The following is a 52,782-nucleotide window of genomic DNA, read 5'->3' on the forward strand; positions in this document are numbered from 1 at the left end:
CCCCTTCAGTCTTGGTCTGAGGCTGACACAGTGACTCCAGCCTTTGCTTCCCATGGGGTTTTGCCTTGCATTGGAGCAGCCATCCTGCCTATCAGGCACATTCTCTCCGCTCCTTCACCAAGGTAAATCACCGATCCAGGAGGGCCCTTCAGTCTCTGCTGCACAGCAGCACTCATGCTGGATTTAGCACTCTGTGGGGTGAAGAATTTACAGAGAGCTTTGGTGGGGCTAAGGTGAGGCTGCCAGGAGGAGAAACTCTGCAGTGCTGGGGCAGCTTCTTCTGTAGGGAGCTGACCTCGAGGAGCTGTGGTGTGGATCCCAGCTGGGAACTGAATTTTTCTGGAAAAAATACCCTGAATAAGGTCACAGCCCAATACCTGGTCCCTTGCAGAGCCCAGCAACTGTGCAGACTAAGAATTGGAGGCACCTGTACAGGGCTCAGTGCAAGAGCTGGGATCGTGGCATGGAGCTGGCGGTGAGCAGAGAAATGAGTGGGATGCCACAAACAAATACTTGAGGTCAGAAAATCCCAATTTCAGCTGCCTGCCCCCAGGAGTGATGCAGCCAGCACAGAGTGAGTGCAAAGAGCACGAACACATCACTGCCAGGCTCTGCTCTCTGTGTCTCACATGGAAATACTGCACCTCAGCAAGAGCTCACTGCAGCTGCACAATTTTGTGGCTAGTTAGAAATGGCCAGTAGGGGTCACTGATATATATTTATTTAATTCTATTTTTATACACACATATTTATAAATATATAGAAGACTTGCATAGGCAGCAATTGTAATGGACAAGCATTGATGTGCAGCGTATTCTTCAAGCACAGAGGTTGGGGGAAAGTGCCCCTGTGTATGTCTGAAATACCAGTGTGAGCTGTACATCATGCTCTGCTCTGACCTGTGATGGCATGAAACCACCGAGTTGTGCCAAGCACCGAGGGGTGCTGCAATGGTGGAGTTTTGTTATTGTTCCCCAGTTCTGCCTTCATCTTCCGTTTCATATTCACATAGGTGCTCTGAGAGAGATTCAAAAGATTCAGAGATTCAAGCCTTGAGGGCAGGATATTGTGTCTGCTTGTCTTTCTGTGCAGTGCCCAGCATAGCTACATCCCAGCCACAGTGGGTGCCTTTGGGCAGTCCCATAAGACAAACAGCATTTTGGGTGGGTTGGGTCAGCACTGTTTTGTCCTTCAGGCACTGATGCTGGGGAATGTGTTTGCTTGTGAAAAGACTCCAGTGGTTTTTTGAGGGTTGAATCTCTATTAAACTCAAAATTGAGTCCCAGCCCTCACTCTTACGTGGTGGGATGGCCTGAACTACACACGTGGGTATGTTTTCAGCAACTGTTTTATTGGCAGGTTGGCTGTATTTGTCTGGTAGGTGTATGCTCCAGGCATACTGGCAGAATGTGCTTGGCTGTCCAATTCGGCATCCACAGACTTGTTTGACTGTCACAGGCTGGCAGTATTTCACTGATCTTATTGTTCCTGAAATGCTGTTAGTTTTGGGTGCTGAGCTCCTCTTGTATTGGCCTATCCCAGAGTGAAAACTTTGCTCAAACTAAGTCTCAGGTCTTTTGGTTTTGGTGGGCTCATCCATCCGAGAAGCATCTTTTGCCTATGAGGCTTTCCCAGCTGATGTCTACTGGGGAATCCTCTGTGCAACTGGAGTTACAGAAGTAGCTGAGGAAGCAAGTGTTTCATAGGGGTTCCTTCACCACTGTAGGTCTCAGGCAGGTGACAGCCTCCAAGTCAGCCTCCAAGGGGCTGTCCAGCACCCGCCATCATCCTCACTTGACCAGGTTTGATGGAAAACTTCAGAGGACCAAGCCTGCACTGCCTTCTTCTGGTGGGGAGACATTATTTCTGGCATCTCCTTTTTCACTAGCCAAGACCATAGGCACTTCAGAGGGATTTGTCCTTCCACAGGGTGGCACCTGCCCCTCCAGGGGTTCCTTTTATTCAGTTACAAGGGTCTATATAAAGTGCTGCCAGCTGGAAAGTATTTTGAAGAGATTCTTCCCTGCTCTTCACTAAGGGTCATAAATTCAGCTGGTATTTGAGAGAATCTCAAATGTACTTCCAGGACTGTTTGCTGAGGGCTTTACATCCGCCAGAGGCCCCTTAAAATAAAAGGATTATTGGGAGTCAAGTGTTAGATTACCTGGTGCTTGTTAATTGAACTTCAGAGGCTTTAGCGAGCAACTGGCTCTAGCAGGGAGCTGCACTTTGGTATTAATGGTGTTGTATAAATGAATCTAATGTAACCCAGCGTCATGCTTCTGCATCATGTCACAGCTCTGGGCTCAGGGCAATGGTGAGTCCAGCTCACAGGCATACCGGATACGGGGAAAGGCAGGGCAGATGTATGTGGAGAGGAAGCAGGATTGGGAATCAAGGCCTTTGGGATCTGAGGGAAGAGTGTTTTTTGGTGCTCGGAGCAGGTGATTGTTGCTCAGCCAGCCCAAGTCGAGTTCCTGTCTCCCCTTGGTGGTCTGACCTTGACATCTGATTTTGAGAAGAGTTGAGTTTAATGGAAGCAGTAAATGACAAGACCATCGGAAAATCAGCCTCTCTTCCTCATTTAGGGTTTATTTCACCTAGACTTGCCAAAAGTTTGAAGATCCTACTCTGACAAATCACTAAAAGAGAGCAAAGTACTCTAGTCATTGCTGCCATCAGTGCTCACCCACGGAAACCTGAACAGACCACAGCTGTGAAGGCTCCAGGGCAGCAAGGCCCGGTGGAAACGAGAAACCTCATCAGCTATGAAAATTTCATCAGCTGGCGCTGTGGAAGCAAGAATCTGGAAGTGCAGAGCAGATGGGCAGCCTGGATTCTTGGAGCCATTGTCCTTCTGCTTGTTATCTGACTCCAGCACAGGGAGGATTTGGAGAATTTATGGGGGCACAAGTACCGAAGGCTTTCTTGAAATATCCCTGGCTGACGCGCGGTGTGGTGCAGACGGCACTTGCTGGGCGCTTGGCAGACGTTTTTGCACAATATTCCCAAGGTCATGGAAGTGGGGTCCTGCTGAGGACCTGTCTTTTTATTGTGTAAGAGAGGGGACCATTTGGGCAGAGTGTGCAGTACTGTGAGCCTGGTACTACCTATCTGAAGGCTTTGTAAATGTAGTAGTACATTGAAGAACACCATGTAAGTTCTATCAGGAACCAGGCAAATTTCCTCAGAACTAGGCTCCATTGTTTACTGTGTGAATCATCAATTCAGGAGATGTTTGTGAAAGAAAGGATAACAGGAAATGGAAGCAGTGGGTGAGTAAGTCTACGCATTGGGCATGAAAAGCAATGGAAAAAGTACCTGTCTGCACTCAGAGTTGAATAAATGGGATTATTTGGTTAGAAATTAAAATGTACTGAGTTTTCAAAGACCCAAGACTAGAACAACACAGTGGAAGATTTTGCAAATGAATACCAAAGCACATTCACAAATAGTGTCAGGGTTTGACTAGCTCTTGCCTGGCACACGCTGTCCTCGGCACCTCTCCTTTAAGAAGCAGACAGCTGTTCTTGGGGGGGTTCAGGTGCGTTTCTCCATTTACTACTCCACCTTTCTGCCTCCCTCTCCACCTGCTCCCACGGCTGGGTTTCTATTTCCCTAGCGACAGGCTGGGACACGCCCCAGGCTGTCGGGTCGTTTCTCGGGACACGTAGGAAGGGGCAGGGGGGGTCTCGACCGTCCCTCAGGGTGTTCCCAGGTCCCGGGGCAGGCGGAAGGGGCAGGAGCGGTTCCCAGCTCCCGTCCCGCCGCCCCTCAGGGTGTTCCCAGGTCCCGGGGCAGGCGGCAAGGGGCAGGAGCGGGTCCCGGTTCCCGGCCCCCGGCAATGAAGGCGGCAGCTCCCGCCCCGCCCCGCCCCCCGCGCGTGCCGTCCGATGACGCAGGCGCGCCGCGACGTGGGGATTCCGCCGGATTACCCGGCGTGCCCCGCGGCAAAATGGCGGCCTGAGGCGAGAGAGCGGGGCCGGGGCCGGGCGGGGGCAAAGTTTGGGGCGGGCCCGAGGCGGGGCCGAACCGGGGCCGAACCGGCCGCAAAGTCACTGGGACCCCTGGTGGAGCCGAGCCCGACCGGGTCAGAGCCGGGCTGGGGCTCCGGGGGCGGGGAGCGGGGAGCGCGACCGGCTGGGGACGAAGCCCCGGGCGGGGCCCCCTGCGCTCCTGGGCCTTTGGGGGCTCCGGACGGCGCCCAGCGAGCGGGGTGGGCCTTTCTGTCCACGTGTGTGGCGAGGAATTGTAGAGTTCCTCGAGGACAGCGGGTTCGGGCGGGTCGTACCGCGGCCGGGGGGGCTCAGCCAGGCCGGGCGGGGGCCGGGTGCGGGGGGACGGCGAGGCCCCAGGGAAGGGACGGGCTCCGTGGGGAAGGGTGGTGATGCCCCTGCCTCAGCCAGCAGGGCGTTACGGAGCTCTTCCTCCCGGGGAGAGACCCGTGTCAGGGAGCAACGCAGGCACGGGATCGGCAGGCAGAACCTGGTGCACGCAGGGTGTAGCTGTTTCTGAGCGATGGAGAGTTAGGTGCTGTGATGGAGAGTTAGGTGCTGTGGGGGATGAGAAAGCAGCATCTCTGCAGGGAGCGTTGCTGGAGTAGGAGCTGCAAAGCGGAACAAGTCTGGGCCAGCAGGTGTGTTAAAGAGCCGGAGTGTAACTGGCCGAGGCAGGGTTGGAAGGGAAGAATCAGCATTCCTCTGGTGTCAGACTCGGCAGAGGTTAATGGGAAATTCTCTGCCAGCCTGGGCATCCTCTCTAGTGCAAGGAGTGCTTCCCCCTGTAGAACCAGTGTGCAGCTTCTGGGAACATGGGCAGACTTTAAAGGAAAACAGATGAACAGTAAATACTGTACTGCTTCTGGCTCTGAGCTTGAGCACTCTGCCTAGAGCAGAGTAAAGGGCTGAGTGCTAATACACAGATTTTTGGGTGTGCATGAGGTTGCATTGGTAGGCATTGGGGTGTGCAAATGATACACAAATCTGCCAAGGCTGAGAATGACCTAGATCTGAGAGATGCCAGGTGGATCTTGTCCACTGAAAAGAATCATCCATCACAGGAAGATAGTTCTGTGCCAGTGACAGCTTTTCAGAGCTATGCATTTTTGTTTTACAGATTCAGAGAAGGAACTGGGGTAAAGGGCCTATATGAAATGAAGCCATGAATCCTCACTAAATCTTCAGAGAGCAGGTAAGAAAGCCAGGAATGAGCTGATGCTGAGTCATACTGTGCTCTTTTTGTAGTACTACCTGAATTTTTTGGGAACATGTGAACCACATACCTGAAACAGTGGCCTTCTTTGTGGTGTTCTATGCATCATAGTAGGCCTGTGTTGCCAGAATTGAGAGGCCAGGGGTGTCAGTAAAATGGTAGTGACCCTGAGAAATTCACCAAGAGCTTCTGGAAAGAAAAGTTCAATTGAAGATGTAAGCCAGTGCTCTTGACGTGCCATCTGGGAAAGCAATTTTAAATGTGCTCTATCAGTGCCAAAGTAGCCATGCTGTCTGTATCATTCACAAGGGATCTGCCCAGCCCTAATCCAGATGAAATCCTTTCTGGTGATCCCACTCTTGCAATAATGGCAGTGTCAAAGTTAGGGGGTTCTGGTGGCCCTCTGTTCTGTCAGGTTATTTGTTGCACCACATTATTTTTCCACACTGTGGAAATTTGAACTGTTCCTGTGATGGGTGGTGCAGGTGTACCTGAGCTCACTGTTGAGATCCAGTTTACAGGAGCAGCTGTTTGGTACCCAGCAGCTGGTTTTTGATTGTACACTGTCAGATCACCTTTATAACAACTCCTTGCTGTCTTCTTCACTTCCTAGTGGATCACTGCAGAAAGCACCTGTCTCCCAGCAGTGCTTTGCATACAGTGTGGTTTAGCTTCTGGGTGTTAAGTCAGCACTTCAGCTACTGGGTCTTAGCTGTGGTATCAAGAGGAGTTTTTCATTCCTTCCCAGGCACCCAGTGCTCTTGGAATCCTGTGAATGCATTTCAGCAGGGCCAGTGGAGTTCCAAAGGGCAGCCCATGGTTATCTTCATCTTTAATATTAACAAGGCACTGGGTCAGGAGGGGATGAGTTACTTGCCAAGACCTGTTGCCTCTTCACTCTCCAAACCAGCTTTCTGAACTAAAGATGACCTTGCGTGCTTTTCCACTGTTTCAAGTTGTTTGTTGGCTGCTGCTAAGTCGCTTGCTTTGCAGCCAACAAACCCTCAGTTCTTATCTCTGCCATCCACCCTAAATACAGTCATGGTATAGCTTGTCAGGGAGATAGGCTAAAGCCTTGAAAAAGGTGTAGTCTTTTGCAAGTCTGCCTGCTTCTTGTCTCAGAGCAGAGCAAATCAAGTCAGATGGACAAATGATTTTTGTTTGGCTTGCTGGTCTGAGTGGTATCAGAGCTGGCTTGGCAAAAGGGCTTGTGGCAGCTGCTGTGGCATATAAGTTGTCTTTAAAAAGGTGAAGAAAGCCAAGCTATTTGAGATGTAGCAAAGAAAACAAGTTTTAGTAAAATGTAACTGTATTTTTTGGTAGTTGATTTGATGCTTGTGACTCTTAGAGGGTGATGGTTTTTCTGAAGATAAGCTCCCTAGCCTTTTAAAATGTCTGTCATGTTTTATGGAGAATGCACTGAAAACGGGATTCTGAGATTTCCATGTGTCACCAATCTACAGTGTAGACCCAGGAAGCAGTTCTGGAGGTTATCTCCGGACTAATGTACTGTGTTATGTGTTTGTTGTCACGGGCCTCGCTTCTCCAGCGCAGAGTGACAACAGAACTCTCTGCCTTACGTGTTGCTGGGGGAAATGCAACATGTAGAGGTCTCAAATGAGCCTGCATGTGATGCAGATTGAGGGTAGGATTCCTCTGCTAATAAATGAGGATCTGACTTGACACCTTTTTGATTCATCTTGCTCTTTTTACTGGGCTTGTCAGGATCTGGAATTCTCATAATAGGGCAGATTTTATTGATAATTAGACTTGATTAATGCTTTGAGTGTAAATTTAAGGTCCTGAAACTGGATATATTCCTCTCCTTGCTCGAGGGTTTTTGGTTGGGAAGGTATCTCCTTTCTGTATGACACCCTGAGCTTTGGAGAGAGAGTACTTGTTGGCATTCAAGCCAGCTGTGTGTATTTCAGATCACTGGTAACTAGGTAAATACCATCCTCGCTGAGATTCTTTTATGCAGGACTGCAGAGGAACTATGTGTGTAACCGATGCAAACAGGACAAATGCCTGAGGGCATGAAATCATCCATCCTGTTTCCCTGCCAGTTCCCCTACCTGAGGGCTTTTCCTTAGATCTAGATTGGCTGAGTCTGTAACTGTAGTAGGAAGAATGTTACTTTTTAAAGTTGAAATAAATACCTTTACAGCTCGTTGGAGGGGAAGGGTGATGTTATGGTCAGAAAGATGCCTAATTTCTGCCACAGATTTATTGTGTTCAGATCATTACTGTTTCTTACTCTTCATCCTCTGCTTGGAAAAGACTAACACCAGTCTTACTAGGGATTTGAGGATGAACCCGTAAGTGTGTAGATACTGTGGTGTTGAATGCTTTAGTAAAGCTCGGTGGAGGAGAAATGAAAAGGGTATTTCAAGCTCTGACTTCAGAATGAAGCAGACCCCTGTGTGATCCATTGTCCTGTGTATTCTGTAGCATGGTGAAGTTGCTGTGGAGTGCAAGTCAGGCCCTGCCTTGTTCACGGCAAGTGGGCACTTTGAGACCTCACCATTTTTGCCTTCCCAGGAGCTGTTTGCTTGTTTTGCTCGCATCTAACGTTGCCTGAATCTTTTTGACTTCTAGGATAATTTTCTCTTTTTTACTTTGTTGTTTGTTCCATTCTCAGAAACCATTCTCTTCATTGTCAGGATATTCATGTATGGTTTTATTCCAAATATGCTCAGCCAGAGAGGGCCAAAAGCAGCAGCTTGCAGGATGTTTCGTAGTTGGAATGACATGCGCCAGCCTCTCCGGAGTGTCCTCCTGGGACAAGCTGCTCTTAGGAAGGAAATGGCGTGGAAAACCATGTAGGAGTGTGAGAATAGCTCTGCAATGGTTGGAATGCAGTATAAGCATCACTTGGGTGGGCTCAGTTTTCCTCTGCTTTCAACAATGCTGGGTGCCAAGCCTGAGGAAGACTGCTGTGCAGGGGTAAAGAAGCTGGAATGTATTCCTCAGTTGAGGTGAATGCAATTCAGTGAAACTGATAGGCATCAAACTGAATAATGATTTTAAAGTATTTTCACATGATGTCTAATCTGTGGAAATTCACTACCACATAATAGCTGAGGCTAAGAGCTGAGCGGGATTCAGAAAAGATCAAGCACTTAGGAGTGGAAATGTTCAGACTTGCTTTAGTTAAAGAACTTGTTTTAGAAGCTGTATTTTTCAGACCTAATCCAATCTCTTAACATTCTGAAGAAATGGCAGTGTGTTCCATAACTGTCACTGAGACTTCTTGCTCCAGCTACTAAACCACCTTAATGTATAGGTCTGTGTCAGGGGCAAAGTACTGAATCACTTACCTGTTATGTTATGTTGCTTACTGACCTTGCTTTCTGTGGTAACTGCATTAGGGGAAAAAACCCCCAACAAATCACCAACCAAAGAACAAATCCACAAAGCACTGCGGCTGCTCTGATTAGTCCTGGTAGTTGAGGATTTTAAGCTGGTGAAGAGCAGGGTCTGTGGAAAGATAGTGCGATTCCTCGAGGAGGACTGTCTTACTGATAAAGGTGGAGACTGCAGCTATTGTCTTTTCATGCTGAGTGGTCAGGCTGAGCACTTGCTGCTTCTTCCCTTTGTTTGCAAGAGAGGAAAGAATGTGTGGAGTTTGGCCTCTCCACATTGCAGTCTTGGTGTGGACTTTGGTCTGAGAGGTGTCTGAAAGGTAGGGCTTGAAGGCTGTTCAAGTGAGTTCTGGTATGTTGTAGCATGAGCCTCAATGTACTAATGTCTGTGAAGACAGTTTATGTCCTGTGCTCATGTCCAATCTGTTGAGGATCAGGAGAATCATCGGTGCTGCAAGTAGGTATAAATTCAATTTGATGTGTAGGCTAATAAAGATAAGCGGCAGTGGCATGAAGATACGTATGAAAAGCTGTGTGTTTGTAATGTTTGCCTAAATGCAAGGGGAGCTGAAGGAAAGAGTCTGTGTATTTTCAGAGAAAGAAGCACAAAATCCCTGTATGGGCCCTATGGGCTTCTTTGGGAACAACATGTGCTTTAGGGCACATGTCCTTAGCCCTTTTGTGGCAGGGCTAACAGCTGAGAATAAATAGTTACTGACTTGCACAGAAGTTTTGTATTGCTGTTAAAGTGAAATGGTCAGGGTTGGAAAGTAAGTTTTCCTGCAAGGCTTAGACTGATTTTTAGGCAAGGAGTATCTGACCAGCTTCTGGTGGCAAGAGAGAACTGGTTTGAATTTTTGATTTCTTAAGGGTTAGAAAATTCAGACCTGGAAGTCCCACAGTGACTTCTATGTCTTTGGTTGAGTTCTGTGTTTGTATTTTAGCTCTGTGATAAAGCTGGCTTTGGGAGTGTTGTGGGAGTCATAACTGGATTTTCTTACTCTTGTGTTAAAGTCTCAGTTGTCCAGCTGTGTTAATGTAACACTCATGCACAAATGGTTCTGAAATCAAAAGGGACAGATAAGGTAGTCTCTCTAACTACTGAGGAGTTACACATAGGCTCATAAAAAGCCTTAGGTGAGTTTTACTTTATAGCATTTGTTTCAAAAGAATATAAGTTATTTTCTCAAGGTAATAATTAGATATTTGTTGTGGCTGTAAGGTTTTTCACCATTATTTTGGCATATGCTACTCAGGGTAACTGGTTTTGGACGTGCATACGTCTTATTTCACAAGTTCTCTGCAGTTCTCAAAGATGCCTTGCTACTCTGTCTCCTGCATCAGATTTCTTCCTGCAGCTTTAGTGTTCATTAGTGATGACTCTGCTGCTGCCCAGCAGGAAGATTAAAAATATTCTAGGGAGATGAGTTGAAATCTGCCCTCTCACAACTGAATAGTGATTGCAGTTAAAGCTACTGTTCTGGTTTTTTTTTTCCCTTGAGTATTTTATTTATAATTTTTTCATTACAGAGAACTCTTCTCCCTTCTCTTTTATTGGTGGGAGATTTGTACCCAGTGTATTGTATGAAAAGCGTTTTCAAATGAGGGAAAGAAGTGGAAAATGACAGGATGTTTGTGCTTAAAATTCAGTTGTTTTAAGTAACCTTTCTTGAGAATGGACTTCAACCTTACATCCTGCCTTTAAATGCATTTATTTTTCTGAGCAGAAAGTGTCTTGTGTGCTAAAGTATGCAAAATATCTTTATTTCCCTTTTTAAATTTAAGCATCACTTACACTACAGTTATGTGAATAGTAGGAAATGAGAACTTTGCTCAGAAGGGTTTTCTCAGGTAACTGCATCTTGCTAGAGAAACACTCTGTTATTAGATGTCTGTGTAGGCACTCAATCCAATTTCTTCTGTGACTGATGTGGAGAGTCATTTTTGGCACACGTCTTGTATCAGTTTGGTTTGATTCCTGAAAGCAAATCACCCTTGCTGGGCTGCAGAATTTTTGTAGATTCTACTTATAAGCATATTTATTTTTTCCATGATTAGATGATGCCTTTGCAAATAGGTCTCCAGGTGTATCTGAAATAGCTAGAACAGAATTCAGCATCGTCAAGGCCCCAGCTGGATGGGGCTGTATTACTGTGCAGCTCCAGAGGTGATTTACTGCCTGACTGACAACTTGCAATATAAACATTAGTCCAAGCATGATCTTGTCCCAAAGCCCCGCCTACGCAGGGAGCCAGGAGCCTTCCTGCCACGCGCCATAAATCGTTTATGGTTTGCTCATGCCCGTACATTTGAGAAGCAGCTGTGGAGTGGGGATTAGCAGTTTGCAGAAGGCCCGTGCGGGGCTAAATTAGGGTCTCTTGCTCTGGTGGCGAATACCAGTGTTGGAATAGCCGGAGTGCTTCTCAGCAGTGGAAGGCAATTTACTCTGGGAATAGGGGTGGGTACAGGGTATCTGTGGGGGTGCAGCAGCCAGGAGAGAGCGTTGGATTGCAATGCTCCAATTTGAGCTCTGAAGCCTGATTCGTAGCTGCCCAGCACTGTGTGGGGTTGAACAAGTCATTGTTAGTTCTGTGGGTTTAACATTTTATTTATAGATTTATTGTTTCTACGTATTTTACACATATATATAGAGACACGAAATGTAAGCCTACCTCTTCTGTCTCCTAGGAGCTGAAGGATGATAGAGTTTTTCAGTGTTTTTTTTACAGTGCGAAGAGTGATTTCCCTTTTGCTAGCCCACGGTAGCAGAATCAAATGATATGCAAGGCCATTTGGGGTTTCACAACTAATTTTAAGCTTTTATAAGAAGTTTTACTGTGCCACTTGGATTTATTACAGCTTTGCAACTTCAGCTCCCAAAGGAGAACTATTTTTGTGCTGGCTGCGATAATCTAAATTGCCTCCTGGAGCTTCTAATGACTAACTCGTGTTTATGGTGAAAGCTTCCATTTATCCAAACCCTGAAAGCATATTCTGTTTGGCAATATAACTCTAAATGAATTGATGCTTTATATCAATGACAAGTACATTGGAGCTCAAAGTCAATTGGTACCTTCAAGTCTTGCTGTAATAAAGAGAATATGCAGGTTTTGCTGTACAGATGGGACTAGGCAGTACAGTTCAGAGATGTGTGTGCTGGCTGAAGGACCAGCTGCTGAGTAAAGCACATACGAGTAGATCATTTTCAGCTGGGTTGGTTACTCATTAACGAATTCTTTCTTGGGTGGGTTGGGTAAGAATCCAGGTGGAATGTGTCAGCAGGGTGTCCCCTCTAGATGCATCAGCTGAACGTGAGTGCTTCCAGATTGTACCGTGAGCGTCCATGGGGCCATGGGCAAGGACAGTGGGCTCTGGGTAAACTAGGTGTTTGTTTCCAATACAACACAATTAGGAGACTTCTTACTATTTTATTGAAGCTTCTGCATGGGCTTCTCTCTCAAATAAGACCATGTTCCTGGAGCTTTCTGCTGTGCTCGCTTCTGTTGGAGGTTTGGGGAGAGTACCTGGAAGGGCTGATCCTAGGCTTATTTTTCTCACTGCTTTTGGTGAAAGGCTTCATCTGCCTGAGATGGAGGCCAGATAGCACCAAATATATTTGTGGCTGCTTGTGTGGGCATTTTGAGATTTGGAAGGTACTTTGCTAATGAGCTGTAGGTCATTTCATGTCAGATTGGCTGAGTTTCCATTGAGCTGCGTCTTTGTTGCGGCAATGCATATGGACTGTGTATGTTTGGGGATCCCTGTTACCTATCTGAGGTGGAGAGGGCTTTCCTCCTCTTTGCTACCTCCTCTCTCCCCACAAGAAAAAAATCATCACCTGGAGAGCTGTTAACCTCCAGATTGAATTAGATGTTTTGCTGTTCCTTATGTAGACCTTTCAGATGTATATAGAGGTTAGAGAGGGGCGTGGATATCTGATTGTATTTTGAGCTTTCCCTCCTTCTCTGTGTTTTTGATACTGAAGTTGGAATTCACCCTTCCCTTTCCCTGGGAACTGATGCAAAGGAATTGCTGTCAGCCAGAGCAAAGCTCAGTCCTCTTTGCCTCGAGGCCCTGCCCCTCCAGGTTAGGACTTTGCCTGACTTCTACAGGCAACAGTTTGTTTATGAGCTTTTGTTACGTGAGTCTTGTGATGGGGTCTGAGGGGTACGACTGTTCAGGGCAGTGGAAATCTCAATTCTGCCACGACAGGGAAGGAGAGGAATAGAGTTAGTACAGTTAACTCATCCCCCCCACACCCTTCTTTCTTCCCTGTTTCCTCACCTGCCCAGCTGTGTAGTAGGTTAGCAGTACGTGTCTGTTCTTATTCTTATGAAAGTAGACTTTGTTCTCTGAAGACTGCTAATCATGCCCCATGGGGGTGTAATCAGTTATAAGGTATTTAATACAGTGCAGGCGGGAACAGGCTGCCTGGCCGGGCTGGCAGATTGCAACACTACAATTATAAAGGGCCCCTTTCCCCCACTCACCCACCCACCAGTGGCAGGATGAGGGTACCTTGAAACAGTATTGAGTCTGTGAAAAGTAAAGATGTAGGGGGGGGAAGGGAGAGGAGAGGCTGTAGAGGCAGCTCCTATTCTGGGAAACAGGCAGACCTACATTCTGTGAGAGCTGCAGCCATTGCAGGTTGCACTGTTGAGACTTGTGGAGTTCGGGTGCCGTCACCATCGAAGTGGATTGCACAGGGATGGCCCTTGGCAATGTGTAGAACAGCAGGGGCTTCTGTCCTATTTGTAATGGGTTTTCTTTTGGTGGCTGGGGTTGGAGAGGTATGGAGTGGTTAGAAGGGGAGAAAGCCCATTCTCCTGCATGCAGTGATTTAGACACCTAATCTGTAAATCCTGCCAGGCTTCTATTTATATCTTTGGATATAAATCTATTGGTAAATTTGGCCTTCCATGCCTCATTCTTCCAAGTACTGGAGCTACTGCAGTTTATGGAGGGAACAGGTAGCCTCAGGCCTTGAATTTCAGCAGGCATGAGAAAGTCTACTGGACCTGGGTCTGGTCTGGTCTTGTTACTTAATATCAGACCATTTGCCTCTGTGAGGGCCTTGAAATGCACGTGGGGTGTGGAGCTGCTGGGCCGCAAGCCTTATAAATCATCCCTGCTCCAGCAGCCTGCTACATGCAGGGGTGTGTCTCTGGAGCTTATGGCTACATTGACCTTTCCCTTTTGAGGTTCAGTAGAGGTTACAGCGTTTCAGCCCTTAATCGGTTCTCTCTGAATTTCCTGGCACTGTTTTGTGTCTGTTAGGTTAAAGTCAGATATATTCCTGCTGCGGTGCTCTTGAGAGTATTGGTTTTCCTGTTTGGTGCTGGGAGAGCACTGGCTATTGAGTCTCAGAGTTAGTCCTTAGCACTGGGATGGATTTTTAAGGTTTTCAGGAGTGGGTTGTTTAGTTGTGTTGCACAGAGTAAATGCAGATTCACAGTGTGGGGAGTTCACAATATAGTCTTGAGAATTCTGCTGACAGTTTCACATCTGAGGCATCCTTCTGAATAACTTCATATTTGAGAATGTGAATTCTTTGAAAAGCTTTAGGATTTGTAGGATTGCCACATGAAGGAGGAATAATGTTTTTTTTTCTGACTAGAGCAGAGTCTCTTTGCAGCTCTAAAATGATGAGGTTCTGAGATAAGAGGTTACCTGATGTCTTGGGTATTAAGTTTTTCTTCTCTTGATCACTGAAATGACTCGGTGTCAGTGCTGAAGTGGAAGAATATTGTACAGTGAAGGTCAAATCTGTGTGTGTGGGCAGTGGAGACAAGCATTTACGGAAGGATTTTGGGGTAATGAGGAAGTGCCTCCATCCCAGAAAAGCTCCTTGACTTAAGGTAGGATAGTTTTCTAGGGGTAGCAAAAGACCTGGATCCTTCCAAGCATCCATTTTGCCCAAAATCAACTTCTTATTCAGCCCTACCCCCTCAGCTCAAGAGGTCTCAGTGTTACATTTGTCCCTTGTCTTCGAGGAGGAGTCAGGGAAATTCCCTTCCCAGGCTAGTGCACAGGGCTGTTCCTGCCCTGGACTGTGGCTACTTTCCAGCCCGGGTGACAGCACTTCTCCCCGTGGCTTGCATGCCCAATTGAGAACTCTCCTGCCTTGCTCTGTTTCTCTTGTCCCATTGGCTCAAGAAATTGCCTGGAGAGCTTGACCCTCACACAAATGAATTCGGGGCTGAAGCTGTCCTTGAGGTCCTGACAGTGACCGTGCAGGCAGTGTGGGGAGGTAGCATGGCGGGTGTCAGCAGGGTGGGTGTGTGGGCTTGCTACTTGTTTTCCTTCTCTGCCTGATGAGGAATGCAATGTGTTTGCCTTCCTTGGCCTGTGGTTGCAGCCGCATTCCTGCAGTGGGAGTCAGCACGGCGGCAGGCGGCGTGCTGTTCATGCCCCGTGGCTACATGCTTTCAGCTCCACATCAAAGGTGTATTTTGTGTGTAGCTTGTGCCATTCCTGGCCACACCTGGTGGCCTGCAGGCATGCAGGAGGTGGAGTCTGGCTGTGTTTGCAGATGGCATTCAGGGTTCAGACTTTTTGCTTGTGGAAAGGCTGGAGCTGAATCCATGCTAAACAACCCCAGGAATGCACCGGGAGAGCTGAGCGGCACAGTCACTCCAGGGGCATGTCCTAGCAGCAATGTTTCCTTTATAGCTGCAGCAAAATAACTCATGCCTGCTTCTCCAAAGGAACTGACTGTTTGCTTGGGTGTGTTGTAGGGTTTAATTTACACCGATAAGGCCAATTAAGGTTGGTTGGTCCCCCCTGCAGCCTGTGTGCTCTTGGCAATCAGTAGATGATTGAGTGGTTCGTGCCATGCAGCTCTGCTCAGTGCATGAGATGTCTGCCTGGAGATGGAATGGCTCTGGGATTTAACCCAGGCAGGAGTGCTTCCCCCAGTCAGTGCGTAAATGTTCATTCCAACTTCTTCTGCAAAATCTTTGTTTTTCTAGCTGGTACCCCAAGAGCTGAGGACAGGAAGTTTGCTGAAGGATGGCAGATCAGGATGTAGCTGTTATTTTGAGATCCTTGACATGGTATCTGTTTTGAGAAATGATCACTAGTTTGCTATGTACCCATCATGCAAGCCATCCTTGTCCTCTATAGCAGTCTTTTATCTTGCCTGGCACAGGGAAACATGATCAAGTTTGGTAGCATCATTATGGGCAGCCCATAGGCAAGGCTTGTGGAAGTAACAGCAGACCATCTTCTTTGTTCTGGGTAAGCCCTGGACTGTTCATTACCCCATTTGCTTGGATCTTCTGCAGTTTCCCTTTTGGCAACTTCTAGTAGCCTGAAATTCTGTGATCTGCCAGTCATTTCCTTATTAAAGTTAGTCTTCTGCAGAAGAACTCCTTACTGCCATCCTTAGATGGTAGCAGGAATGACAGAATTTGCTCTCAGAAGTTTTCTGGCTTTATAGCTTAGGTTTTGCTTTTTAGCTGTTGTCACACTCACCACATGAGTCACTGCAGAGCTCACTGCAAAGAGGTCCATGCCACCCTCTCTCCAGAAGGCTGTGTCACTTTTCAAAGCAGGATCTCAGTGATAGGTGTTTAAGGGAATGTTACTTGTTCCAAGGCTCTTAGCATTGTGAAACAGTTGGAAATTATTCACATTGGGCTCTCTTCTCTTTTGGTTTCACGTAAACTGTGCATTTAATTTCAAACTAGTTGCCACTGACTCCATACACGACTACTAGAGCTTGGATGCTGAGAGAGTGTGTTGTCTGAATCTTCATTTTCCTTCCTCTGTTCTGTAGTGGCAGACTGGACAGTATCCCCTGCAGCAGCAGGAGGTGGTAGCAAAATATAAGTCAGTCTAAAATTGGATTGTGTGGCAGGTTACTGATAGAACATGTAAGTATGTATGGTCATCACCATACTGCCTGTTTCAGCTTTGTCATGCAATATGGGCTATGGCTGCAAAGATGGAGCTCTTGTTTTGGATTACATACTGCTTCTGCTGACACTTTCCAGTTGCCAGGAAAGCAGTGAGGGAGTAAGAATGAAATAGATGTGATATTGGCCAAGGAGGAAGTACAGCTGATTATTGGCCTTTTTCCATCCTGTCAGTGAGTTTTAATACATTGTGGAGAGAAAGTCACTAAGTCCTTGTTTTGGCTTCCCTCCTCTGGACTTCAAGGTTGTAGGAATCCAGGCCTCTGTGCTCCTGTATCCGGGCAATGTGTTCCTCTGGCTAGAGCTGTAACCCTCCCAAGTAGCTAGATCTCCCCCTGGTGGAACAGAGAGCAGAAGGCACTGCTACGACTGGACGGTAAAATTGGGAATTGGTCTGATCCTGGGCACCTTGAGCCGGCAGCAGATGTGGTGTTTGTCCATTTGAGACATTCCTTAGTCCAGAGTCATAGACTTAGCAGAGCTGCGCTCGTGTGGCTGCATGAAGCTGAGGCGTGAGTGAACAGCTCACTACTGAGCAAACACCTTGTCTGTGCAACATCTGCCTGGCTGTGTGCTGGCATTCCTCCATGGCTTTTGCCCTTAGATTAGCAGTGAGCTACTGGCTCTTTGGGTTCTTGTCTGACGCTTGACAAAAAAAAAGGTACCTGGAATGTGGTGGCTTGCTTTCTTTAAGATATCTGGGGTTTATTAGTCCTCAGTTAGAGCCCCTTTGAGGATAGGTGATTTCACTTGTAGCTCAACTGTTTCTCATTCCCTACTTGCTCTCTGAAGAGCTGCATAGGATTTACTTATGGGGGATCTACAGGAGGGAGCCCTGTGTAGGGGAGGAGCTTGTCTGTTTAGCATTACTAAAAAGGAGTGGTTTTACTTAACCTTAGAATAATAAATGGACTTATGCTATCCCAAAGGACAACAGTGGTAAAGGCATTTCAGTCTTACAAGAGTAATGCCAGGCAGGGGGTGTGAAGTAGACTGGAGAAGCTGACCTTGTGGTAAAACTGAAGTGATGGGCCTTGGCTGTTATTTCCCCTTGAGACAATTGATGCTTATAATTAGCTTCAGCTGAAGAACAGCACTGGTGCTGGCAATGATGGCAGATGTGGAAGGAGGCAGTTAATGGGAACTCTCTCTGACTCATCTGCCATAAAGAGAAGTTGTGTCTGAGGGAAGAGCTGAAGCAACCCAGCTTGGTCATAAGTGGGGAATCTGTGGTCATCCCCCTCCAAGGGAGGAAGGTGAACTAGGAGGTACACTACAGTGTGTACAGAAGGACAAGCAGTGCAGGCCATGACTGCTGGTGACAGGCAGCCTCCCTGTGCAGGGCAGGGGGTGAAGGTGTGAGTCCCCTCTGCTGTGGCTGGGATCCTGCTGTTAGAAGGAGTGACTGGAGCCCAGGGAAGCAGGGAGAGAGGAGCCACAGTCAGTTGCGTGCTTTACACAGGTCATCGGTGAAAGATAGATGGGTGGATCTGTTTGTTTTTCCTAAGCTGGATTAAGCCATGTTATATTTCTGTGACTGAACTCAGAATGAAATCTCTCAGTAATTCAGTGGTGCTGAAGACTAAGAGAATCATTAAAAAAAACCCAACCAAAACAAAAAACTCAAACCAAACAAATGAGGCAAACTGAGGCAGATTAACTACAGGACCACACCACAAAAAAGAGGGAAGAAGCTCCAGGGTTTCAGGCTGCTTCAGGAGCCATGCTGCTGTATTGTTGACAGGGTTGAGACAAGTTTTGTTCCTGCTCCTGGCTCAGGCTCTGAATCTGCTGGGCCAAAAGCATGGGTTTGAAATCCATTTCCTTGTTCTGCCTTTGTGGCCTGTTGAGATGACTACTGCCAGTGTGTACAGGAGTGGATGCCCTAACACTCAGCATTGTACCTGGATACAGAGGCTGAGTGGAAATCAATGAGGAATACCTGTTTTAGCCTCCAAAGTAGGCAGTGGCTGTGACATGGGTTAAGTGGGAGATCTCTGTGCCTGGTAGGAATCCTGCTTTGCAAAGGAGTCAGTAGCAACACCACTTGTAATCTCTGGGAAGAGAAAGGGAAAGGATATAATCAGCTTTGGGAAAGGGCTCTAATGACCCCTTTTCTCTTCCATCCCTTTGTCTGGATAGTTTTACTCCTCAAACATCACTTTGCATCTCTCAGTGCTGCTCTGCTTTTCCCTGCCAGCTTACAGCAAGTTATTGCTCATTGTAGGTGATGCAAGGTTCAGGCAGCTTGATTGAAGAGCACCCCTCTGCTGTCCTCACACAACACTGGTGTCACTGGTTCTACTTCATTATGTTGACTGCTGTATGTATTCAGTGCCACAGAGATCATAAAATATTTCTGTGCTAGATCTTCTCTGATGAATAGCACAGAGGATGTCTCGAGTTCCCATGGCAATGCTTCTGAATGTGCTTCTGTCACCAAAGAAAGGGGGACTTCCAGATAATGAAGATTTCAGGATTTTGTCTGAGAAAGGGGATGGTGGCGAAGCTGCATATTATTTGTTTGCCTGCCTTTGGATGTGCCTCTGACTGATACATAATCTGGAAAAAGAGGAAGCTGACATTTGGCTAATGGCAGAGATGGCCTGTGTCATGCAAGCTGCAGCTGGACCCCTGGACATGCTTAACTGTTCAGCTACAGATGCAGCTGCACAATCACCCAACAGTTAAGCCTGTACCATTCTCTGCCTCTCATATCTGACCATCTGCTAGGGAAAAGCTAATTAAACCAAAACGATTCTTGCTGGGATTAAACCCCAGCAGCAGAAAAAATTGAGTATACTACAAATATTGTTCTACTACTGGATCAGGGCTGCTGCTTTATTTGTTCTTATAAAGAATTGCAGCTGTTCAACTCAGTTGCTGTCAGGTAGGTGTTTAGCTCATGCACACTTTCCTTTCTATTTTCTATCCCAGATCATTCTTGTTTTAGGTGCAAGAAATAAGACTGTCTTGCTGATTGTTTTTTGCAGCTCTTTCTTATGACAGCTGAGTCTGTTTTTCTTTAACTTGCAACTTAATGAAAAACCAGTGCAGCGGATTGGTTTTTTGTCCTAGTGCCTCAATTCCTCTACTTCTGGAAAGGAAATTGGTCCTACCTTCTTTGCATGTATTTATGGTGACAATGAATCCTAGAATTGGTGTGGGTCCACATAACTTTATAGTTGTACGAGTGTGAAGCTGAGACTTAAGACCAGTTTATTGCAAAAATATATCTGAAACCCTTTGAGAATTGAAGTTTAAATCTTATAAAACCAAAAATGTGTAAGTGTGGTTCCCTTAGCAGCCAAACTTTTGTGTACCTACAATCTTTGATGCCATGTGATCTGGGCTTCAAAACAGCTCTTTCAAAAAACCAAAAAAAAAAGAAAAGAACTTACAATTCAGGTTGATTCCAGGGCTGCTCTATGTACTCAAGTGACAGTTCACCACTTTATTCCAAGTTGTGGCACAATTTAGTGGAATTAGTTCTCTTCAAGGGTCTCTGAGAGGATTATTGATGATGTCTTTCTGTGCTAAACTTGGAAAATGTGTACTGAAGAGGGAGTTAGTTCTACACTTAGTAGCTCAGAGGCAGCAGTGGAAGGTGGCCCTGAGGAGAGAGAAATGGCTGTGTTGTTGGTATGGATGTGACGAAGACTGGTGAGCTCAAAGAGGCACAATTGAAAAAGCAGGTAGAGATCAAAGAGTGCCAAGAGAATGAAGATAAATTTAATTTTGGTATCCAGGGGGACGAATTCGAATAGTTTTTAATGAGGAATGGAAAGAACAGTACTAATTTTAGAATTGTTGAAATTTAATTTTGACAGATATGTTTCCTGGGGAAACGCTGTGGGAACTGAGGAGATGAGAGATGATGTTAGAGTGTGGGTTTGTAGCATGTTAGGTCTGTGACCTAGGATTTGGTTTGTGTATGTGCTTGCCTCACAGTTTAGAGGAGAACATGTTGGTAGAAGAGGGTCAGTAGTGAGACTGTGCCTGGGGCAGTTGGATAACGTGCTCTAACTCCACACTCCAGTTGGCTCTGATAAACTGTTGGTGAGCCATACCCTCAGGAATGGACATGTGGGGAGCATTGGCTTCCTGGAACTGCTCCAGGGATGCTGGACATCAGCAAGCAAAAGCTGTGTGGGACTATGGAAAACAGTGTAAAGTGTGAGCATTTGTGATCACCTTTTCCATCTTGCTTGGGGAAAGTAGAGAAAATATTAAGGTGCACTGGTCTGAGCATTGTTATAATGTTTATTTGGGATAGGATTAATGAAGCTTTCAAGACATATAAATGTCAATACCTTTAGTGTCTTAATATACCTTGTAGAGTGTAGTTAGCTTTTTTTGATTGTGAGAGAGGCCACACTGTTGTGGGTTTGGGGTTTTTTGGAAGAAAAAACCCCAAACCAAACACAAAACCAACAAAACATTTGGAAGTAGAAAAGTGCAAAAAAGGGTTAACATCAATATCAGTAAGGATTTTGCCATTGCAGGGAAGTTGTACTGATTTAACTTAATCAGATTAGAGACAGCTGTGATTATATTAGTGCAGCATTCCTGTATAGGCATCCTTAATTTAGTTTGTGTCTTGTATCTATCTATTTAACTTAAGTTGTTTCAATGTAAAGTACTCTTAAACTGAATTAAGAACATTTGCCCAGGAGCGTTATACTGCTTTATATTATTTTCTAAGTCAATTTAATTTAGTACAGTGTATATGTAGACAAGACCTTGGGGAAAAAGCTGATCCTTTTTATTACTTTCTGAACAGTCTGTCATGTTTGGCTGCAGCTATGTGATCATGGAATGAAAGAGCCTGTTGTGGTGCATGTTGGTGGAGGATGGGTGAACTGATCACTGTTAGCCTTTGTACAACTTGGTCATTCTTAGCTGTAGTGTTCAATTAAAGTAGGTTGATCCTCCTCGTAAATGAGGCCTTTTCCTGTCTAGAGCAGATGTGAGACCCCTGTAATGTTTTGTCCTCTGCCTACCAATAAAAGTACCTGCAATGTGGTTAGTGTCCTGTCTGTTCAGTCAGCAAAAGCAGCGTCTTAAAACCTGGCACAAATGTTTAATGTTTGAAAAAACTCAGATGGCTGAGCAGGTTTGAGCTGAATTTTGCTACTTTTCTTCATCCATAGCTTGAAATAAACACCACCCAATTTTGATGCTGTTTCCTTCCTGGCCTGTGTCTCCCAACAGTATGTGCCACCTGCTATATATGGTGACTTGCACACAAACAGAACTTATGGCCAAGGAATAAGTAAGTACTGTGGATGTCAGTTCTCTTTCTGATTGAAAAGGATTAATCTAGTCAATACATCTTGTGTTCTGCTTGCTGGTAAAAGCTCTGTGGGAACAAAACTGGCATGTGAATTACTCTGCAAGAGTGGTTGTAGTGATAGCAATTCAGAATAAAGCTGACTGCTGTAAACAGCCGTTTTATTTTTTGAATTTGTTTTTGCCAGCACCTGCAAGCATTAGAGCTGGACTTAGCACCTCCTCAGCATTGCAGATGCTCTGTAGGCTAGGTCACTGTAGCAACTTGTCCATCTGTCCTGTGTAAATAATGCAAATAATGTGCTCTGCTCCATTGTCCCACTGTGTAGATACTGCATAGTGTGTCAGCCATCTGTGCATCACTGAGAGCCTCGGACAGAGGGCACGTTTTGGAGGGTGGATTGTGGCAAGTGTATCATTGAATGCTTCAGCAATGGAGCATTCTCTGGCATTACTGTATCTGTGCTAGAGGGGCAGCTCAGTGACATTCAGTTCCTGGCACTGAAGAGATGGGGATTGCTGTTTGCCCAGAGCTTCTGAACCAAAGCTTGAAACAAGAGGACTGCTGATATTAATTGCTGGGAGTTGTATGAGACTCAGGGAATACTTACAGGGGCTGAGAATCTGCCTTTCAGTAATTGAAATATTTAAGCTGCTTCTACCTTGTCCTAATTAAATGCCTTTTGATTTTATGCTCTGGGAAGGTAATGTATGATTTTTTCCCCTCTTCTTCCCCTCCTACACAGCACAGGATATGACAGAGGTCTGGGAAAGGAATTCCTGCGTGATGATTTTCTACAGAGATCTCCCTCTTCCACTTCTCTTCAAATGTTTGCTTGTGGTAGCCATTCCCTTGGTTGTGTTAGTGAAAGTTTAAGGCCATGACTCCAAAATTTCCTTCATGTGAAGTACCAGCTTTATCCAGATACATGTTGTTAGAGTATCAAGATTTGCTTTTTCTAGCTGGGTCCAGACACTTCCAGAAACTTTTGAGAGTTCTTCTAATCTCCATGAGTTTTTATCTAATGTTCTGGTATTTCTTTAAATTTCTGATTAATGTGCTCCAGAAGTCTCATGGGAGATCTTAAAAGAACAGGTAAGAAGACAGGGTGAGGAAGGACATGAAACCCAGGGTGCTAAGATGAAGAGACTCTGAAAGTTTGTAGCCTAAAGTACCTTGTGAGAGTTGGAAGGATCACTGAACAAACTAAACATGCTTCTGGTGTGTCAGCAGTTCTGAATGAGAAGCTGTCATTAGCCCTTGATGTAGCTGTCTGTGCTAAAGGTAGCTTGGTAAATGACCTTTTGCTGAGCTGGTTCTTGTGCAATTTCAGGTGTAGCCATTAATGGTGGTTCTATGCTTTATATGTATTAAAAAGCTGGTGCTCATTTCCTGGTCAAAATCTCCCCTGGGTATTTTTATTCTCCATTAACATTCCTTCTGGGGATTGAATTCTGGTCCTTTGCTTCCTGTCCTGTTCCTGTTCAGATGTTAATCAGCTGTTGCATTCTATTCCAGTTACATGTTAGTGATGCTAACATTTCTTGGTCAATGTTGAGCAGTCCTGGCTTCTATAAAAGAATTAGGGAAGCTAAGCTACTCTTAACACAGCAGAGAGTAGATAATAAAATGCACATTTAAGGGTGTGGAGTGCATCTGAATTATGGGGACTGAGATCTTTGTATTGTGGAAGGAGAGAGCAGGACTGTAAGAAGAGTGTGATTCTGATAATTTTTAAGAGAATTCTGCATGGTACAGTGGATGTGACTGATACATGATATGTCATGTGGTATTTCCATTCAACAGGAGCTATGTATGACTGGAGTCCAGGGATTTCATTTTCTTTGGAAATGTGTTAGGTGTTAAGTAGGGCTTGTTACATGGACTGTTGTCCAACAGCTAGCCTGATCCCGTTTTCTTGATAGCTCTTGGAATTGTTCCCATGCAGAGAACAGAGGTTTCTGCCTAACAGTCAAGGTTAATTGGTATGGAAGAGCAGGAATGAACAATAATCCTCCTGAAATTCTATTTTAATCCAAGAGTCACTATAATGCTATTACTCAGCTCTGAATCCTGCGCATTAACATACAGGCTGAACTGAGATCTGAGTCTGCACTTGGAGCTGTCACCCTTTTATTTTAAAATGAGCTTCAACACAGCCAGCAGTAGAATGGATCTGAACATTCTTTTGAGATGCCTTCTCTGAATGAAAAGATCTCTCTCATTAAACGTTAAAGGGCCCTTTAATAACCTTGCAGTCCTTTTCTATTGTGCTTGGCACCAGCAGTCTACAGGTGCTGGTTTTAATTTCACACAGCTTGTTTTCCTGTCCTGGACAGACATCCCTTGGTGCAGTTATTGCACTGTCCATCTCTGTGGTTAGCTGTCTTGGTCAGGCTTTCTGCAGCAGTTTCTCAGGTAGTCTGGCTTGAGAAATCTTCTTCTGAAATCTGAGGTTTCCTCTATCCATAAGCACAAGAAGGCAACTAGACAAAATTCTCTTGTGTTTGCATTTCATGAAGCTAGTCAGGAAATATTGATACCTCCTAAAGCAGGATGTGCCAATATCCTATATTGGATATGCATGCAGAACATAGGTTGGCCCACAGAGAGCAATATTCCAGGTTAACTGTGGTGATATATGTCACAGGACATTTGGTTTTGTTACTTGTAGTTATTGTACCTGCAAGTTTTTGGAGTGTGCTGACTCTGATAGCCACAAAAAAAAATCTTTCTGTACTGTTGCATTAGAAACAAATGTGACTGGGATTGTGTTATGGAATGTATTTTTTCATTAACACGAGTTTATCTTTCTGAATAAAAAGCAGTGCTAAAAAAATGCTGCTGTTAAGAGGAAAAAGCTGGAAAGGTGATACAGTACCTGAAATAAGAAACTGTGTCTGCATCATAATCGTGGCATTTCTCTTGAGGAAGGGACACTGCTGACCCTCAGCACTGGCAAGAAGGCTGTTTTATAAGGTCAGAAAAGGCAACACAAGAGAAGGTGATACTGAGGAAAAGCCTGCAAGTCGTCTGCCTCTTTGTGGGGAATGTTCAGCTGCTGCAACTACAAGCAGGCAGAAGTTGTGTGCATCTTAGAAGCAAAGTGTTGGCTACCTCAGGCCTCAAGGGACTTGCCAAATATGAGGAAGACACTTGGTGCCTACAAATGTTGCCTTTTTTATTTCTCTTGTCCTTTCCCTTTTTGTCCAAAGCATTCCTGTTTGAACCTTCCTTTTTCTGCCAGGGACCTCTTTCTTGTTGCTGGAGATGAAGCAATGCTCATGGATGGTGGTGTGGTTTGTATGCATGCCAAGTGGCTGTTTATTCTGTACAGGGCCCACAGAACTGTCTTAAGCAATTCCGTGTGAGATGACATCTGTTTGTGGTGTGTGGTAAAGGTTTTGCCTTTCTCAGATCACACAGAGAACAGAGCTACCCTGCAAGTAGATTTTACACTGAGGGATGCTCTCTGGTAAAGTCAGCTAGAGTCAAGCTTGTGTGCTGCCTGTGCAGCTGCACTCTGTTACTGTGTTGTGGTTAATCCCAGCTGGCAGCCAAGTACCATGCAGGCACTTGGTCACTCTCCCCTCTGCCCCCAGGGGGATGCAGGGGAGAACTGGAAAAAAGTAAAACTTGTGGGTTGGGATTAGAGCTGTTTAATAATTTAAGTAAAGCAAAATATAATAACAATTGTAATGGAGAGAGATTGTAATGGCAAGAGGGAGAGAGGAATAAAACCCAAGAAAGACAAGGGATGCACAATGCAATTGGTCACCACCTGCTGACCAGTGCCCAGCCTCTTCCTAAGCAGCAGTTGGCCCTTCCCAGCAACTCCCCTCAGTTTATGTGCTGAGCATGATGCCATTAAGTATGGAATATTCCTTTGCTTGGTTTGAGTCAGCTGTCCTGACTGTGCTTCCTCCCAGCTTCTCATGCACCTTGTCGCTGGCACAAGAAACTGAAAGTTCCTTGAGTTAGAGTAAGCACTGCATAGTAACAGCTAAACCATCAGTGTGTTACCAACATCATTCTCATCCCAAATCCCAACCACAGCACTGTACCAGCTACCAGAAAGAAAATTAACGCTGTCCCAGCTGTAACCAGGACATGGTGTCCTTGTGAAGAAAGAGTTTGTGTGTGTTTTGTCAGTGTGAGCCTTGTGGCCCTTAGTAAGCCAATCCAGTGAAGCTGTTATTGTCAGTGACCTTAGGAATCCTACTGGAACAGCAGTGAGTAATAGCTAGAAGACAATAGAATTGGACCTGCTGCAGGTGACAGACTGGTAGAAAGAGGATTGTAAATGTTAAGGAGCATTACTGAGGAGAGGTGGAAAGGATGGATAAAAAGAACTAGGAGTTTAAGTTTCCTCTTGTATTACAGTGGTAATTAAAATAGCTGAAGAGCTGCCTCCTGCTGTAGCTCCATGCTAAAATTGAGTTTCTGCAGGGTAGTCTTAATGTGGACTTGACAGCAAGCTCCTTCAGAGAGAGACTTGTGAATAGTGTGATGAGCAGAATTAGTGCCTTCTTCTATTTCTGGATATTACCTGTATCCATTTCTGCTTTGGAGCACAAGGTCCATCTGTTCTGCAGAGAGTATTTGCTCCTCTCTGAACAGAGGTGTGGTGAATTGAACCACCTCGGGATTCTCACTCTGTGCTAGCAAGAGATGCTCAGGTATTGTAGATGAGGAGGCCTTTGCTGTGCTGTTCACTGCAGGGATGTCTGCAAAACAAAATTAGGTTGGTGTGGAAGAGTGGTTGGAGCAGAATGACAGCAACTGGATTCTTGATGGTGGACAGGAATGCAGGTGGGGAGGCAGGGACCCCTGGAGAAAAAACAGCTGCCTTTCCAAGGTCAGTTACTGGTCTGGATAGGCATCCTGCTCAGTGGAGAGATGGCTAAAAGATACAGTGAAGACATGGAGCTTTTACAGTGAAGGCATTTTGCCTGGCATTAGATAGTAGTCTGATGGTGCAGCAATTTGCTGTTGACTTCTGCCCTGTCACCTGGCTATGGGTTGCTCTGAGCATGCCTGGTTGTTTCCATGTTTTGTGCTGATAGGTGACTGACACCAAGTTTCCTTTCTCATGTTTCAGGAGCTGTTGGCCAGATGCTGCTGAATACTGACAGGAGAAAGCTGATTCGGAGACAAACGACCAGAAATGTTTGGACACGTCGTCACTTTGGATCTGTAAGTCCTTGTTTGAGGGAAGGTTGTCTGGCAGCCCTGTGAGTTTTTAACTATCTATGGAAATTCTCAGATCATGAGGGTAGATTCCAAATCCTGGTATCTTTTCCAGATGAGTGGGGATGGGATGGCAGGTAGCATAGTTGCTGCCTCTAGGGTAGGAAGCAGGAGAGTTCTGTTTGAGCCTGAGGAACCATGTGCTGAGAGACAGGGAGGCCCCTGGCATGTTCATTCTGAGCACAGCTGCAATGGAAACATACGTGAACCCATGGGTGCAGCTGTTCCTGGAAACCTCTGTCTGTCTGCCATGTGGCTGGTGGTTATGCAATGATGCTGAACCAGCTTCTGCTGGGAGCTGATGGAAAGCAGATCCAAACTATGCTGGTCTGATTCCTCCTGAAGGTGCACGTTCTCCCTCTCTTTCTCCCGTCATACTTTGCAGTTTGCCCCACAGAGCAGTTGCACTGTTGTGAAGCTGTTTTTCCATGTGCTAGTTGAGACCCGACTCCAGCACTGTAGCAAGGAAAGTAGCCAGACAGCTTGTTGGGGCAGGGCCAGCACTGGGGCACCTCTTCAGTTTGTTTTGGCAGAACTTGATTTTGCATGGTCCTGGTTGCCTGCTTGTTCCTTTCACCTTCAGTCTGACTCTCCCTGCGTGTGTATAGCTGTTCCACACCCTGCCTCCTGTCCCACCTCCCAGGGCTTCATGCCACTGACATGGAAAAAGCAACACAGCAGCAATAGTGTTTCAGGGAAAGGAAGGCTTTACTCTCATGCCAGTGGCAGAGTGATGGCTGCAAAGCTACTCTCTTGCAGCTGACTAACCCAGATTAACCCAAATCTCTTCTTGTAGTGATGGGTACCTGTTGTGGTTTGATTTCCACTGGCAACTAAGCATCACACAGCTGTTGGCTCACTTCTTACCCCTCTGTAGGATGGGGAGAGATTTTGGAAAGAAGTAAAATTTTGTTGGTTAAGATACTGACAGTTAAATGGGACACAAAAGGAAGGGATCATAATAAAATAAGTAGAATATACAAAACCAGGGATGCACAGTGCAATTGCTCACCACCTGCTGACCAATGCCCAGCCAATTCCTGAGCGGTGGCCTGTGGCCACTTTTCCCCCTAGTTTGTATCCTGACCATGAGACCATATTCTATGGGACATGCCTTTGGACAGTGGGGGTCAGCTGTCCTGGCCATGTCACCTCTCAGCTTCCTGTGCCCCTCAGCCTACTCACTGATAGGGTGAGAAGCTGAAGAATCTTTGCCTTAATATAAACACTGCTTAGCAACATCTAAAACATCAGTGTGTTATCAAAATTATTCTCATCCAAAATCCAAAGCGCAGCACTTACTAGCTACTAGGAAGAAAATTAACTCTATTCCAAACAAACCAGTTAAATACCCCAGGCTTTGACCAGGGAGGAAGGTTGTTTCTTAACCTGTTTTGTATCCATGGTTGGCTGGATATTTTATAGAAGCCTGTTAACAGCAAGGTAGAGTATGATATGCTGCTTGATGGCAATCAGAGAGTAGCTTGCCTTCCTCACCCTTGTGGAGGTGTGGGCTATCACAGCTCTAGGCACAAATGTTTTGGCTCAAACAAAAACCTGATAATTGCCAGCTCATTTGTGGGTGAAAAACACTGACTTAAAAGGACGGAGTGAGATAATTGTAAGCATCACCAAACTTGTGTACTGAAGATCTTCACAGTTAGCATCCCTCTGCAGTGGCAGGGAAGATTAGCTGGGAGGGTCCCATTCTAGAGGAGGTTTGTTTAGTCCTTTCTGGAACCAATGTTGCTTTGAAGCCATTGCTTCATGGATTTTGAGTTTATGTGATTCCAGTTGCCTGAGTGCCTTGAACATTTCCTTGCCATGTGCCTTTCCGGCTCTTGCTGGGCCATGTGGCCAGGTATTTGTAAGTTCGTTTTCTTTACTTTCAGAAGATCTGATGTGGGCTGGGGCAGGTGCGTGGAATGAGGTGGCCATCCCAGTTGTCCTTGGCTATAAATATTCCCTATGCCTTACATATTTGTGGGATGAGATTTCAAGCTGGCTGCTTTGGTGGATGCTAAGCTATTTGTTTCTCTTCTTCAGGTCATCTGAGTGAGTGTCCTGGCTTCATGAGGCTTTGAATTTGAGCCCAGGCTGGTAAGTGCTCTTGTCCTTATGAACTAGAGAAATGATTGTGATTTCAGCTAGGTGTATCTTCATACACATCTCCTGTCCTTAGCCTGGCAGAAATTGAGAGAAGAGTCCCCTAGACCACCTGTTTGATAGTGGGCCATTTACAAATCTTCTTCTGGCTTTTCTTTTTGAAAAAGAGAAGTGTCTTCCCAGCAAATCAGACCTGATACAGTTTAACACCACAACACAGTGTGGTGGTGTATCTGTTTTGCTTAGGGATACAGTGAAATGTGCATTCAGTATTATGGATGTAATTTTTCTAAATTAGAGATCTCTGCATCTGTTTGAGTCTTTTTAGAAGAGGGGACTTTGAGAGAATGGCTGCAACAAGGGGAAGTTCCCAGCATTCTGATGGGAGAGATTTACAGGTTAGTCCTAGGAAGTTGTTTGTGTTTGTGGAAAGGTGTGAGAAACTTCTCTGAGCTCGTGTTTATAGCAGAGTGAAGGATGGTTTGCAAATGTACCTGTGAAGTGTAAAGCCTGTTATGACTTGGGACTGCTCTGTGCTTGGTGCAGACACCTCCCACTTGCCTTCCTCTCAAGAGACTCAGTCTGGGTGTCAAAAGAGGCAGCTAGATAAGAATTGGAGACAATTCTTGAGGATAAGAATTGGAGAGAATTCTCAAGGCTCTGTTAGAGTCTTACCATGTAAAACTCCACTGTCCTACACGCAAAGCAAACGAAGTCTGCTGGGTCACGGGACCCGTGGCAGCCATCGACTGCAGGTATGTAAAAGGGACTTGTGTGGCCCTGCTTGTAGAAGTGGGGAGAGAGCATGATCTAAGTGGACACAGGTCCTGCACTTTGAAGGGCTGCAGGTCAGATGCTGAGGATTGCAGAGATGCTGGGCTTGGTGGGTGTAAGGGTCTTGCAAGGGGAATGAGAATTGGGCACTTACTCCAAATATAGGACAGCTATAAATGATGCATATGTTGTCACTGAGGAAAGTCTGATATTGGACTCTGCAGCACCTTCTTGATAGCTCTGAGACTTCTTGTGTACAACAGAGTGGTTGACATTTTGGCTGCTTTGGTGGGGAAGTCTTCCTGCCCTCAACTGCAGACCTAGAAGATGGAAAGAAAGGTGTTTCTTCCTTGTATACAAGACAGCTGCTTTTCTTCTACCCTATTTTTTGCTCTTGTACTGTTCCTGCAGCAGGAAGAATCTCAGCATAGCTAGGGTGAGGGAACTAATCTTTCCACTAGTGGTACAGCTGCATGTCTACATATTGCGCATTTATTCCCTCTAGGGGTGGTGAGGCACTGGAACAGGTTGCCTGGAGGGTTGTGAACTCCTCATCCCTGGAGGTTCGAGGCCAGGCTGGATGGGGCTCTGAGCAACCTGGTCTAGTGGAAGGTGGCCCTGTCCATGGCAGGGGGGTTGAAATGAGATGATCTTTAAGGTCCCTTCCAACCCAAACCATTCTGTGATTCTGTGTTGTAAAATCTGGCTTTAAGTACCAAGGGATCAAAACCGTTACTCCCTAATTTCATGCCACCTGTGACTTGGGGGTTGTCTTTGTCTTTTCTGCCAGAGTAATCAGTTCTCCTTCTAACAAATCTCCTGTGGTCTGCTGCACTGGTCCCAGTATAAGCCAAAAAATTCTGGGCTCTTTAATGGCTAAAGTCTCCTCCCACATAGTCCCTGCTGACAGTGACAGGACATGATCAATAACTCCTGCTCCAGCTGTCAGTGCTGCCTGTAAGGCTTGCTGTTTCCATATTGAAAAAGGCCTTTCCTAAAGAGCCTAATCAATATGCTGCTGTGAGGTCTGTTCTCATTTGCTATATATAATCTGGACACACAACTACGTGAGTGAGCGTGTGTAGGGGGGGAGAGGATGTGCCAGCCCTCTGCTCTCACTAGCTGGGAGAAGGACACAGCTGCGTCTTACTTTGCTCCCTCTCCTGCAGCTGCTGCTCAAGGCTTGTGGCTACATCTTTTACCTGCTCTATTAGCGCTCTGCATGGGGACCTGCTCTGGGACTCCAGGGGAGCCAGATTCCTGCTGCGTCACTTGTAGGCTTGGATGGAGCAGCCGTGACTCTCTCTTGTGTGCACTTTCTGCTGTTGGTAGGTAACCCGCTTTGGGAGCCACGCAGGTGGGAGGATGTCGAGCACAGCCCCGCCAAAGAAGCCTTACCGGAAGGCGCCCCCGCAGCACCGCGAAATCCGACATGAAGTGCCCATCATTCGTGACGACCAGGATGGAGTGATCTTGGCTGAGCAGAGTCAGGTAACAACTTGCCGGGTGACAAAGGGCTTAACACCATTGCACCAGCAAATAGGGTTTAGTTACACCGAGGCAGGCCAGCTTGAGCAGGCAGAGGGGTTTGAGGTTTGCAACCTGAACTTCTCCTCATCGTGGTCCCTGGAGTCCAGCAGTGAGAAGGAAGTGGCAGGGTGCAGAGCTGAGTTGAACCTCAAGAGCCAGACTGCCTCTCCAGCGCTTCAACGTGGTGGGAAGATGGGGCAGCGAAGTGGGAAGCAGTGCCCAAACCGCAGTCGTGGGCACCGCAGCAAATTTGTGAGCCGTAGCATGGAGACAGTTCTGGTGTCTGGAGATGAAAGACACCATCCCACTTGCTCCTTCAAGAGCAGAAGCCTGGAACGCTCACTTATATTTAAAGAGCCTCCTGAAGTCCTGACACCGAGGAAGTTTCGTGTCTCCTCTACACACCTGCCTCTCAAAGGGATCCTGAAGCAGACCAGCATGACTGGCTCATGCCCTGAGAGCTTGTGCAAGTCCCGCTCAGTGGAGATGCTTTGCCATGGTCGTGGCTCACGCAAATACAGTGATCCTGAGCTCTGCCTCAGCCCTGGGGAGAAGCGCTCCCTGGAGCAAAGCAGCAGCAGGGCTGCTGGTTCTGTCAAGCGCAGGGGGAAGCTCACAGAGGAAAAACTGCAGTTCTCCAAATTCCTGGATGAGATTACCCAGCGGGTGCTGAGTCCCAGCCGCTTGCGCTCACTGGGAGATACCAGGGGAGCAGAACAAGACCAGAACTCTCCCCGTTTTCCCAGAAGCTCCGTGCCAGAAGGCCAAGGGGAAGGTCGCCTAAAAGGGGTCAAAACCAAGCATGCAACTGAAAGATCTCCCTGCCCAAGCAGAAGAAAAGCAGAAAAGAAAAGTGAGGGGCTGGGAATGGCTTCGGGCCAGAGAAAGTATGCTGAGGAAGCTGAGAGAGCTTCCAGACTAAGAAAGAAACCTGTCCTTGGGAGGAAGGACAGTAAGGGAAAACTCCTTTCCTTGGAGAGAAGGGTAGTAGATCTATGTCAGTATGAGCTGGAGCAGCTGGCAGACGTGGGGCTGGCAGGGACATCCTCTGGGCAGCAGCATTCGCTGTCTTCATGGAAAAGCAGTGCAGAGGGCAGAGGGGATGAAAGCAGTCCCTGTTCACAGCTATTACAGCCACACCATCAGTGTGCTAAGCTTGGGCAGAAGCGTACAGTGGAGCCGAACTACCCAGAGAAAGGATCCTGCTCCACTCCAACATGCTGGAGTCGGGAGGAGGGACCTACCCCATCTAGATCCTCCCCTTCCTTCAACCTGGCACTAAACAAGGTAGGTGCCAGGGTCACCGACTTGCAGGCAGGGCTCTCACAAAGGCCAAACCCCTACCTAGATCTCATCTAGTCTGTAATGCCAGGGCAGAGACTGAGAGCAGGGCCCCCAGACCTCATGTTGTGTGTGCGTAATCACCAGAGGTTGTTCTCTGTGGGTGCCACTCATGGCTGTGCTAGAGGTTGGGTATATCTTCCTGGGAGTAACCAGCTTCCCTTTGGCCCCAGGAGTTAAGGAAGGTAGAAACTGGTGCTGTTCTCCCCACAGCAAACTTCCCAGGTGTTTGGCTGGAGGCCTTTCAGGCTGCTGAGTAGTAGGTGTGTGCAGGAGACGGGCAGCTCCGTTGTCAGGAGGTGCTGGGATGTTCCTAGTGTTTGTGTGTGCCCTGTGCCTTTCTGCCTCAGGGTACTTGATCTTTGTACGATGGCTGTTTCAGGTCCTTTAAGCTTTCTCCTCTTTCCTCTAGCCTGCTTTGAGGCAATGCCATTGCCTTGTATTAATAAGAATCACATTATCCCCTTTGCCTGGTCATATCATCTGCTGTTTGTGTATTTGTGGGGGCAGGGGAGGCAGTTGCTAGATAATTCTCTCTGAATTAACTGATTGCCATGTGGAGTCAGGAGTAAGAGAAGAATGGATTGATGCTTTGCCCTTAGGAACAGGAGGGTGTATGCAGGTGTTAAAGACCATTCTTTTAAAGTGTGAATTAATGAAGATAGCAGCCCCAAGATGTCTTAGGGCCAGAACTGGGATGGTGTACTTTATGGAATTGGTAGCAGCTTGGCTGTCTGACATGGTCTCTCAGCCCAGAGCTGACTGTGACACTTAATAGATTGTCTGAAGTGTGGCTGCACTTGGGTTTGTGAAGTGCTCCTGGTATCAAGCACCAAAAATAATCCATGGGCAGTTTGGACTTTGTTAGAATGGTCAGAGTCCTGGCTTTCACAAAAAAAAAAAAGTTGTTTCTACTGCTAATTAAAAATCTCCCAGCCATCCTGGCAGGCAGCAGCCATCTCATGGGTGAGCACAGAGAGTTCAGAATAGCTGAGCTGTGTGCTCTTGTCACTTATCTCTGTCTCCTTGTTCTGCAGGGCCCTGCTCCTGCTATCTCTGGGGATCTTGCCCATAACATTTTCTTTTACAGACTTTCCTGACCTTTAGCGTTTCTTCTACTATCCTAGTATAGTTACAGTGGCTAGTTTCAGGTCTGCAGAAAGAAACCTTTTTTTGCAGCACAGTCTGGGTCATATAATTGGTAGCCACATTTTTCAGCTCCCAAATGATTCTCACTCATGATTTTTGTGGGGCTTCAGGGCCCCACAAGTGATTGCTGCTGTGACTGTGTATGCTGGCCTGTGAGATTCCTGCTGCCCACCAGCTGTGGATGTGGAGGAAGCTGAAAGACCTGCTAAGGTGGTGATGTTACCAAAGAGATGCTGAGATTGCACCATGGGAGGGTAAAGTTACCTAACTTGTGTAGTGGTTTCTAGTCTTCTACCCTGAACCAGAACACACAGTGTGTTTTGGTATCACACAGCTGAGCAGTGTGTACAAATCCTTGTAGTTCTAAGCTTGCCTAGTATCAGCTGTCAGAGCAGGGGAGGAGGAGTCACAGCTAGGGTCTAGCAACCAAGACTGCCTTTTAGGACAGTGTGAGAGACCAACTCCTCTTCTAAAAGAATCTCACAGATGTTTTCTTCCCTGTGCAGGAACCCTTGACGGATGCAGAAAGGATGAAGTAAGTGTCCTGCTCCCCCTTTATGCCTGTCATACTGCAACTGTGTGGGTGCTGATTCCTCACATCCTGCTTGTGCCACCTGTGCAGTGAAGCTGACTGGCCCTGCAGGCTCCTCTCAGATCTTCAATCTTCTTGGGGCCGTGTGGGCAGAGCTTTGGTCTGTGCCTTGCCAACCTGCGCCTTGCATGTCCCTCCTACTGGAGGAGGAGGGAACATGGATCCCCAATGCAGGTGCAGGCAGAGAAGTTGGTGGGTGTGAAAGAAAGTAGATTAAGTCTTTAACAGAGATGGAGAGAGGATTTTTCCCTTCTATTCATCCAGCCTGGACTGGGATAAATTATTGATTGCTTTTCATTCATCAGTGAGGGATACTGGATCTGTGCAGCTCATCTGTCTTTATGCAAGCACTGTAACCTGAGAGGGAGCTGGGAGCCATGGCTGGCCAGCTGACATGTACTTCTTTGCCCCTGCTCCAAGAGTGTTTGCCTGTCTGTCCTGACAGAGATGTACCTCTTGCTTCATGCATTGGAGTCTCCTGAGCGTTCAGTTCCTGACTTCCTGAGGCCCCTGTGAGGGCTCTTGGGCCCTGGTGCAGGGGAGGGGGGTGCTGGTGTGGAATCCTCCCTGTGCACTCAGTGGTTCCTTGCTCCTGGTTCCTGCCCCAGGCTACTGCAGCATGAGAATGAGGAGCTTCGCCGACGGCTGACATACGTGACTAACAAAATGGAGGCAATGGAGAGGGAACTGGAGTCAGGTCAGGACTACCTGGAGATGGAACTGGGCCAGAACCGTGAGGAGCTGGAGAAGTTCAAGGACAAATTCCGTAGGTATGACAAAGAAAATGAGAGGAGTAGCGTTAGAAAGATCCCTCACACAGAAAGAAACCTTTTTTTGCAGCACAATGTGGGTCATTTAATTGGTAGCCACATTGGTAGCCAGATTCCCTCAGCTGGCGTGAGCAGGCTGTGCACTGTTGTGCAAATCAAAGGTGTGCTGCTTGAAAGGGTGCACCTCCAGACTCTAGGGGAGATAAAGGCTCTGCAGCCATTATTTCTTCCCAGGTACAGTGTAGGAATGTTGCCAGCATGAAAGGCTGATGACAGGGAATTCTTCGTCTGTTGGATGTAAGCATGTGTGCAAAAAAAGCCACTGGTGGCTGCAAGAAAATACATCATTGCTTCACCCGAAAAGTGCCTCAGTTAAAAATCAGTGCCAGTCACTGGTCATGAGCTTAGATGTGACATAGCTCAGGGGAGCCCTCCAAAGTCATCTACATCCCCTCCTACAGGATCCTTTTCACCCTGCCAGCCTCATCTTGGCTCCAGTAACTTGGGGTCTGAAAGCCATTGTGTATCAGAGGTGAGGCATAGTTAATATGCCTGGTTGTCTTAGTAGCAGTCTTTCTGAGTTCTGGACTTGGTGGTTTTCTTGGCACCTATGGAGCCAACTTGAGTAGGTGCCTGAAATCATTCCCAAGCATACAAACTTGTTTCTGTAGGTTGCAGAACAGCTACACTGCTTCCCAGAGAACCAACCAAGACCTGGAGGAGAAGCTGCATGCCCTGGTGAGTGCCCTATTAAATCACTAGAGAGATGAGATAGAAGAGACCAGTGTGTGTTAGGAGCAGATGGGGGAAGGGGTCCTGTCCTTACCCAGCAGATGTGGCAGTGGGTGAGGGATGAGATTCTGGCCATGATCATCTACTCCCCATGCTGGCTGGTGTCATGAGTGGTTTTCTTGATTTACTGAGCCTGTACTTGGTCATGCACAAGAGCTTCGGTTCCTCACAACATAATTGCATGGTATTCCATCATGTTGCTTCAGTCCCTCTCAAAGTGCCAGGGATGTGTCAGGGGTGGTCATCCTGGGAGGATGGGGGCAGTCAGAGCAGAGCCAATGTGCGTGTATGTCTGTTGTGTGCATTCATAACACTCATGGCTGTTTCTTTTCTCTCCCTCCCCTCTCTTTCTCTTTCTCCTCCCCACGCTGCCGCTGGCACACTCTGGGCGTACTCACCTCTCAGGCCTCTCTCAGCCAAAGCTGGATTTTTGCAGTTGCGTCTTTTCGTTTGTGTGTTTTTCTTTTTTCCTCTTTACGTGTCTCAGCCTGTTGGTCTCATTGTCAATGCTACATACCCCATCTCAGATGGAGGGGCCCCAGCCCTCGTCCAGCCAAGGGCTCACCTGGTATCCAGCGGCTGCCCGCAGATGCAGCAGGTCCTAGCTTGCAGGGCTCCATCTTAAGAGTGTTTGACTCTGAGCCAGCTGGAGCATGACATGTTGGGAAGTGGTGCCCATAAGCTGCAGCACTGCATAAGGTGTGGATGGCTGTGAGCCTTGTTTGCTCCCTTTCCTTCCCCTTCTGAGCTGTGAGCAGGCAAGTCAAATAGCTGAGGTGCTGATTGCCTCTGTGTAGCCCAGGATGAGATTTCTTTTGGTTCTAGAGTTTGAATTTCTTGGGTTAATATTCACCGCTAATTATTCGTTGTGCTGGTGCCTGAAGAGACTGCATACTGGTGAAGTACTGGCTCCCCTATCCACTTGCCTGTTGCTGTGCTGTACCTGTGATGCACAGCTGGCCCTGCTGGTCACAACACCCTTGGGCGGTTTGGAAGAACTTCTTGAGACAGCGACAGCTTGGTTGTTCTGAGCTGTTGTCCTTCTTTGCTGTTACTTCCGAGTCTCTGGCAGCCCTTACCTGAACTGTTAGGGAGTCTGAAGAGGCAAGGTTCCCTGCTTTATGGAGGACATTAGCTAAACTTCAAATGAAGCCACAGGTCCTTTAACTTACTAGAGCAAGGCTTAAACTCTTGCGAGATGGTGCCTCCCCCCTTTTGTCCATTCAGTATTGACTATTGGATCTTTTCAGGCAGTATTCTTGTTTCGGTTTCCCAAGGAAGGAGAGCTGGGTGTCACAATCTCAGAGGTCTTTGCTTTCAGTGGCAGGTTAGGATTGATCGCTCAAAACCACTAGCTTTTTGTGAGGCACCCTGGGAACCAGGGGCAGAGAGAGGAAACATGCTGGTGCTGCAAGAAGAGATACTGTGTTAAGGAGGTTCTGACTCAACCTCTTGTCTCTGTAGCTAGCAGAGCAGCTGGTCCCATTTGGCTTTTGGAATCACCTTCCTTTGAAGAGGGTTGTCTCCCTTGTCTGTGTGTCTGTCTGTCTGTCTGGAAGTTTTTTGTATCCCAGCTGAGTGTGTCATTGTGCTATGCTTGGGCTGAGGTGGGTGGTAAAGCCAGGTTCTGAGGTTCTGTGCTAGGAAGTTTTAAACCTGGTATTCTTGCATCCCAGATTAAAAAGGCAGAAATGGACCGCAAGACACTGGACTGGGAGATTGTAGAGCTCACTAATAAATTGCTTGATGCCAAAACCACCATCAATAAGCTGGAGGAACTCAATGTAAGTGTCACTCTGCAAATGGCTGTGAAAGTGTGTGAGGTGTGGGCTTTTCCTTTTGTTCAAAGTCATTAGTGTAAAGGAGCACATGAATGACTCCAATGTGTATGGATGTGCAGGAGTTGTACAGGATAGCAGGGACAGACAAACAGAAGAGGGTCTGAGGGGTTGAACAGGGAGGAATGGATCTTCAAGTTTGATGTATTTGCTCTTTTAAGCTTAGGGTTTGACTTGAGTCTGGGCTGTACCTAAGGAGGGGTCATTCACTCCAGAGCTGGGAGGGAGCTGATGCCTTTTCTACACCATTAATATAGAAGTTCCTGGATCCAGTGCTTGTCTCTATTAACTGCTCTCAGCTCCTTCCAATCTGTCTGCATCATTAGATATAGCTGAGCTGTGGGATGGGAGAGAAAAGGTGGGATTTTTGGGATGGTTAAAATCCCCAGAGGGAGTGGGGCTTGATACACTGACAGAGGGTATGCCAGGAGCAAGGACTGGAGTTAAAAGGGACACCATGGCTAAGTTGTAAGAAAATACATAAAAGTATGGGGAGGAGGGAATGGCAGTGCCCTCATGAACAATTCATCAGATGCCTCTTCTGGCTCTGTTCAAACAGTATCTAGTCAGTTGGTGCCTTTTTGGGTAAGAGTTTGGGCGAGTCTGACAGTGTTGCACACCTGTGCCCTCTCTTGCAGGAACGCTATCGACAGGACTGTAACCTTGCAGTACAGCTGCTCAAGTGTAACAAGTCTCACTTCAGGAACCACAAGTTTGCTGATGTGAGTAGTAATCCTGCTGAGGTGGGGAAGAAGGGCTCATGGGCTTTGACTGCATTTTGCTTTCTCCAGCTTTCTCCACAGGGCTGCTGGCCTCTCATCCTTCAGTCTCAGAGGTGGGGGGAGGTTCCTGTTCCCACTCCCACTGAGAAGGCAGCACAGAGCTTCTGCCAGCTCCTCTTTCATGAGAGCTTCATTTCACAGTTCAGCCAGGAGCTGTTATAAAAAGCACAATAACCTTGAACTTGATAGTCTGCTGGGTGCATGCTGGTAGCTGGCAGAGGACAGACCTCTCTCTTACTCTGCTCCATCCTTTTTCCTTCCTCTCCTGGCCACATGGAAGGTCTATACTGCTCATAAAAAGCAGCAGTAGTTTGATCCGATGACACTTATTACTCTGAGGAGAAATGTGTGAGGCAGCATTCAGGCTTTTCTAGGCCTTCTGAGCAGGAGAAGCTGGTGCCAACTCACTGCCCCCTGTGGGGAGGGATGAGGATGCAGGCAGCTCAGCTCATCCTGCTTTCATCTCCTTTCACATTAGTAGCATCAATTCTTTGGTTGAAAGCGTCGTCCAGGCTCTTAGCCCAGCTCTCTCTTTGCCATACCTCTAGTCTCTGTTCCTTCTTGTGTTCCTCTCAACAAAACTGCAGGCTTGTCTTTTTTAACTTAGCAGGTGACCACTTTGTCACCCTCCCCCACTGTGTCTCAAATTAGCACTCTTGAGGTCGGTGTATCAGTTACGGCTGGAGTAACCTTGACCTCTCTCCCAGCTGTCCCCCCTCTGGAGCTTTTGAATTCTGCCCCCCAAAGTACTGTGTTCCACATGGCTGCCACTGGAGGGGGTTTGGTGCTGAGCTGCTGTGCACACAGCCTGCCTCACAGCCAGCTGCTCTTATGCAGTGTGCCCTGCATGCCCAGATGTCAGTGCAGTTTCCTTCTGGCTGTGATGGGACAGACATCACTGTGCCACTGAGTGGCTTGGGGACCTCTGCTCTCCGTGCTTCACTTGCCTGTGGTGACCCAGGTGAGGGCAGCTTGGCAGGGCAGTGGGGAGAGCAATAGTGCCCATTTGCAGGATGATGGGTAGTGCTTACCCCCTGGTGAGACCCCAGTCCAACAACTTTGGTAATAAGCCCTATGTTTGTCTCTCCGAAATGGAGAGAGTAAGGGAGTGGGGTGATGTGTTGGAGTTGGTAGGAACACAGGAAGGCATCGATCCTCGTCTGCGGGCAGGCTGCCAAGGCAGCATGGCTGCAATTATGCATTCAGGGAGCACTGTGAATCTCAGCAGTGGGGGCTGTACAGTCACTTCAGTGCAACCACCCGCTGATTTTCCACAGATCAATAGACCCCTTCCTAGCATGTGCTGGCTGGGCCTTTTCTCTGTGCTCACAGGCATGTGAGACTGAGCCCATGTGCTGTCTTTACCTATTTGCTTTGCCACATGGGGCCTGTGAACCATGGCCTAGAAGCATGACCGCTGTGACAGCTACAGAGCCTTGTAAGTCACTCATGGGGCAGGTTTGCTTTGAAAAAAGATACCCTTCTGAAGTCAAGGTAGGTGAATGTTAGGGTCAAGATAATGACTACAAAATACACATGTAGCTTGGTTAGAAAAGGTGGATTATATGAAACTAAATTACTTGCATGGCAGCCCCCTTCTAATGTCCTTTTCCTTCTCCCTAGCTTCCCTATGAGCTGCAGGACATGGTGAATAAGCATTTGCACAGCGCGCAGGAGTCTGCAGGCCCTGGCCAAGAGGCAGCCCACACCTTGGCTCCATCTGATGTTGTGCCCACCTCAGTCATTGCCAGAGTCTTGGAGAAACCAGAATCTCTGGTTCTGAATTCAGCCAAGTCTAGCAGTGGCAGCTGTCCCATGGCTGAGGATGTCTTTGTGCATGTGGACATGAGCGGAGCCCTTCCTGATGCTTGCAACAGTGCAGGGCAGATGGGGAAGGAGGGAGGAGATGCAGGGAAACAGCAGAACGGTGGCTGCAAGCCGCAGAGTTGTGTGGAAAGTGTGCCTGAGGAGGTGCCTGCCTTTGAGAAGCTAAGCCCATACCCTACTCCCTCACCTCCCCATCCTATGTACCCAGGGCGCAAAGTGATTGAGTTCTCTGAGGACAAGGTAAGGATCCCAAAGAACAGTCCCCTGCCCAACTGTACATATGCTACGCGCCAGGCCATCTCCCTCAGCCTGGTGCAGAGCGAAGATGAGAGCTGCGACAGGCACCGGACACTCCCCAGCAGCCCTGCTTCTGAAGGGCACCGTTCAGCCTCCAGCTGTTCCTGCCAGCAGTCCCCCAAAGCAGCCAGGGCTCACGGCTCTTCTCAGAGCAGCCCATTCAGCAGCCCTCCCCAAATCCCGAGCGCCTTTGCCAGCTCTGCCAGCTCTGAGGAGGACCTGCTGGCTAACTGGCAGCGTATGTTTGTGGATAAGGCACCCCCCACCTCGGAGCGAGTGCTGATGAACCGCACGGCTTTCAGCCGTGACACGGCCCCCGAGCTCCAGAAGAGGTTCAGCCGCTCCATGCAGGAGCTGGGTAGAGCCGCCTCAGCTTACTCGGATGGTGAGGAGTCTGCACAGAGCTGCAGCTGGACCGTGAGCCGGGACTCAAGTGTGGACACAGACAGCACCGAGTCCAGAGCCCGCAGGAGCCATTTCTCCTCAGACTATGGTACAGATTTCTCCCAGGATGAAGCCCAGAAGCTGCTGCTTGAAAGCAGTGGAGGCACTGCTGAGCCTGAAAGCCCCTCACCAGAGAAGCACAAGGACTATGTAGACCTTGTCTTGCCTGAGAGCCCAGCTGAGGAGAGAGAAATGCTGCTCCAGGGAAACAAGGAGAGCAGCCAAGGAGGTGTCCAGGAGGAAAGCGGAGAAGGCAGGGTCAAGCCTCCTTTCAGTCGGCCGCACCGCAGCCCCAAGAGGATGGGGGTGCACCACTTACATCGCAAAGACAGTCTGACACAAGCCCAGGAACAGGGCAACCTTCTCAGCTGAGGCACAGCAAGAAGCAGCCATGCTTAACGGAGCTGTGGGATGCCCTCATCAGTCCACCTGAGGGAGAAGCCTCCCTTAGTACACTCCTCCCAGGGGAAATCTGCTCTGAGGTTTTATATTTATTCTCTTCTTTTGCTACCTGGAAGAGCTGGGATCTCCCTTCCCTGGCACCTCAGACCCTCAGTACAAGCACATGCAGTGTGCAGAAGCACACCCACTGCCCCAACACACTCACAGCTCTCTTCACAGCCTCACACTGGTGCCTGTACCAGAGCTAGTTCTTGGTACCCCTTGTTCTGGTGCCTGTGCCTCTTTTTGCTCTCATCCCCCTTCCCACTCAGGTACCTGAGGCCCTGGGAGCTCTCTTGTTGTTTCCCTGCAGCTGCTCTGCTCTCTTTTAACTTGTGCCAACAGAGCAGAGTGCCTGTGTGGTGGTGTCTGATTCCCTGGGAGCCCCAGCGGCTGTGAGTGGGGCACGACGACTCTCCCAGCAGACAGCTGTGTGCTGTGGGGATGAGCTGGGATTGCTGGTGTCTCATTTTCCTCCTGGGTTTTGTTTTCCCCAGCCACCCACTGGGTGGGTCTTCAGAATCTGCCTCTGCAGGTCACTGTCGTGTGTCTCCGTGGCTGGATTCGGCACCTGGTCCCCACTGAAGCAACGCACAAGGGGCTGGTGCTGTGCTGTGGGGCATGAGTGCTGCTTGCTGAGGTGGTTTGGGGAGGCAGTGCCTGCTGAGCTCTGGGGTTTGTGTTTGTGTGTCTCCTCCCTCACACCTCTTCCCCTGTTCTCTGTGCTGTTGTTTTGTTTGAATGGTGCTGATGCTTTGCTCTTGGGTGGGCTTCTCTCTTCTTTCCAAGCCTTTGGTTTTGGGGTGTATTGTTTTTTCTTTCCCCCACCCCTGCATAAACAGACACAGCCGTTGGCAGCCGGTCTGATGCCTGCACTGAGGGTGTGTTGAGGAGTCTCAGCTATCAGAGCTGCACTTCCATCTGATCCTGGCCTCCAGCCTGCAGAAACCCCTCCAGATTTAAGAACAAGGTTTTGCCCCAGGCAAGCAAGGCGTGAAGGATGCTACCAGGCTTTTCTGGGAAGGGCTTGGTGCAGGGCCAGCAGGGATGCAAGGGCAGCGTGCTGTAGAGCTGCTCCCTGCAGATGCACTACCTCATGGCTCGGCAGCAGCCCTTCACCAGGGTCTTCTTGCACGGCCCCTTCTCTGGGGGGCTCCAGGCTCTGGGGCCTCTCTTGGGCTTCCCTGCCTGGGTAGGGCTCTCTGCGTGTTTTTCCTAGCGTAGTGTAATACTGTGTGACTTTTCTTCTCAGTCTTGTGTGCTCAGTGTCTTGTTGGGGGGGAGGGAAGGGGAGAGTCTATAGATGTAGGTATTTTTTTGAGGGCTTACAAAGCCCAGGCCTCCTGTTTTAATTTTGTCCTGTGCCCTTGTCTGTCTGGTGTTTCTTGGCTTCCATGGGAGTGCAGGGCAGAGAACAGCCCAGTTCCCTTCACCATACCCCCTTCAAACCCTGCCCTCAGAGGCCTGCTGTCTGGTTTTTGAGTTGGGTTTGTGTTGTCCTCTCATCCTACACCATGTGGGCTCTTCATTGGGCTGGAGTAGAGCATCCTTCTCTCCAGGAGGGAGCATCTGTTCATATGCTTGCATCAAGACTTGCAGCCTAGAGCTGTCTGTGGGGCCTGCTCCCCTGCCCAAACCCCTGTCTCTGTAAAGGGCTTGCAGCTTGTAGCTGGGGCCAGCCAGGGCTTCAGCTTGGGCCTGGAGGCTCCAGGGCCAGTGAAGGGGAGCTGCAGGCCTCTGGCAAGCTGTGTAGGTTGTTTTATGTACCCTGGGCAGAGCTGCTGCCTACACACTCACCTTGTTTCCCATCTGGAACAGTTGTAGAGTTGGATGCCACCCTCTGGTGGGGAGGTGGGACTCAGTATTTCTCTGCAGTGTTCCGCTGTGCAGACAGGCTGAGAGTGGGAGCCTCCTCTGAGCCTGCAGAGTGTTTCTCCCCTGTCCCAAGTGTGGAGGGGCAGGGGATTGTCCTTGTGTTTGCTGCCATCAGCCACTCCACTGCTCCATTTCTTTTGTTCTTCTGCAGCACTGCTGTGGTTTTGCATCTGCAGCAGCTGCCAGATCCTGCCTCACAGATGTCACCTGGGGTTGGCTGCTCACTGAGTGAGCTGCTCTGGCTCTGAGGCTGCTGGTAGCCTGCAGTGGGGGAGGCATTGCTCCCCAGGGCTCAGCCCCATCTCCCCTGAATCCTGGCATGCCAGGCAGTGGACAGAACTCTTTTGCTGAGGCAGCTGGTGCTGATGATGCTGAACAGAGCTGGCTTCACTCTGCTTTTGGTCAAGGTAGACTGAAAAGCAAAACAGTGGAGGAGTGGCAAAGGTATGCCTACCACTTCACCAGACACTTGTGCTTTGCAGCATTAGGATGCTGGCAGAGGTTGAGGGGGACTGGTGGCCTCAAGCAGCAGCAGAGCCCTCTCTTGACCTGTGGGCATTGTGTCCTCTGCACTCCTGCCCACCTCCAGCAGTATTGGCTCTGGGGCCTTGAGCCCATCTGAGTTCCAGTGTCCCAACTCCAGACTGTTAATCTGTAACTAATGTGTTTTTTTCTGAGATTTTCAAACTGATGTATATTTTAAGACCAGAAATAAACTATTTTAAAAGTAGATGGCAATGGCTATATTGTACTTGATACTGACTAAGACCTGGACTGGAATGATCCTGAGCGTGTGAAGGTGTAGAGCTAGCTCCTTATGGTACAGTGTCCCAAGTTTGTTGAACTGTGTGTGCCACCCATTGTCTCATCCAGGGAGAGCGATCCTGTGACCTGTGAGCTGGCGCTGTAAGCACCCCTCAGTGTTATTCGTAAGATTCTGCCGACCCCATCTCACATACTTTACTGGCTGATCTGCCTTGGCCAACCTCCACATTCTCATCTAGCATAGGATAAGGTGTAGCTAATCCTTTTAATAGCTGTTGGTTTTCTTGGAGTCCCAGCTTTTGGAGTCACCTGAGAGTATCACTTCACTTCCGAAACCAGGTACCACACCCCCTTGCTGGGGTTCCTAAGAGGTTAATAATTCTAGATTCAGTATTTTGTGTGAGGAGGGAGGATTGGGGGTGACTGGACATACCCCAGTCAGGAAGCTCTCCAAACATGAGGCAGAGAGTTCCTGCAGGGTGCTGATACAGACAGTTGGAGGTGTTTCCTCTTCACGTTGAAGGGTGCTGCAGAGGTCACAGGGCTGTAATGAATTTTCCTCCCTCTCCCAAGTTAGGCTGCCTGTGCCTTTCTAAGCTGGCTGCATGCAAGCCTAACACTAGAAAGAGTGTCTTGTTTCTTTGTCCCCGTAATTAATGATTTTATTCCTTGTTCCCTTGAGTAGCAGCTGCTACCACAATTTAATCTTGCATCCTAATCTGCGCCTTGAAACACGATCTTCCTTGTCAGCAAGGGACGCCTGGCACAGCGCAGGCAGCGCAACCCACGGTGCTGCTGCGGGCTGAAGCCTTCACCAGGGTGTGCACGGCTGGTGTCCAGCTCCCTGCAGAGCTAGATTATCCCAGCCCGCTTCCTCCTGGCCCGAGGGAGGGCCTGGGGGACAGAAAATTGGGCTGTCACCGGCCTGTCCCCGGGCCGGGATCGAGTCGGGAGGCGCGGCACAGCCGTGAGGCGACGGGCGTGGGGCTGGCGCCCCCTGCTGGCGTTCCGGGCCCGCGGCTCCTGGCCTGGCCGGGCCCACAGCGCCTGCCCGCGCCTGGCACCTCCCAGACCCTGCCGGTACCTGCTGGCACCTCCCAGACCCTGCCCGTCCCTGTCGGCACCCCCCAGACCCTGCCGGTACCTGCTGGCACCTCCCAGATCCTGCCCGTCCCTGTCGGTACCTGTCGGCACCCTCCAGACCCGGCCCGGACCTGCCGGCGCCCGCCCTCCCAGGGTCGCACAGTGGCGGAGGCGGACGCTGCCAAGTGGTGCCACCACATCTGTGACCTTTATAAAAGTCTCATCACGACAGCAGTACAAGCGATAGAAAGGACATCTCTTATACACATCTGAATAGATACAGCCTGCGTCCTGCGGGCGCAGCCGGGCGTGGGGGTGGCAGGGCGGCGTGAGCTACACATGCGGCGACGGGGACAATCACAAGCGGCCGACGAGGCGTGTGAGGACACAGAGACGTGTGTAGAGACTCGCTTGGAGCAGGCTCCTGCGCTCAGAGCCCAGGGAGGCATCGGCAGGAGGTGAGATGTGTGACGAGAGGGCTGGGGGAGCCCAGCCGAGGCTGGGGCTGGCGGTGCACGGCGCTCTCCTCGGCAGAAGCAGGCAGGGTAGCCCAGCTACATTTCTGTTTCTGCTAAGAGGCTGTCACCGAGGCCTGATGTCATCAGGACCATCTGGGAGCTGGAATCTGTGTGGAGAGACAGAGAGAACCATGAGCCATTCGGGCTGCTGGAGAGCACAGGGCTGTACTCCAGATCCAGAGGTGAGGATGAGGCATTAAAACACAGCAGGGTGGGAAGAAAACTGCTGAGAGAAGTGGGAGATTAAGTAGGAGCTAGGCCTGCTCTGGCTACACAGCAGAACAGAATCGATTTTTGGGGAGGGGGAGAAAGCACAGACAGCAGCAAAAGGCCAGAGGAGCATCAGGTCTGAGTACCCCCAACATGCAGGCGATCCTGGCTGCACTGGCCCAGCCGTGCCCTCACCCAACCCTGCACAGGCCTTTAAATCTGCACTCATCGAGTGTTTCTCAGTAGAGAGACAGTGTCCAGGTGGGACAGGCTTCAGGCTGCAAGCCAGCCAACACCACACAGGGTGGTGGTGTTGCCTTCCCAAGAGCAGGGAATGCTGTAGGCAATCAGCCACGTTACAGCAGCAGAGGCCTGGAAATACTGACTTTTTGCACTGCATGAATGGAGGGTTTGTGCAGCCCTCCCCTGCCTGCCTCGGGGAGGTGAGGGCAGCTTGCTGGCTCTGCCATGGCTCAGAGCCACAGCCAGGAACACTGCGACTCTCCCCACAGCAAGTGAATCAGCTGCAAGGAGAATGGGCCTGCATAGCAAATAAGAAACTTAGCAGGGTACCAGTTTCCCATCCAGAAGCCTTTTGAAACTGAAAAAAACGCCTGTTTTTTCCTGGGTGGAAGGGAGGAGATCTCTAATAGAAGTCCTGCACATTCAAAACTGCTGCAGGGGAATCTCTATTTCAGGAATCAATTTCTGGAAGCAGGATCCAAAACTTGGCCAAACTGTCACTAAATTATTTTTATGGGTTTAATAGATGAGGATCCATATGTTTTGAGGCTCAAGGATTGGTTGTGCTTGTCTACTGGTAGTCTGAGAATTGTGAGGGGTGAAGGACAAATGAAGGTAAAAAAAAAAGCAAACCCTCAAACCAGCTGGATCACAAAGTAGGCATGACAAAATACAGTATCATACATGCAAACTACACAGAACAGGCTACTGCTATCTCTGTAACACACCTTTTTTCCATTACAAGCAAGAGAAAGACAGTGGCACCTGGCTAACCCTTCACATGTTTGGGACATAGAGATAGGAACAGCTGATGCTGTGCGGATTGCAAAGAGGTTCTGGAAACAGTGAGGAATGACACAACTTTTGGCTAGGATATCTGGCAAAGGCTCCCAAGATCTTTAATATTCCTGCCCTTGAGTTTTAAGACTTTCAGATTTCATTCTGCAGTATCAGGAGAAAGCCCCAGAGGTACCGTTTCCACTCTTTGCAGCAGCCGCATTGTCCTTGGAGGCTGCCTTTCCTCCTGTGAGGAGAGAGGCGCAGCAGATGCTGGTTAACATGAAGGTCATGCCTGGAGGTGTATGTATTCCATGGAGGTTGTATGTATTCCATGGAGGTTGTATGCATTCCAGTTCATGGGGAAAAGGGACAGGCACATTTACCAACCCCATTGCAAGAGGCCAGTGCTGCTGGAAACACCCGAGACACCCCAGGAACCCCTCAGCTCCTGCCCTCCAGCCCAACTCCCAGAGCTCTTACTGTTCTGGCAGATCCAGGGGTTCTTCTCCCTGGCTGTGACTTCATGGACCTCCGTCTCCTCCTCTTCCTCGCCCTCTGAGAGAAGATCAGAGATCTGCTGCTGCAGCTCAGGACTAATGTTGTTCTCTGCCAGGATGAGTGTCCGTAGGGCTGTGGGGTAATTCTCTACCATGTCCAGCAAGGTCTAGGGGGAAGAGTAAGATAAACAGGCTGACAAGCATCACAAGGGCTGAGCAGAAAGAATGTCAGTGCTTTGTCTCCCTGCAGACTTCAGCCCTCCTCTCCTTACTTCTACCTTCCCTTGACCTCCCTTCATTAGGCTTTATGAGAGACTGAGGACTTCCCATCTTCCTGTGGGAAGAGCTGAGTTTGGATGTTCTGGCTCTATCTAAAGAAGAAGGGACTGCTCTACACTGTTGCTGTCACATATCCAGGTCCATTCCCTCTTACCACTAGAAGCTAGAGATCTGAGAATCTGTGCAACTGAGTCTCAGCCTGTGTTTGTCCACAGAGATTTAGTTCTGATTCTCAGCCAAAAATCCAACCTCATTTCTTCCAAGAAAACAGCCAGGGGAAAGCAAGAACGCCCCTGGATGCAGGGAGGGAAGGGGGTGCATATGGACTCCAGGTGTGGTTGGAGGCAGGTGTGGGTCCTGGGCCTCTGCAGACACCCCAGCCCTGGGCCCTTGAGGTGTCGGTGATGCTGCAGAGTAATTGTGAATTGCTCACCTGAGCTGACTGGTTGGTAAGTCCTGTTCCCTCCAAGTCCAGCACTTCGAGGGTTCGGCTGGAAGCCACAGCCACAGCGAGCATCCCGGCTACCTGGTCACCTGTGGGAGGAGCACACCAGGGCTGTCAGCAGAGCCTGCCTTCCCTCTGTAATGCCACATGCCCTCATGTGCCTGAGGCTGCCAAGGGAACATCCTCTGAGAATTTCTGCCATCAGACAACCTTCCAAATCTGTTACCTCATGGTGGGAAAAAAAGCTGTTAACAGAGAAAAGAGACAAGGAAAGGTGCGCCATTTTGTGGTTATGGGAGCAGTCACTGATTATCAGGGGAACACTGTGAGATTGGTTTTATTCCCCAAAGAACCATATCTTCCCAAATCTCCTTTCTACTCAAGGAGGCAAGGGCCTTTAACAGTCCCTGTAAGGGCATCCCAGACAGAGAATAGGAGCTGAATACTTCAGTCTAGGGAAAGGCTGGAGTCAGACAGAGGATTCTGCACCAGCTGGCAGACTGCCTCCCTGGAAAGGGGGTAGACTTTGATGGGGGATGCAGCAGGATGAGGAGCATTGAAAATTGATGTTGGTGAAGAGACAAGACTCCAGAATGTGTTCTGACATTCTCTGTCGAATGTCAAGATGCCATACAACCGTGACACCTTCTCTTGGAACAAAACCCAGCCTGCTGTCAAGTAACACCTGGGGCTTTTCCTGTTCAAGAGGAGGTACCTGGTGAGAGAAGAGGGCCTGGGGGAGGCTCTGCTGGCAGACAGGTTGAGGAGGGAAGTGTCATCCTGATGCTCAGGCATGGCCCAATCTCCTCCTCACCACCTTGCAGCAGAGCAGGAGAGAGTTTGTTTCTATGGCAACGAGTGCCAGGCTCTCCTCCTCCTCCTCCCTGCTCCCCCAGGAAGATGAAGGGGGGAGCGCGGGGACATACTGCATCTGCCAAGCCAGCTTCAGCGCCCAGGGCTTCAGGGAAAGGGGAGATGTGGAGGGTCAAGCGTGACGACAAAGGCGGTGGAGTGGGCAAGGCACACCCTCCTTTCTGCACCTCCCCACAGGGCATGTGGCCACCTCACACAAGCAGAGCAGTGACTGTGGCTTCTCCTAGAGCTGAAGGTGCCTGGCAGGGTGAACTTGCTGCTGGGGAACGGAGGGTACCTATGCAAGGAACTGCCCCATCCTGCTGTTGATGCTCTACAGCCTTTCCAGAGCTTGGTCCCTGCCCCCCACTGGTGCAGGTCACACAAACGCTGAGAGGCAGGAGTGCTCCTCCTCCTCCCCGGCCCCCAGCTTACCTAGGGGGTTGTAGTCCAGGTTCAGCACACGGAGCTGTGAACTGTGAGCCACTGCAATGGCCAGGCGTCCCCAGCCTTTACTTGTGATGCCTGGGTTGGCGCTCAGTGTTAGCTCTTTGAGGCCTGGAGAAGAGAGAGAAGCCAAACCAGAGCCTTAGGGTCCCCAAAGCAGTCGCAGGAGGACTTGTTCAGCTCACCAGAACAGCTTTGGGTTGTGTCCCCTGTACTCTGTAGGGCTTAAGGGCTTGGTTTGCTCTGACAACTGTCATGACATATTTCAGTGATCAGTGAAATATTTCACTGCCTTCAGCTGTGGCCCTTCATCTAACCGTGCTGCAACTGCCCCATTTATCTGCCCTCCCAACCTGCATCCTGCTTACCCTAAATAGCAAACACAATGGAAAACACAATGGACACTAAGGGGTGTGTGAGACAACTGACTGGGCAAAGAAGGTGGCATGAGGTGACAGGCTGGAGAGAGGATAACAGGGACAGTAGGCTCCAAAGCCTGCACCTGAGAGGTGTGGCCAGCAGAGATAACAGCATCAGTGGCATTGTGCACGCACAGAGGAGGAGGTGCTGGGAAAAGGTGGAAAGCACTTTGAGAGTCAGAAGAAAGGAGTGGTATTACCTCAGCACATGCCAGCTCTCAGCTTGAGTGGGTCACTGGCCTCACACCACCAAAGATCATTCCCTGCAAAGACCTGAGTCTTGGCACGAAGGCTGTGACCATGCAACTACACACTCACGGGATGCACCGCAAGCAGAGACAACTCCCAGGCCCTGATAATAAAGCTGAGTGCTGAGGTAGGGGCGTACAGGATATTTATCTACAGTGATTATCAACACACAAATGCAAAATAATAAATTCCAAGTCCAAGCTGTCCTCTCCTCCAGTTTCAAATGCTGCTGACATGAACCAGAAGCAACCTGTTAGTCCCTGAGCTCCAAACTGCCAGCAGGACAGATCAGTAGTAGAAAGCCCAAACCTGCCCAAGGGAACCACTCATCTATTGCTTGGCTTATCTGCTTTTCTTAAGTTAGAGGAAAGAAATCCTTAGCCCTGGCAAACCATAGAGCTTGCCTCCTCCTCCAGGGCTGAGGATTTAGTGCTGCATACATCTGACCTATGTGAAAGCTCCACCAGTCATTGAGCAGCCCACAGCCCCTGGTGCTTACCAGACTTGGCCCCATCAGGCGGCAGGAGCCCACAGATAAGGTTGATGCCTTCATCACCCAGCATGCAGTCTCCTAGATCCAGAGCCACCAGCGAGGGGTGGATGGAGAGAGCAGGGTTGAGGAGGGCCAAGCCTGCATCTGTCAGGGGGCTCCCATGGAGGCTGTGCAGGTAAAAGGGAAAATTACTACGGAGGCTTCTTCCTGGGGCTAACTAACCTGACAGGGAGGAAGAAGCAGACAAAATGAGGTGGATGACTAATACTAACCCCAAGTGGGCAAAAAGCTTTGGAAAGCCTCTGTTGTTAGGGTTGTCTGGCCGCTACGGTGGCCCTTCTCTCCCGGCCGGGACGAGGGGCGCAGGGGATGCCAGCATTGAAGGGGCAGCCCCACCACGGGGCTGGAGGACCGAGACTGAGAGGCAGGGCCGTGCCCAGCCGGCGGGGGCAGAGGTGGCTCCCTCCCAGCCAGGCAATGGGCAGGGGCTTATCCTCCGCAGCATCAAGGGCATTTTCCCTCCGACAAGACTCAAATTCAGGGACTGGCCCCGAGCTGATCGTCCCCCGAAAGAGCCATCCCCGCCCGGGAGAGGGCCGGGACGCCCTCGGCAGCCCCCGCCGCACTGTACTCACAAGAGGGACTGAACGGAGCGGTTCGTCTTCAGGGCCTCGGCCAGCTGCTTGACGCGGTTGATGTTGGAGACGATGCCCAGGTTGAGGTTGAGCTGCGCGAGGGAGCGGGACTCGGCCACCCCGCGGCAGACGTGCCCGAAGTCCCGCTCGGAGAGCTGGCAGCCCCGCAGCGACAGCAGCCGCACCGAGTTCTCCCGCAGGCTCTCGCAGATGTCTCGGATCTCCGCGCCCGACAGCGTCTCCCCGGAGATCTGGATAGACCCCGGCAGCATCTTCCCCCGGCTCGGAGCGTCGCCGATCCCGGGGCCGCGCAGCCCGGGGCAGAGCCGGGGGAGAGCCGCGCTGCGCGCTGCGGGCCGGGGCGGGCAACGCCGCCGCCGCTGCTGCCGCCGCCGCTGCCGGGCAGTCCCGGCCCGGCCCACCGCGGCCCCGGGGGCGGCACCGCGCTGCCTCACCGGCGGCCGCCGGGCCGCCCCGCCCGCCCGGCGGGGCGGTGTGACCCAGGACAGCCATCGGCGGGGGCTGATCCGCACCGGGACGCAGGGTCGCGCCGCCCCGCAGCGCCGGGCGGGGGCCGGGCAGCGCCGCGGGTCCCCGCCCCGCTCCGCCCGCACCTGCCGGGCCGCCCCGCCTTCCCCCGGCCGCCGCTCCCAGCCCTCCTCCCCGCCCGGCCAGCGCCTCCCCGCGCGACGGAGCGGCCTGGAGGGGGGTCCGGCATCCCTCATCCCACCCCGGCATCCCGGGCCCCGACGCCACTCAAAGCCTGCGAGGGGCGACGGCAGCGCCCGCTGGCACCTGCCCGCTGCCCTGAGGAGATGGCGGGGCCAGGGCCGGCCGGGGTCGGTCTCCGACACTGGGGGTGCAGGAGGGGAGGGAGGGTGTAAGAAGCACCTGGGAAAGGCTCTCCATGCCAGCTCTGCTCCCACCTGGGAAAAGGGGCCCAAGCCATTGGTGCACTCTGGGTGCTTGGTCCGAGAAACTGTGGTGTTCCATGGCTTCAGTTGCATTTAATACTTAAAGTCGCTAAACCTGAATCCTCGACCCATGACTTAGTGGCGAGGTCAGTCTGATCTGCTCCTCACGGCCCAGAGCGTGCAAGAGCCAGTGCCTGGAGGCAGCTGCCTGGAGGTGAAAATTGGAGGGCTGGGGAAGGCCCACAAACTTCCTTATCCCTGAGCACACAGCCTCTGCCCTCAGCCTGACCTGAGGTATATGGGGCACACCCCACCTCCTGCTAATTCACAGGTATGGATCACAGGGATTTGTCCCCT

The 52,782-nt window shown here is 49.2% G+C and overlaps 2 protein-coding genes across 4 annotated transcripts; one reads left to right on the forward strand and one right to left on the reverse strand.

The window, feature by feature from the left end:
* Window positions 1-3,953: 3,953 nt before the first annotated feature.
* On the forward strand, window positions 3,954-44,298 carry TJAP1 (tight junction associated protein 1). 3 transcript variants are annotated; one of them, XM_030945849.1, is made up of 11 exons: window positions 3,954-4,090; window positions 5,116-5,190; window positions 26,890-26,984; window positions 29,085-29,138; window positions 31,251-31,409; window positions 34,445-34,473; window positions 35,139-35,300; window positions 35,972-36,038; window positions 37,769-37,876; window positions 38,569-38,652; window positions 40,336-44,298. In XM_030945849.1, exons 5-11 carry the CDS (start codon window positions 31,284-31,286, stop codon window positions 41,650-41,652), a joined length of 1,893 nt encoding a protein of 630 aa, XP_030801709.1. In that variant the 5' UTR covers window positions 3,954-4,090; window positions 5,116-5,190; window positions 26,890-26,984; window positions 29,085-29,138; window positions 31,251-31,283; the 3' UTR covers window positions 41,653-44,298. The 3 variants fall into 3 exon arrangements, with proteins under 3 accessions (XP_030801709.1, XP_030801711.1, XP_030801710.1); XM_030945850.1 differs by lacking the exon at window positions 3,954-4,090 and adding an exon at window positions 4,384-4,636; XM_030945851.1 differs by lacking the exon at window positions 31,251-31,409.
* Window positions 44,299-45,630: 1,332 nt separating this feature from the next.
* On the reverse strand, window positions 45,631-51,925 carry LRRC73 (leucine rich repeat containing 73). The gene is made up of 6 exons (XM_030945323.1): window positions 51,512-51,925; window positions 50,883-51,043; window positions 49,704-49,826; window positions 48,405-48,505; window positions 47,676-47,859; window positions 45,631-46,069 (listed from the first exon to the last, which is right to left on the reverse strand). The coding sequence occupies exons 1-6, from the start codon at window positions 51,781-51,783 to the stop codon at window positions 45,999-46,001; spliced, it is 912 nt and encodes a 303-aa protein (XP_030801183.1). The 5' UTR covers window positions 51,784-51,925; the 3' UTR covers window positions 45,631-45,998.
* Between the last annotated feature and the right edge of the window lie 857 nt (window positions 51,926-52,782).

Source organism: Camarhynchus parvulus, chromosome 3 (genome assembly GCF_901933205.1).
Source record: "Camarhynchus parvulus chromosome 3, STF_HiC, whole genome shotgun sequence".
Classification (NCBI taxonomy): domain Eukaryota; kingdom Metazoa; phylum Chordata; class Aves; order Passeriformes; family Thraupidae; genus Camarhynchus; species Camarhynchus parvulus.

Bases quoted from the DNA above. Each gene is read 5' to 3' on its own strand.
- LRRC73 (XM_030945323.1), bottom strand. From the start codon at position 51,783: ATGCTGCCGGGGTCTATCCAGATCTCCGGGGAGACGCTGTCGGGCGCG. The intron at 51,044-51,511 runs GTGAGTACAGTG...TTACCTGCACAG, and splicing joins CGCTCCGTTCAGTCCCTCTT to CCTCCATGGGAGCCCCCTGA. The intron at 49,827-50,882 runs GTAAGCACCAGG...TCTCTTCTCCAG, and splicing joins GCCTGATGGGGCCAAGTCTG to GCCTCAAAGAGCTAACACTG.
- TJAP1 (XM_030945849.1), top strand. From the start codon at position 31,284: ATGTCGAGCACAGCCCCGCCAAAGAAGCCTTACCGGAAGGCGCCCCCG. The intron at 31,410-34,444 runs GTAACAACTTGC...TTCCCTGTGCAG, and splicing joins TCTTGGCTGAGCAGAGTCAG to GAACCCTTGACGGATGCAGA. The intron at 37,877-38,568 runs GTAAGTGTCACT...CCTCTCTTGCAG, and splicing joins ATAAGCTGGAGGAACTCAAT to GAACGCTATCGACAGGACTG.